Source organism: Calonectris borealis, chromosome 6 (genome assembly GCF_964195595.1).
Source record: "Calonectris borealis chromosome 6, bCalBor7.hap1.2, whole genome shotgun sequence".
Taxonomy (NCBI): Eukaryota; Metazoa; Chordata; class Aves; order Procellariiformes; family Procellariidae; genus Calonectris; species Calonectris borealis.
The window spans coordinates 17,415,492-17,487,580 of NC_134317.1; positions in this window are offsets into that span (position 1 = coordinate 17,415,492).

The following is a 72,089-nucleotide window of genomic DNA, read 5'->3' on the forward strand; positions in this document are numbered from 1 at the left end:
AAGGATCTGATAGATGGCTTGGGGTTTTTTTAACCTTGATCTCAGAAAAAAACCCAAACCCCAACAAATGAAACCAAAAATATCCCATGTTATAGGCAACTGCTCCAGTCACCTGGAGACATATGCAGCAATCCATTGAAACTCATGGAAGGATGATGGAACAAAATGACTCACTTTTGGTCTTTGACTAGTCTAGCAGAGATAATGTCATTATTCAAACATGACCAGCACTTCTGTCTAGCAGACAAAGCCAGTGGCATTGGAGTCAGAAGGACTGGGTTGCTCTCCTAGTTCTGGTGTTGGCTTGTTGCTGGATTCTGGACAAGTCCTTCTTTTCCATTTGGAAAGAAAAAGAAAAAGGAAAATAATAGCATGGGTATGGAGAGCTTGGAAATCATGTAAAGTAAGAGGAGCTAAGTGTAACTGCTACACAGCAGTGTCTATGGAACCACCGATGTATGTTTGCATGGGCCCAAGCCCATGCACGTGGGCATGGACATAGGCTGACTGCCAGGGAAGTTTGTTGCCTTAAATTGGGCCCAAGCTCTTGTCCACATGAGTCTGCACAAATGGGAATTGTAGATGACGCCTTAGGCTACAGTCCATCCCATCAAGAGTTATTTCAAGTTTAGCCTGTCTTAAACCCAAGCCCAGGCATTTTAAGCTTGAACTGCAGCTTAACAGTGTGATGTGTTATAAGCTATAGGGTGCTTAATTCTGTTCTCAAACCACTCTTCACCCTGTGGTGTATACCTAACTTCCTTAGAGTCTGTTGTCTCAGAACATCTGCAGGAGACTCCCCAGCACCAATGGGATGAAGAAGTTGCAAAACACAAGGAGGGGGTATGTGGTGGGGGACCGACAGTGCAACCCTGGCCAGATTGGCGCTTCCTTCAGGTCAGCATAGAGAATGTGGCAGCTATGTGCATTGGAGACCCACGAGCTGGGCTGTCAGTGGTCATTCTCAGAAGGATCTGTGCATGGCATTAGTCGCACTGCTCCACCGTGGGGCTGCTGGCCGCAGAAACAGCCGGCCTTAGGCAGGGTCATCCAACTGTCTGTTCAGCAGAGCCAGCTCTTGGAGCAGAGGTTTCTTCAGAGAACAGCCCTGGCTGGGGAAGTTTATCTGATTTTGCTTGCTCTGGATAAACACTGAACTTGGGTTTCAGGTTGGAGGACTTGTTTCCCATTGAATTTGTTCTGTCTTGTGCTTTCCTACAGGAATGACACTGCAAAAGGTTCTTCTTTCTCCTTTCTCTTAAATGCCTTTCCAGATTTACACCCTCCCAGCCCTACAGGCAGGCTGCCTACTCATATTTAAAGGCACAGTACACAGAAACCAGAATTACAGAAGTGCAGCCCACGCGCTCGTATCTCCAGGACAAACATGTGCATCAGTAGAGTACAGGAGGCAATGAACAATTTTTTTCCTTCCCTTTTTTTTTTTTTTCCTTTCAGGTGCTATATGATGAAATGGAGATATGTAAGAACCACAGGAAGCATTTATTTTAAGTACAGGCTAATGCCATGAATGTTATTTGCATTACATGACAGCCCAATGAACCACAATATGAATAAGGAAAAGAAAAACTAGTGTTTTCCTGACCAGTAAATCTCTCTGTTGCTTTCTCAGGTTCCCTATCAATGGCAATTTGCATTCCCTTGCAGACCATTAGGGATGTCAATAGGTAACAGACAGCATCAGTGAGGGTTCAGAATTGCATGAGGGCTTGTGAGTAGATGCTGACATATTTCTGGGGGGCAGGAGGTGGGTGGATGCAGGAGCTGAGAAAGGAGGCATTGGTCTGGCTGATATATATTTCCCTTGATATATAGCTGGTAATTTAGGCCCATCAAAGTGAAATCAGTTTTGATATCCTGAAAACAATGCTTTCTTTGTTCAGCTGCAAAAGACAAGCGGGCAGGCAAAACAAAATATTCTAGCACAAATATCCTGCTGGTTATCAGGCAGATAGAAAGCATCAGGCAGAGGATAACCTCTGTCTGAAATGGTCAGTGTCCTGGCAAATATCAGCACGAGTAACTGGAGTTCATCAGCCTGTACTTACAATTGGATACAGAAGGCCCTACCCAGACATGGAGTGTTATCTTGGATTAAACTCTCAACCACCTGAGTACCTCAAGTGAAGTGTGATTAAGTGTCCTGCTGATCAGCTGCTCTGTCCAGCTGAGAGTAGGCTGCTTTTCAGTAGTGGGTAAAATCCGCTCTATACAATGTCAAGTTGGCAGCCTGCCAGGAGATAACAATCCCTCCTTTTGCCCAGTGAGTCACAGGCCCTCACAGCATCTATGGCTGGGAGGCTCACTTGGTCTTGCTTCTCATCTGAAAGCTGCTACCTCCCAGCCATGGTCCAGGAACATCACCAGCTGATTTGGTCATGAACTCCTAGTCTCACTCCCTAGGATTTTTGTGAAGGGTTGCCTGCTCACACTTTGCTCCAGCTTCACTCAGCCAATACCTGCAGAGGGTATGCAGGGATCCCAAGTGGCTGGTGTCTCTGTAAGGAGCATGGAGAAAGTGAGCCAAGAGTGGCCACCAGCTCTGCTAGCTAGCCCACAGCAGGAGGCGATTTGGAAGGCCCAAAGGTACCTTCATGGTCGCAGGTCAAAAACTGGAAGATGGGTTGGCTTTGTACAGGATAGGCACACAAGGAAGTAAAAAGTGACCTCTCAAAAAGATGTACCATGAGCAACAATCACTTGTTCTCTCCCTACAAAGAAAAGGCCACCCACAGAGAAACAGAAGTCGTCATTTTCATTAACCAGAGGGCTAGTTTAGTCTCTACTGTTCAAATTGGATGACAATTTCTTCTACATCCTAAATTACAGAGAGGATGCAACTTCTGGAGTAACTGGATTTTGACATCCCCACCCCATTGCTCACCCCTTTCCTCCAGGCAAGGATGACAGCAACAAGCACCACCCAACTCTTGCATTAAGGGTTATCTGATACAAGCAACGTCCCTGGCTGTGTGAACGTGGTTTCTCTGGTATGAGAGAAGAGGCCCATTTAGATTCAAGCCAGAGTCAACATGACTCATTGGCTAATACATCCTTCACTGCAGGGCTCAGGAGGTCACTGTAGGTTCAAGTCTCACACTAGGACTTGGACTCGTGCTTCACGCTGTGGGGAAGGGAGGGGAGATGCTGAGCTCCTGGAGGTGCTTCCTATTGGAGGACAGAGAGATTTTAATCTGAGATCCCTCCTGGCAACTCTTCCAAAGGGGAATTAATTACACCAGGGCAAATTCATCCCTGGTGGGTGCTCCCTTAGCTTCAATGGGACTGTCATGGGGCTGATTCTGTTGTTATTTTGGAGGAGGGCTGTGTGCTATTTCTTTCTTTTTGTTGTTGTTGGTCTTGGGTTCTTTTTTATTTTTTGGTTTTTTTGGGTGACCTGGTCTTCTGGCTCATGTCCCCTCTGGCAGTCAAACTGGTTCCAGCAGCCAAAGGTGTGTGTGTTTGTATGAGCCCTTGCAGAGTTGCTGCTTAAGCTTCTGGCCTGGCTAAATCATTACTTTGTTGCTTTGTAGACCTCTTTCTTTCACCTTTCTGCTAGGACGGGGGAAGTGGGGAAAGAGGTGTACAGTCCTTCTGTCTCTCTTTCCATTTTCCAGCCATGCAAACCCCTAACACAGAAGAAGTGATGGGAGAGCCACATCTGTCCTCCCTTCCCTGCACATGTAGCTCTTTGCTGCTTTTCCATCAGCAGCTCTGATTTTAACACTGTTCTTTCCTTGCAGAGAAACGCATGAGGCTGCAGCAGCTTGGGGAACTGTTCACCAACAGCTACAGTCTCAGCGGGGGACAAAGGCTGAGCAGGTAGACCCTTCCCTCCTGTCATTTGAAAGGTCTTGCTGGAGCTGGGTTAAATGGTCTTTTGCAGAGCAATGACAGCAGAGGAATACACAGAAAAGACAGTTTTGCAGCAGCCAGCTTCTGATGGCTTAAGCTCCTTTTTCTTGATGAAGCAGAAGGGAGTATTCATCCCTCTGGATCAGCTCAGTTGGCAGTGAAATGCAGCCAACTCTGGGTGAAACCCAGCACTGTGTAGGGAGGGAGGAAAGTCCTCATTCCTGAGCAAAAGGGGTGGCAAATTTAACGGAAGGTGGATGTCAGTGTTGTCTGAGCACAGCTGGGGTACCTCTGATCTGGGAAAGGGGTCTCCATGGAGTTCTTTAATTCCAAAAGGTTTGCAGCACTGGTCCTAGAGCATCATCTAAAAATGAGAGAAAAGTGGAAGCTGTCAGAATCTCTCTTTGTAGAAATACGCTGAAGTATGAAAGAGTCTTCCTTACAGACACAACATCTGGGTGTAGAGTAACCAGTAAAAAGTATCCAGCCCTCAGCTCCTGCTGCTTCTTCCTCCCAAGTGGCCCCTTTTATCTATCCCCTCTAAATGATTCCAGTGAGCTGCTTGCATGATCACTTTGAATTTTCTTCCTTACTCTCTTTCAGGCAAACAGGAATTACCATTCACTCTGTCTGTCAGTCACCCACTAACAACCTTGAATCTGTCCACTGATCAAAATTGACAGAGGGTGAAGAGAAGTATTGTGTTCCTACTATTATTGTGAAAATAAGCAACTAGGGCAGAGGGAAGAGAAACCCTCTGAAGGGAAAAGTTACAGCAGGGAAAACACTATTTTTAAACACCAGAAAATCCAGCCAAATAACATTATGCCCCAGAGTCCACGCTCAGTCAGTTCTGCTCTTCACAGGACTGATCGTTTCTGAAGCAGTTGCACAGCAGATTTGACTGGTTGCTGCCTGACTGTCTCATTCCTCATTTTCCTCTTAAAAATCACTGTTGCACGACCATGGGAACAGAAATAGTTCAAGAGAGCAATCCAAGGGACTACCATTTTGAGAGAGACCTTGTGCTAAGCTGGCTGCCAGTTCATTTCAAAGGACAACGAAGTGGGTCAAAGTCATCAGCTCTGAGGTCATTTGAATGGGGAGGAGTAAAGATGGGTCAAGTCATTTATTTGCATTAAGTTTGTCAGCACTCACAGATGATGCTGACCGGACGTTTTTAAAGTCTCCCTTCTAAATCATCAGAACCGAGGCTGGATGTGAAACCATTGGCAGGCTTTGGCCAGACCCTACTGTCCCGTCTGATTCAGCACAAAATGGATGAAGGAGGATCTTCAGCGAGGCTTTCAGCTTGCTCTGAAAGAGTTAATGTGTTTTACAAGGAAAGCTGCCATCCCTCAAGGTCATTTTATCTCTTAGTTACATGAATTCTAGGAAAGCAAAGATTCCTTCCAAGTAAGTTGCTGGTTTATCCAAGTGATGCTGTTACAGAAATTGTTGTATAAGATCCAGGTTTTTCCAGGGTATAGCGAGTGTGTGTGGTGTTTAGATTTAGGCTGTGTGCTGCCAAGCTACTGACTCCTTTTTTTCTTCCCTTTTTCCTCCTCCCACCCTCTCTCCCCTAAATCACAAGCCTAAGAATAATTAATAAGAATAACAAATAAACAGATGAAAGTGGAAACATTCCCAAAACCTGTTATCACACAAGCGGTTTCAGTCCAGACCATGCTAGTTTCACATCGAGCCTTGGAATTGTCAATTCTCATTACTTCCCAGTGTTGAGTGCGGGAGGAGAGAATTGTGATCTCTGTTTTCCAGAATCAAACCCTCTGTTCAATGCGGTGGGGAAAGTTGAGATGAAATATAGGTCTCAAGGGACTTTCCCTGTGTGAAAGCTTATTACAGCTGTAACAAAACCTTCTAATCGGAACGGATTCTGTTACATGCATAATATTCTGATCTTGGGCGGGGGGAGGGAAATGAGAAAAAAGATGACAAAAAGCTTTAAAAGCAGTTAAATGAGAACCGCATTCATTCCCCGCCTCCTCCTCCTCACTGCTTGCATTTGCTGTTTCCACAGAACGTTTTCTCTTCTGCGTTTTGCCAGGGGTCTTGTAAGATCTGTAGGAGTTTTGCTGGGTCAGGTTGTTGAATGACATTGTGCAGCAAAGCAAAATTTACAAACTTGGATTCACTCACAGGAATGGAAAACTGTTTAGTGGTGTTTGAAATATAGAATCCATATTACCATAGCAAGAGAGCCTAATAGCCTATCTAAATGCCATATTCAGTTACAGCTGAAGACAGGGAACCACTTAAAATGTGTCGTGGTGTCCAATGTAATAATAAAGTCGCAGACAGAATAAACCCAAAGGCACAGTCCCCATCCAAATCAAAGTGTCTCTGGGCTGGTGATGTAAATGGCTTCATTAAAGCAACTGAGAAAAAAATTAGTGCCAGCCTATAATGTAGATATGTACAAGTTGTTTTCCTATGGTTTAGCTTCAATGAATTATATTGGCTACAAAAGAGATGCGAGAAAGTGTGAGGGGAGAAAGAGAAGGGTATAAAAAGATGAAGTACCTTGCTCAAGCTCAGGGATTAAGTCACTATTCTGTGCTATGTCCACTGCGTTCCACTACCTCTGTTTCTTGTTGCTTGTGATGGTCTAGCAGGACATGTCCACCTGACTAATTCTTTTGGGTGTCTTACCGTGCTATGGGTGCTCTGCAGGAGAGTGGTCCACAGATCAAAAATAACATCTCTTCGGTTAGGAGAGCATGGAAAGAGACTGCATCATGCAGGGGTTCAAGACTTGGAGAAAAGAGCTGTGAGACAGACCTTTGGGTTCTGTATACCACCCTGCCCGTGATTTCCTGGATGAGGCTGGACATACTTTCACTTGCTAGTGGTGAAGTAACTACCCAGTGGTCACAACCCAAGGTGCTGGGAGTTTTGAACATCATGGGGGCACAGGGTGAATAGGGCTAGATTATGAATGTGCTTTTCAAATTCTGATTTTACTGTGCCAATGGCTCAATGAGCAGTTTCAGCTGGTGACAAAGGCATCTGAGAGAAAGATGTCTTAGTATATGAGCCAGTGTTTTATTTCCACAAACCAGTCAGTTTGTATCCTCAAGAGAGGCTTGTCAGGATGGGACAAAGGCTGGTATAGAGTTTGTCACTGTCAGATGACCTTTTGGAAGGGGCTGGCACAATTCTTGTGCCCAAACCTTAGCAAATAAGAAACAAGCTATCAGGCTTAATACCCCTGGAGTAAGGGTCTTCACTCCTCTGTTACTTGTCTTAATGTGATCTTCGTCTGAACCTCCTGGATGATTCACCAGAGCTTTTCTGGGGCAATTCCACCTCCCTACTCTTTCTTTGTTTAGACATTTACTTGGGAAAAAACATACCACAGTATGAAACACCAGCAGTGTTAAACCCTGCTGGACTGCAGGTAGATGAAGAGCAATGAAAAGATGCTTCCTGCCTCTTAAGATTTGGATTCCCATCTGACCCTACTCTTTTGTCTATTGTAAGCTCTTCTGGGTATGAATCATCTCTTGTTTCACATAAGTCTATCGGTTGGCATGAGTTTGGGGAAAGATCAGGAAGCTCCCTCTCTGAAGGCTACTGTGACCCTACTAAAATAAGAGCAGCAAGTACCCTGGTGTTGAGAAGCAATCCTGTAATGACGGTGATCCAGGGAAGAGATCAAAAATCATCTGATCCTCGCTGCTATTCATGTGAAACACTGTCTGCATGCTGGGGCTTGAAGGAAGCAATCTAATTTTCCTTCAGCTCTCCCATGGATAGCTCCGCCTTTTCTCTCCTCTCCTTCCCCTTAAGAAATACAGGGTAGGGGCGGTAAAATTATAAAGCTGCCTTTTAAAGCTGCTCCATGCTGTGAAATGAAACTCAGATAATGAACGTTTCTAGCCCAGCCAGAGCATTCTCCAAGGTATATTTTTATCTCCACAGTGCCAGAGATTAACTGTACATTTGTCTTAATGGTATCACCCTTTAGTGTTAATGGAAGCTATGTGTGTAAATCCCTGACTATCCAAATGAGAATACACTTTGAATGATCACAATAAATCAAAGTAAATGGAAGACCCCTGCAGGCCAAATTCATCCCCAGAGCAACTCCTGAGGCTTTTAGGAAGCTTATGCCAAGCAGGCACTGTAGTACAGCAAGAACAAACACAGTAGATTATGTCACCTGCTTTATGATTTCAAAGCAGTCATGATAATGATAGTTCCAATTGTAAGAAGGTAATCTGCTCTTTAAAAATTACTTGCAAAGGAAAAACATCACTGGGTTTGGTCATTTCGGGATCTCTATAGTACTTGGAGAAAGGGACTCAGTTGTTTCTTTTTATAAAAAGGTTTATTTATTGACATGTTTATAATTTATAAATGCATGATCTTTCTGGTCTACTTTCCTCTCAAAAATGGAAAAGTGGCAAGACTACAACAATGAAGGTATCAGAAGAGTGATGCCTCCCGGAGAAGGGAAAATACATTTATTTTCAGCTGCTTAGGTCTCTCTGGACTGATGAAATTCTGTGAAAATGTGTCCATTTTAAAAACAAAACCTATTAAATTCTCAGCAACAACTCCAATTCCCTTTTCCAAGAAATACAGGCAAGAGAGACATAAAAGAATAAAGAAACATAGTGTTCCTGAGTCTGTAAAGTAGAAACAAATATCATACAGTATAATATATTATATAAAGCCTTTTGTGCCTCATTTAGGCACTATGGAAGTAAGAGACAGACAAACCATTGTCCTTTTTTAATTTGCAGTTGTTTTTTTTTTACGTGAGGGACAGCGTAACTTAAAAGACACTGATGAAAACAGGGATAAGTATAAGACAAGAAAGGAGTTTCTTCTTCCAAAAGAGTCTGCAACTATCCATATGTAGAAATGACCTAGAATTATATTTCAGACTTCATCAGCAACTCTGCATTTCTTGAAAAATACATGAATTCCTGTTGCCCACAGTTCCCAAGCAGAACTGCTTGAGCAGAAAAATGAGAACTGGGAAGTTAAATCAGTTTGCTGGTTTTCATTGTGAAATAAAGCAAATTGCAGAAGGGAAGACAGAGATCATTGTTAGCTAACAAGTGAAAATATCAGTACTTAGGTTGTTTGATGGGGACATAGAAAATGTCCCCTTTTGAAAAAATAGCTCTGAAGTCCTCCTTCAATCTGGCTGGTGCAGTGATCTCTCTCTCTTCCTATGTCACTTGGCTTTGAGGATTGCTGTCTGTTTTCTAGGTAACAAAATCAATGCTTATCATCAGCTTCCCCCTGCTGTGCAGGATACATCCAGCTTGGTGGCAGCATCCTTAAATAATTCCTCATCACAGCTTTGCAAGGAAGAAAGAGAAAAAAACAGCTCTCAATTTCTCCATCCAAAGTCTCTTGGATCTCGTAGATCAGATATAGTGCAGGCTATAGGGGGTTAGGAAATCACCAGCCAAGTACCTGGTCATCTCTGATCGTTTTAATGAACCCAGTGTTTCTACATGGCTAAGTCTCAGCTGGAATAATGCATTAGGAAATGAGAAGTATGTGGAAGGCAAGAAAGGAAAGTCAGGCTATTTTGAGTCAGCATAACCTGCTATACAGATTCTTTTTTCCTCTCTGGACATGGATTAGAGATTTGCAGGCTGATGAAGGTGAACCCCCGCATCGAAATATTCACTTTTCTTGTAGGCATGCTTTCTTTCGAAGCCATTTCTTTTGGTGGATGGGAAGAGGGCTTGGAAATAAATTTTCTAGTTTCAAATCTAGTTTTCTGTTCAGCTGTCCTCCAACTTAACCCTAAAATTAATTCTTGTGCTACTGACTGCTCTTCATAAAGATTGTGGCTATTTTCCACCCCTGGAGCTTCTCCATTCTTGTTTCTTCAAGAACTTCTATGAACTTTGTGCCATTAACTCCCTCCTGTTTCTGCACAAAACCTTTTATGCATTTCCTTATTTACCGAGGCAACCCTGGGCCACCAAGCAGTCCACAACTACCTGATTCCAGGAGGAATGTAAAGTTGCTATCAAGAGCAAGAGGAAATTCTTCTGCACTTTCAAACAATACTTCCTGGGTTACATCACCGTGGAAGTGGAACAAGCCATTGAGTTAAGATCTACAGCTAAAACACATCCACATTGTAAACTGTTCAAATCTGACCTACTACTTTGAGTTAAGTAGCAGTCCCTCCTTCCAATATCTATTTCTGGAACTCAAAATATTTTGTTAGTTTGTAGTTGTTTCCGTCCTCTTCCTCCACTCCCTGAGTGCAATCAAGACTGAAAGCCCAAGAGCCAACAGCCAAAAAGGCCCAAGTGACAATCAGGAAGCTCTGAATTTGTTGTAAGACTAATTAAATTTCCAACCTGTTTCTGTAGGAGTGAGAGGATCATAGGAGTCAGCTGGGAATTTGACAGTGACCTGCATCTAAACAGAAAGAGGCTGTGCTGGAAATATGGCTAGGCAAGTGCTGTGGTGTCTATCCATTGACTCCGGTGGTATTGAACTTAAAAAAATGGACTCACACAGAACTCTTTTCTGAAAAACTCCAGACTTTGGGGACAAAGCTGGGGGAGTGAACAAATGGGGCTTTTTCGTCTCCAAGGAGGAGGAGGGCATGCAGCTAAAGAGCAGCTCTTCCACCCTGCCCTCCCCCTTCAAGCTGGCAGCCCCACCTGTTACGAGCCAGGAGTAATCAGAGAGACGAACGGCACATGCGGTATTTTTACAGGATGAACCCACCGGGTCAGCTGGAGGCCTGCTGTAACCCAATATCAAGTTGTGACTGCAGACAGGCACGATGCAAAGCTTGGGGGAGGAGGGTGGTGAAGGATGGGTGGAGGGAAAGCAGGGCAGTCCCAAAGGAGGCAGAACTTCTCTTAGGAGACTTCTGTTTCTCTTTGGTGCCCCTGAAAAATGAATAGTGGGGATTGTTGATGAAATGTATGAGCCAGGGCTTGTTTAAGGGGGAGGATAAGCGAAAGCGGTGGGGCAGGGACAGGGGCAATGGGAACACCACTTGCAGGAACAAAGAGCACGTGTACACAGGCACCGTGCGCCCAGCCCGCAGGGGAAGGGGGTCACAGAGAGGTATCTGTGTCGTTCATTCACCTGCTTCTCTCTCCTTTTGTGCATAGTAAACAGAGACCCATATCACTTCAAACTTCCCCCTCCCCACCCCTCCTGGTACTGCCGGCACTGGACCAGCCCGTTTCTTCCAGGGAAGCCTATTATCTGACCATGACAGAGTTCCCCTTATGCTTCTCAGGCAGTCAGAGGCTTGCTGCTGAAGGGGCTGCCTGGCAAAGAAACACCTGCAAGGAGCCACAGCTGTGGTGCGAGCTGCTCTCCTAATGCTCTGTTTAGGATTACAGCGCTCCAGAGCATCACATTATCCCAGTGGCTGCACTGAAACCTGGTATTAATTCACATTAGTAAGGATCAGATTTAGCAGGTTGGGAGAGGGAGGACTGTTATTATTGTTTCTAAAACTGCTGGAGCAAACTCCTAGGACTGGTCTTTCATTAATCCTGGCAATGGCCAGAGGAGCTTCTTTGTTCCTCCACCCCACTGGCCACTTACCCTATCTCCTCTTGCATGAATGCCTCTAAACACAGGCACTCGTTTTCATGATGGGGTTACTTGCTTATTTTTATTTTTGATGTGCCAAAGTTAGTAACTTTCAAAGCAAATTTCTGGATGTTGTGGAAGTGCTTTGGATTGCACTGCAATGGAACAGGGTCTTCCAACAGCGGGAGGACAGCTACAGTGTGGTGGAGGATCACCTCTTGTCCATGCCCATGATGGATTATCCCAAGATCAGAAAAAGGGAAAGAGGGTCTAAGCAGTAAGAACAGTGAAACTCTGGGACAGATTTGTGCAAGGAGGGTATGGAGTCTTCATTGCCGGGTAATTTTAAGAATATCTGTTGGGTATATCTGATTTTGCCTTTGGGTAGGGACATGCCCTTCAGGGTCCCTTTCAGCCTGTTTTTTTGATGCAACCATTACAAGAGTGAGGTGGAGTTACTTTTCTCACCTGAAAATTTCTGGTAGGATACTTTTCTTCCCTTTCCCTACCCATACTACCTCTTCTTTACTGAGAATTTTTGAGCCTGTTTCTGCCTGAGGAGTGTAGGCATTCCTCAGGCTTATGGGTTGCACCTAGAGTGGTGTCCCTGAAGGGCCTCGTGATACCACCCTGGTGTTTTTCCAAGCCAAGGGCCATTCCACACATGTATGATTGACTCCTGATTTCAGGTGATGCTTCTTGAATCCAAGGGAACATAGACATCAGTAGCAACAACCACTGCTCAGTACAGCTAGTGTTAAATATCACCTGAATGCCCTTGTAGAGCCTTGGAATGGATATGAAAAAGGAAGTGAAAAAAAGTATTTGAAATGAAGCCTTCAGAGGCTGCAAATCCCAACCACGTTTGTTAATTTTATTTACAATTTCAGAATTATCTTGAAGTGTCATTAATATCGGCTGTGTTACAAAATTCAGAAATGTACCAATGCTTAGCTAGAGAGGGGTTGACTAGAGCAATAGGGACAGAGATGAGACATGAGGTCTCGTGCTGTATGCAGTGCCAGGGATGAAGAATGAGGACTAGCACATCATCTACTGACTCCTGCATGACATTTCTTTGTGTTGAGGAGAGAATACTTCTGCCATTTGTTAGAATGTCAACCTCGTGCGTAGAAAACTCCTACAGATCATCCAGATTTGTAAAGCCAGAAGAGGACATCTGAACATCAGGTTTCACCTCTTGTACAAACACAGGCCATCAAATTTCAGCTTATTACTTCTCTATGAGCCTGAATATTTTGTTCCGGAAAAGCAACCAGGAGATGGGAAATCAAGTGCTTTGTGCGGTGCTTTATTCCACTTAAGCTGGTGAACCCTGATTCACTTTCGCTACCGCCCTAGTGTGGTCCCATGCCGTTCTGATGGGAACTGTACGCACTGCAGAGGATAGTCAATCTTCAGAGGTCTTATTGGCACCTTAAGATCAAAGTACTGTAAAATTGACCATCCATCTTATCTCATACATGCCACGCTGCCGCTCTCAGATGGCAAACATTGCAGGCAGCTTTGTCATCAGTCAGTTTGGGATCATATTTAGTGAGTTACAGTGATGGACTGTCAGATCCTGGTTCCCTCTGGAATCAGTGGAGAGAAGTAGCTGCTGCCTGCACCTTAGGGCGTCAATTGTGGCCACTCTGGATATAGCTTTCGATCGTTATTCCTCTGGTAGGTCTCCTGAGCCATAAGTAGGTCTGCTGCTGATGCTGTTTTTAGCATTATTGCTTTCTCTTCCTCTCTGTGCTCTGACACCCAAATTTATTGATGTTCATTTTAATTCTCCTGGAAGAAAAAAAAAGGAAAAAGAAAATCCTGCCTTCAACATACACTGTGTTTTTCTGAGGGCTCCCAGGATTACATTGTGGGATGTGTGCAAGCTGAAGGCAAGGGTCTGCCAAACTGATATATCTCTTTAGCGTGTTGTCTCTCTCTGGACAATAGGACTTCATATGGGACAGAATTAGTGGGCTCCTGATAGAGTCACATGCAACTTCTCAACGGCCACTCTGTCTGGGAAACTCCAGATATTTCTGAGAAACCCTGGAAGTAATTAGGTGACTCCAGGAAAATCCAAGGAGTTAGAGAACTCTGTTGGGGCTGTCCAGGTGTGTTCTTCTAACCTAGGTTTGGTTATATCCAAAAATTCATACCTACCTGTCTTCTCTGCAGATCACTGAGTACAATGGGTGTTTGGAGGGCAAGGAAGGACCAACAGAAGAGGTTTAGTCATTAGTGGGGAGTACTTTTCTCTCAGACAACATCAGACACAACAGAGTGTTAAGCTGTGCTGCCTATGGATCTTGATGTGTTTGTGAGAACAGAAAGTATTCCCATGACAGGAGGGGAGTTTCAGCAGAGAGCACTGAGGGAACTTTTCTGACGAGACATAACCACAGCTCCAGTTGCTCCTAATCATTTAAGATCACTTGGCATTTTCTTCAAGAAGAGTAGATGACCAATGTCTGGGTAGGATTCTTGTTAGATCAGTTACTCTGCTTCTGCTTTAATTTTCTGCTTTCACCATCAGCTGCAGGCACATGCTTTTTCTCCTTCCTTTCCTGAGCTTTTGTAAACATTGTGCTGTGAAACAGCTACTTCCACTCCTCCCTACATTTCATCAGGGAGGAAATATCTCCCCGATATGCCTCTTGGCTGGATTTGCTCAGAATGAAAGGTGTTGATGCATTGTCTCATACAAAGCAATATTAACAAACCAAACAAAACAGAACTTCTGCAAAAAACAGTACAGAAAATAAACTGCTGTAGAAATACTGAGCATCATCTAAAAATGAAAAACAATCAAAACAAAGTCAATTAGTTCTTTTCATTGGGACATACACAATCAAGTAAGTTGCCTGACTCCGTCATTACAGCATAGAAAATCCAACATCTGTATAAGTGATGAAATTTCATAACCTCCCCTGTATAACCTTGCTTGATTTTGACACTTGTGACTTATGATAGGTTTAGAGGTCAACCCTGAAGCGTGAGTATTGTTTCAATCATGCTGCTCCCTCTCATGAATTACGTTAGCAAGGGCTTGGTCACAGTTATCTGTGCAACAAAGAAATATTGTAGTAGAAGTTGTAGCATGGTATGATAGTTACTGTGGTGATGTAGTTCAAATGCCTGGGAGAGAGATTTTCATTGTTGAAAAGTCTACGTAACAAAGTTTAATGTAGTCCATGGGACACATTTTTTTCTTAGGATTTATGAGTGGAGCTTGGTGAGTGATACATATTTTGGTTTGGTCACCAAAATGGAAAATGAGAAGGGGAAAAAAAGGCTCAACCAAAATGAAAATCTTCTGAGTTTTTGGATGAAAAGAAAAGACAGATTTTGGATCTGAATGAAGTGTTTCACTGGACTGAAACTGAAAGGCTTTTTACACTTATTAGTTACTTAGACCTTTGAAAAATTTGGGGGTTTTCTGTTGTTGCTTTTAAAGGCAATGCCTATTTTTAATTGTAAAGTGCCATTTCAAAACCTCTCTAAAAGTTTTGTTTTGAAAATGTCTGAGAGGTTTTGAAAGATGTCAACACTGATATGTTCCTTGGCTAAAAATATTCACCACACACTGCCCAGTTTGGTGATCTCTTTTAGTCCTACCCTAACACCAGCTTTTGGCACATTCACCATTATTATTATTAATAATAATAACAATAATATCATCACCCAGCTGTGCTTAGAAGGCCTGGGCACCAGTCCCAGATCTGCTATGACAAATCTTTTCAACTCTCTGGGCTTCTGTTTCACCTCCCACTCTTTGGCTCTCTTATCTAGTTAGATTTAAAGTCATAGGGTCAGGAACTCTCATATACTGAGACTCTTATGTACACACCGATACTTGGATTACTGCTTCTGCTGCAGTAGCATGAGTGGTGGATTTTCTGCTCCATCCTCTCCCATCTACCAGCCCACTACAGAGAATTTGAAAGTGTCTCACCCTCCTAGGAGAGCTAATTCCAGGACAGAAGGGAAACCGAGGGAGCAAAATTGAATAGGAAAGGTTTTTGTTTGCATTCTATACACAGAGATTGAGTTGTTAGTTTGGGGAGTGGGTGAAACCAAACTGTGACTATAAGCACTGCAGCCAAACTTTGCTCAGGTGTGATTAACTTCTGTGTGAAACACATGGTATACACCCAAAATACTGTTTGCATGCAAGACCAGCAAGGATCTGAGGAGGCTGCATGCAAAGATGAAATAAAACTGAGAAAAGGGGAATGGAAATGGGGCATTTTTTTTTTTTTTAACGAGGATGCCTGTTTTAAGAGACCTTATTACATGACAACCTATTACTGGGTGGAGGAAGGTACCACCTGCACTTTTTTTTCCCTGTGTCTATCTCTATGGTTCTGGCTAGGGAGTAGATTGGAGTGTCAGATATATAGGAGAGGGAAGCAGCAGTAAACAAGGTACAGAACATTAGAGCCAGTTTGAAAGCCAGCACTTGCAGCCTGTAGAGGTGCTGGTGGAGAACCAGCACACTTCGGAGGCAAAATGCTGTGGAGAAAGTCTCAGAAAAGACTCCAAGAACCTATCTCATATTGTTTAATTTCCTTCTGGATCTGGGCCACCAGGATTTTATGTATGTCCTTAGTAAAGCCATTAGGATAGCATCAAAGATACCTGTCTGCCTCATTTCCTCCTTCCTTACTATTTGACTGCTTGGCAACACGTTTGCAGAAGGGGTTTGGACCTGCTGCATAACATGCTCTGGAGCAGGATGCCTTAGGCAAGAACTTGCAAGAAGGTCAAGCAGAGCAGGAGAGTCTGGGTTTGATAGCAGGCAGCAGGGCTGACCTGCCCTGTGTTTCAGGTCTTTTTTTCCTGACTCTGCTTCCCAGAAAACAGGATTAAAAAGATGGGGGTTTATGCTAAACCCTGGAGGGTCCGTTTTGATGGGTTCTGTGACTTATCCCAGCTGCCTGGAGCGACAGCTTCTGAATTCTGCTTCCCATATTGCCTTGGAAGTGCTGGACCCTTAAAATGAACAGAGCTCGTTTACCCATCTTCAGCGGGGGCTTGGTGGGGGAAGAGGGAGGGGGGCTGCCTCTCCAGAAAGGTTGCTGTCCAAGAGGCTGGGAACGGAAGCAGGTTCACCGTGGTGTGAACAAAGGCCTCCAGGCACACCAGAGAGCATCTGCTCTCCAGCTGATGGTGGTGCACCTGCTGAACAAGTGCAGCCGCTCTGCTCCCCTTCCTACCCTGCTTTCTGCAGGCCTAAGACCTGGTTATCCATGCTTCCCTGTGTGACATTGCTGAATGCCAGTCCCAGCACATGGAAGAAACACTTTGCAGGAGGAAAAGCAGCTGCTGGGGGTCTGTTGGCAGTGATGTAGCAACTGAGTCAGAAGCTGGTTCTAGCATAGGGCCACATTGTCAGCTTTCGGATGTTGGCCCTGGTGAAGAGGTTTTAACTGAGCCTTGGTTAAAGCTTCTGCATCCGTACTGAAGCCCAGACCTAAATCCTACCGTGTCAGAGGGTGGCTGTTTCTTAATTGTTGCCATATTTCTTCTGGGACTGGTCACCGGGCCTGGCATCAAAAAGGTGATTTTGAGTTGTAGAAAACTCTTTTGCGGGTTTTGTGCTAGGAGTGACTGAAACTTGCTACCGGTTCATTTCAACTACATCCACCGAACCGTAACTCACTACTGCATACAAGTTCAGCAGGAGCATTCCCAAAACCCCCGTAGAAGAAATTTACGGTTGCTCAACGCTCTGTTACTGGCGGCCACAACTGTGTGCGCTCCACATGTCTTTGTAATCACTTAATGACTCATTTCCTTAATCTCTCATTTCCTATAGCCTTATTACAAGCAATTCATAAACCCAGATCCATAGCTGTTCTCTGGCTGTAGCCAGGAAGCACTGAACTGACTCTGCATCTGGTTGGTTGGCTGAAGTGCCCCTCTCTGTTCCCCTCTGAAACTTTCCACTGGACCCTGTCTTTTGCTGCAGTGACACCTACTGATGAGGTAAGAGCGTATTAACTACACATTCCCTTGTTGCCAAACCCAGCCAGCAACCACTTCCTGGCTCTAACCAGATGTTTCTGCTCTTCTGGAGCAAATTTCACACTACACCGGGAGAAGTTTTGCACGGTCTTGCCTGTAATGTGTCGGTGGCCAGCGGACCAGAACAGAGATCACTGCCGCGGGAGGAAATGGCTCTTCATGTCCAGGCTTCTCATTCAGCCATCAACCAACTGATGGCCTTGGGAAGCAAACCTTGCAAGGCAGTGTTCCCTGGAGCACTGTGTGGCATTGTCTTGGGAAGCAGCAGAACAACCAGCATGCCTTTGCTTTCCTCTGCAGGTTCTTTTTTTCTGAAGAAATAACTACTGCCAGGACGTCATACCCTTGATACCTCCTCATAACACCCTGTGGCAACTGGGAGATGGGGAGTGACAACCTGAGCCCCATTGCTAGGTGCAGCCAGGCCAAGGATTTCTCTTTTAGTGAAAAGCATTTTCCTTTCAAACCCCAGGCTTTTCCCTAAACAATTATTTGGAAAATTTCAGCTTCAGTTAAAACACTACAAAAAATGACCTGCAGCACCTCAAGAAGAGATGAGATGGGGTCAGTACTCCAGCAGGGCAAGATGAGAGTCAAGGAGAGGAGGAAGGAAATAAGGATACTTTCTCTCTGCAGACCTTGGCTTTAACCCACTTCACCATGAAGGTTATCTGTTCATCAATATATCTAAACATTGATTCACAAGGCAGAGAGCATGACAAAGGAATGAGGATAGGATAGGATAAGACAGGATAGGATAGGATAAGAATTGTCAATACATTCCTCAATTTCCCCCCTGCTTTGAGATCCTATCTGACTTTCACTGCAGGTTAACATCTTAAAACTGAGGCCAGTGAGCCAGGGCCAACGGATAAGCGTTGTGAAACAGTGCTGTAAATCCATGATCTCTGAGCCTGTCTGTGAAGGAAAGTGCTACAATAATTGTATGGAGGCTTTGGGACATAACAGGTCTGCACAAGAAAAGGGGTAGTGGAGAGGCTCTATCTCACACTAGAAAACCTGGCTCTGTTTTTAGCCATTGCTTTGTAGGATCTGAGTGCCTGAATGTTAATTCCCCTTGTCACTTTAATGCAGAAGCAATGCATCTTCACCATCCATCTTCCACTTCACCATCACTACAGCATAAATGGGGCAAATACACTAAGAAGCTAAATGATTTGTCCAATGTATCAAGGAGGAGCTTGCTGACATGCAGCAAAGTAAAGCAGAATCTGCTTACAGCCCACAGTAAGGCTTTCGCCAACAGGTCCTCTTATTAGAAAGGACCTCAGTTACTTATTATTAGCTACTGGCTGCAGTATGTCAGGTACTGTATGTAGCACCACCTCCTTCTGGATGGATTCTGCACACCTCTGCTGCCCACTTTTCATGTAAATTCAGAGTCTTCTGGGCACAAATTTGAATTCTCATTGTTTTGTTACCGTGACTTCTCCTGTAGGACCCTCCAGAAAAAAGGCCCTATCTTGAAGACTTGAGCTCTTCTGAGGATGGGAGGTGTTACTAAAAGAGGGAAATTGTGGATGCAAATCTTTTCATGTTGGATGAAGCTCCACATTGAGAGGCTCAGTGTCAGTAGTTTTAAAAGGTCTTCAGTTTTTTAAGAAATTCTATCATGGCTGATGGAGACATGAGCAAGGGCACTGAACCACAGGGTTTCCACAGAGCCCACAGAAACAAACAGCAAGATCCTTCACAGATACCAGGTTTGTCCCAAGTAAATCAGAACTGCCAGAGTTCAGGGGAAGAGAGGGGTGTCCTCAGGGTGGTGCATAGACAGACAGACAGCAGAGCAGCTTTCTAGTGTCTAATTTGTTAGAATAATGCAACAAGACAGATCACATAACATGAAAACCTTATCTAACTCCCCCCATACGCAACCTGACCTGGCGCTACAAAGAGCTCCAGTGTTGCCAGCTGAGAAACCACAGTGTTTGCACTGAGATCTCGCAGTCCCCCAGTGCAAGAAGCCATGGCATTGCAACAGATTATCTGTGATTCCCAGTTTTTGCAGGCACAAGAGGTCAATGCCACAGCGCCTGCAGGGAATGTGACTTTTCAGCTGTCTCGCTCTCTCCAGTACACTTTGACCTTTGTGCAATCTAATATCAAAGAACCAATTATTCTCAACACTCATATATTTTCCTCCATAGACTCAATGCCACATGGTTGTTGGGGGCAAGACATCATGCTAATCAAGGCAATAATTCAAGGGAAGGCAGCGGGGGGCTGTCATGATTGGGAGCCCTGGCTTCTACTTCTGCCTCTCAGCCATGAATATGGACTCAGTGGTGCCCGCTCCTTCCTATACTGTCCCCCCAGTCTTTGCCCTGGTCCTCTCCTGATGTAAGTTATACACAGAAATCAAAGGAGATACACCAGTGTACACCAGTATCTCTTGCCATACTCAAGTTTCCCTACCACCTACGGGTCTCGTCTTAATAGAGGCACCGTCATCCAGTGCTTATTTCCCTTTCCATTCCTCAGCACCCAGAATTAGCTCCCCTCTATCCTTGTGGCTACAGCAACTGGAGCCATTGGAAAAGTGACACTAAGAAAGGATCACTGTCTTGGTGGGATGGGGGAGAAAAAAGGAGGCTGCAGTCCCGCAAGACAGACCCATCCAAGTATCCCACTGCTCACTCAGTGTCCACAGCCTCGTTTGACCTCACCTGCCACCACTACATACTGTGAGCTCTCAGCATCAGGATTAATGAAAGATCAAAAGCCCATCCAGGAAAGGATCTTGCCTCCAACAGCAGACATAAGGGGCTGCCTATAATTTTCCCACCCATAAAAGGCAGTTAATGTGCAGGAAAATGCATTAAATGTCATAAAGTACTGACAATTTGGTTAACTGGGACCACCAAAATCTTGAAGCTAAGGAGCGAACACATTTCCCAGTTGTGCTGGGTATTGGCACCACTCCAGGGTGTCAAAATATATATATATTCCACAGTATACCTGGGCCCAAATGGATTAGAAATTCAGTTTCAAGTGCGGAGACACCCACTTTCCCAGGCTAATATGGTACCACAGCATGGCCTCAAATAGAGTAAGATGAGGAGAACCCACCTTGTCGGCTCCTAGGACGAAGATCTTTTACAGATTATTTAATATGTTTTAATAGCATTGTTGACTGTTCTGTCACTAAGTCTCAAGGGCTTTTTCAGTGGAAAGTGTGGAGTGCTGAGTGAGCATGCTGGAAATTCATTCATCCCCTACAGACAGGTGGGGTTAATTCTGACTAGCACAAACGTAATGGGGGATGGGGAAAGAGGATAAACACATGGAAGAAATAGAAGTTTAAAGACTTACTGCATAGTTAAACCAGACATATAGGATTGTGCTTCAGCATCGTTTGTTTTCCTATATTGTTCCAGATTTCTTTGTTGCAAACTAAAAACACCTACAAAGGACCTGCAAGCTTCAAATCCCACTTGTACTGCATGGAGGCGGTGGCTGCACTTTAAAAGAGCTCAGGATTATTCCGTGGCACATCCTGGGGTGCAAATCAACTGAAATTAATCACTACGGGTAATCAGTGAAAAGGGCTCAGTTCAGGCTACAAGAGTAAACACAGATGAGGTTGAAAATACTCAAAGCTTCTTAAGGAGGAAAAGTATGAGGCAGGGATGGTTCTGGCTAAGACAAAACCATCCTATTTCAGAAAAAGGACCAAATGTTCAGATTGTAGAGCATTCAGACATGCATATGTGAGCAGTCTTCCTCTTTCATAGCGGGATGCAAATGCTTCCCATCTTTCTGCAAACAGAAGAGACAATTTCAACCTGAACAAGTTTGATTTTAAATGAACAAAAAGTCAATACTCCCCCCGCCCCAAAAGGAACTGGCAAAACATGAGAGCAGAAAAACAAAACACTACAACTGAAATGCCTGCTTGTCTCCTTCAACATTAGGGTCCTTAGAGAGTTAGAGCTGCTCTACACCGAAAGTAAAAGCATTACATACCAGTGCTCTAAAAAAAAAAAAAAGGTAGAGAAAGTTAGAGGCTGAGGTGCCTTTTTGCAACTGGAGCCCTGAAAAGATAGAAAACATATGCTCTGTCTTCTTGATATGTATGTGTTTTTTTAAAGGAAAGAAGCTACTGGAGAAACTGAAAAAGATGACTCCTGGTACCTAAGTGGAAGATGGAAGCTAAAGTCTGTCTAATCAAGACTCTATGAAATGGATGTGTGGGGGAAGAGAAGAGGAGGGGGAATCTTTTCTTACCAGGACATACACATCCGAGGAGCTCCTGCGTGGGAGCTAATGTTCCCATGGTGCGGCTGGTGGAGGTCCTATTCGGTAATCAGATCCTCCGGCCAATAAAGGAAATGAGCTGCTGGTCCTGGCCCACAACACCTTAGCTCTCTAGGTACCGGCCTTGCTCCTCCAAGGACTGATGGATCCCTGTGGAGCTCTGGTCATGTCTCACCACTCTCACCACCACTGATGTTCCCCAGTCTCCAGCTTTCTGATCTAAGCATGCCTTGGGGCTCCTGCGTGTATGAGTGGTTTTAGTACGTGGCTTGGAAGGTCAGGAAAGTTGGCTCCACGTGATTTATATAGAAGGCCTTCAATGGGCCACCCTTTTCTACACCTGGCCCATACTTCTTTGTCTTTCATTAATTATACTTTATTAATTGCTTTGCTTTTCTTTGGAGGCCTAGGGGAGAAAGAAGCAAGTGAACCGCTTCTCATAGAAGCAACAAGTGTCTCAAAATTGCCCCATGAGATGGATCATTTATCTTATTCCCAGTTTTAGGAAGAGACAGTGAGCACATCCTGGCAGGTGCTGAGGGTGCTGCAGGGGCCGAGTTCCTCCCAGTTAGCTCGCCTCCCAAGAACTTGTCTCTTGGCTTGATCAGACCTTCAGACCACGCAAGCGGGAAACTGTTGAAAGGAGGAGGTGGGTGAGGGGGATGTGTTTCTTTCTTTGTTTCAGAGGCAACTCCATAAATCTCCACACATTAAGGTCTTCCATATGCTGTTTTTCAATACCAGCTTGTCACTTCAAGCTGTCTGACATGAACTGTTGGATGGGTCTGCTCTTTTCTCCAGGACCAGGATGCCAGAAAAGGTTGAAAAGAACAGTGGAAAATGCAAAAGATGACAGTCCAGAGCATAGATGTTTTCCAGAGTTGCAACCTATTGACCCATTTTCATCAGGCTCAGTGGCATAGCCGGTATGCCAGGATCAGTGAACATCGCCAGAAGAAAGAAAAGGATAGTCTAAAACCAAATCAAAATCAAACCATTCTCTTGGTGTATTTAAAGCAGCCAAATACTACCTTTCTCAGCTCCCCCAGATCTTCCTGGAGATCTAGCATCCACCTAAGACTTGAAGATTTCTGACTCATTTCACAAAAAGATACTTTGGAGTTCAGCAGGGGGCTGAACCTTTATTATCAGAGGTTTTAATTTTTTTTAGGGGGAAAATATGAATGTATATGAGTCTATAAACCATTCTGCTCTTACTATTATATCACTTGTTACCTTTACATGTTCAAGTGCAAGAGTTACAGAAGCAGGCAGGAACAGAGCCAGCAATGGGAGAAAAGCAGCGTTGCAAACCTAAAGTGGGCTGTGAGTTCCACTTAAATCCCAGTGGCATAGGTCTCAGAAAGTTTGCAAGTTCACATCTGAAGCTCAGCTTTGCAGCTGCTTCTGCTCTTTACGGGATGCAAAGAGTTGCTAAATCCTGGATCCTAAAACTGAGCATTAGCTCTCCTTCTGGATCCCAGTCCACAGTTTGGGTTCATCTAAGCTCTTGGGGGTTGGGGGATGAGGTAGACCACTGGAGATGCAAACACCTGATTGTTTATAAGCACTGAGCACCACCAAAGCAACTTTTTAAAAAATGTTTTTTCCAATCTTCTGGGTTTCTGGAAACAGATGTTTAAAATCAATGTTGTGGGACTCTGCCACAGGTTACTCTGGAAATCAAAGGCAGAAGTGGATTAAAAACCAGATAAGTTTTGGGAGAACAAGTCCATTGGTAATTAATACAACAGTCTAAATGGAGCCTCCAGCTCGAAAGGTTCCTAAACAAGTGATCGCTGAGAGGATATCATGGGAAAATACTACCTTATACGTGACCTGATTTTATGCTTTCCCTTTACACATATACTATGGGTCATATTGTTGAAAGAATGTCCTGGGAGAGATGGCCTATCTGATCTGAAACTTGGAGAAAAGTGGGGAGGAAAAGTGATATATGTCTTCTTTTTTAATCTTTTAAATGTCCTTGCTGAAGAAGCTTGATTCAAATTGGGAGCTAGTCAAATTCAAAGTGGAAAGTTAGGGAAAACTCTAGCTTCCTCCAAATAGCTGTGTGTAGGATTAGGGGAAAAAAACAAACAAACATGGCCTTCCACAGGGTTTTGTTGTCTTGGTACTCTCGTGGGAGCATTGCTGTGATATTTGAGAACCTATAGCCCCTGTAACTAAGATCCAGCTGTGAAAGTGATGATATGCAGGAGTGACTAGGAATAGCAGGGAACCAGGCTTCAGTGACCCAACTGCCTCTTCTAGTCCTCACTTCTTTGTTTGCCTACTACATTAATAGTCAGATATTTCCACTCAATACCGATGGGGTGTATCGGGGGTGGCATGGGGCTTGGGGATAGATGTATATTTAAAATCAATTTTTCTGGGGTGATACAGGTTCCTTTGCACTCTTCTCAGCCCTTGGCTTCTGCCAACTACTATCAGTTGGAAAGAAAAAAAACAACCAAAAAGGCATTTTACTTTGCTCCAGTTGGCCTTAGCCCACCAACCCGTTCTACACAGAGTCAAATCCAGCTGTCAAGCAGTAATGGATTTTATTTTTTTCCTTTCCCTGATCATTCCTGGGCTGAAGCTGAACTGATAACCTCAGGGACCAACTTTTCAGGCTGGCTGCAGACCAAGAATGTCATTTCACAAAGAAGTGCTGAGGTTTCAGAAACAAGGTTTCTCTGCAATGTGGAATGAAGCTGGGACATTTTAAACACTGTGAAGAGACAGCGAGTGTCCTCACTGCCTCCTGCCCCTCACCGAATTCCCCACCTTCCTCCTGGAGAGAGAGCACTGATCTGCTTTGTGGAAAACATGGGTTCAGATGGCTCCTGAGCGGGTTCCTACTCACTTTTAAAGTTTGCATGCCTGGAAATTCATTGGACTGTGGGACATAGTAAGTAAAATATCTTATTTCTTGCATGCCAGAACAGATTAGTAGAGTGACCACCCTGCACCCAATCTCCCTTTGGCAACAGGGGTGAGACTCCCTGGGGCGGAGGCACCAGTGCTTTGTCTCCAAGGAAGTAACCAGCTGCTTTAGCTCTCTCTAGCCCCTAAACCTCATCTTATCTCTGTGCCACAGACTTCTGCCTCTTCAGCTGAGTCTGCTCTTTATGCGACCTTGTTTAGCTGAGGGAGCAGAGCCACCCAGCAGGAGCTGCCAGTGAACAGGGACCACTTCTAAAAGCAGCAAGGTGAAATGACCCTGGTTTGCACCCAGAAAACCAGCAAAACACAGCCAGAATCTGAGGCTGAACCTCCCCACTTCAAATGAGCACCTACTCCCTCCTTTTTTGCCCACATCTGCCGTTGCAGGTAAGAGACACTTTTCTCTGAAATCAATACATTTCCACAAAAACTTTCTGTTTTAATAACAACAATAAACAAGAAATTGTTGTTATTGTTACAAGATCCCAAGCAAAATCCACTGTCAAGCATGGCAAGATGGATCTATCACTTCCATGGAATTTGCTTTAATGGTGCCAGAAAATACCCACCCTGGTGATTAGTTAGCAACAAAGCTAGTTGGGCCCCATTGCTAAGAACTAGACTGAGTGACAACTCAGCCTAACAAGACAAGAGCCATTTATAATGCTAATATCCTTCCCAGGAACATGCAGAAAATCCCCAGTTGAATTGCTCCAAGGCTTGGATGTCCCTATCAGCCCCACAGCACCTCCTGTTTCCTCTTGCAATCCTTGAGATGGTCCTCAAAAACTCGCACCTTTTTTTGGCAGGGGACAAAGTTGCAGCAGAGCATAGTCCATGCCTCCCCATCTTCCCTCCCTCCTGTCAAAAGGCACAAGGGAAAAGCCGAACACTGCAGATTACCAGCTTCATCAGAGACATGCTCCTGCCTCTGCTGAGGGCTTCTCTACCCTCCCAAGTATGATGCAGCTGAAGAGGATACTGGGGCTGCTAGAAAGCCAGGTGCTAAAGAGCTTCCATATTTATCTGGATGCATAGCTGAGTGGCTTGCATATGTTTCCTGCTGTTGATCTGCACTCTATTAGTCTGCTCAGTGGATCTGTACAACAACAGCCAGCCTTGCGTGGTATTGCCACATTTCCAGACAAGTAAAAATGCAACTAAAACTTTGAAGGTTTGTTTATAGCTTAGATTTTCCCTCAGTGCATTTGTTCCTTTGCTTGTGTGCATGAGAATGCATGTCAAGGGGGAAGGGAATGGTTCCTAAAAGAAATTAAAAAGTTTGTGGAATGGTGTCTGCTGTCTTATCTGACAGTAGTTCACCAGTCCCAATGGAGAAACCCAGGTCTAGACATCCTGATGTATGTGGGGGGGGTGTGAAGGGAGGAAGAAAAGAGAAAAAAAGGCAATATTGTTCTTTAAGTGGCTTATTTCCTTCCTCTCAGATACCAAACAAAATTTTAATGATGAAACCTGCTAACAGCTGGGGCTAATTTGGAGGTTATTTTTATGGCAAGAGCAACAAGACAATAAAAGGCCAGCCCCAAATGTAGCTCAATTCAAGTGATTGTCCCAGCAGACCCTCTAAAATAGTTGTGATTTGACCTCCCCCATCCCCATTGCATCACCCCCGTCTTGTAGCCGTGTGTCACGGGGATGTGATTGCACACTACATCTCTCCTCCAAAGGATGCGGAGGCCTCTGTAGCTCCTTGCTTAGCAAATTGCAAGGCAGGGCCAGGGCCTGCAGGGTTCATTTGGGGACTCCCTGGAAATGATGTCAGTGCTTACATTTATATGTCACCGGATTTTGAAAACTTTTCCACTTTGCTGCTGGTTGGCCTGTCTTTATCCAGGGTCTTCCCCATCTGCTGTGGAGGAATACTTGTTGTCCCAAGGTTGCTAAGGGCTCACGGCAGTCTCAGAGCCATTTGTTACTGTAGGATGCATGGCTCTCGCTGCATAATGACATGAAATGCAACTTGCTCCCAGGACTTTGAGGAGGGCTGGGCTGCACTCAGCAGCCCATTTAGTAGGATTACCTCCACAAGGACCTGAGCTTGGGGGATTGATAGGGTTATTTGGGAAAGCCAGTTTTCTAGCCCTGACCCTAGCTATACTGAGGTCCCCCTGGAGTGCTCACGGTGGGGCATGGAGTGGAGCAGGAGTCCCACCAGCCATCGAGGGAGTCCCTCGCCCCGGGACTCACCTTTGGCAGGGGGGAAGGAACATGACGGACACAAGCTTGGCCTTCTGGCACTCCTTGGAGCTTAAATAACCACCATAGGTTGTTAAACTAAAGCCATCAGCTCCGGGGATAGAGTAGGGCACCAGCTGAAGGGCAAAGAAAGCCTCCTTTCACGAGCGAGAACCAGCGCCTCTTGCGACGCTGCCATATAAAATCACACAGCACCTGTTAGATCTTTTCTTGCTCCGCTCTCAAGACACAGGAACAGCTTGGCTCTATAAAAGCCCCAATGTGTTTGTTTTCATTCTGAAGAGCTAATCCAAACCCCTCTCTTCCCAAAGGACAGAGAAGGAGGGGCTGGAGGGGGTATTTTTATTTTTTTCCTTCTGCTGGGGAAACAGGTTGGAGCTGTTAAAATAATTGGCAGCAGTAGATTCCTGCAGACTTCTTTGGCTGCATTTTAAAATGGAGAGGTTTTCTTCTCCCTTTCTCCCCTTGTTTTTTTGTCTTCTGATTTAGCCATAAAATTGCCACTTATGACATTAGCAGTTGCAGAAACCAGGAGTTTTCCTCATTAGAGCGGCTCTGCTCACAGGCTCTGGTAATATCATTTGGTGGGAAGGACCTTGCCAAAAGGCTATAAAACCAGCTGAGGACTCACACGGCAGTGTCAGGAGGTTGCTTTTTTGGTTACTTTGGTAACACGCAAGCAAAGCTTCCCTCTCTTTTCAGGACAGGCAGAGGAGTTTTGTTTCCGATCTACCTCCACCTCCTCTGTCTTGTGAAGGAGTTTGCAAGCAAGCAGCAGCTGGGGACACAGAAGGATAGAAAAAGGCCCACAGCATGTGTCAAGCCCATCTCTGAAGGCTGTGGCTTTCCGGGTAGCTCAGCAGTCTGCATCCCCTCCTGCCTCCTCCTGAAGTCCATCAGGGGCCAGCGGGATGCAAGCCTGCACCTTCCCCAGTCCTCAGAGCACACATGTCACATGCTGCAGACCCAGATGCTGCCCATTGAAGGCAGCTAGCAAGTGTCACCTCCTGGCTGGGACCAGACCCCTTCAGTGGTGGGCAGTCGGCAGGGTGTATTGCCTTCACAGCCCTTGAGCAGCATTGCTGGCGGCAGCAGTGAGCACTCCCTGCCTCGTTGCAGGCATAATCAGCCAGGCAGCTCAAAAAAAGAAAACTGCCTTCAGCTCACCAAATTGTACCTGCAGCCCTTTTACCCAGACTAGAGTCTCAGCAGAGACCTGATCTTCACGGGGTTTCCCCAGCAGTTTTATTGCTCTTTTTTTTTAATACGAAAGATTTGAAAGAGTGCTTCAGTCCTCAACAAATTGGAAGCTGTGTTACCAGAGCAGATGAGATCTTGTTCTGAGTTAATTGAGTCCTACCTACAACACCCCCACCTAACCCTACAAAATAATTCAGGAAGAAAGAGAGGGGCAAGAGAGAGTCCTGCCTAAGCACACTGCCAGCTGCTAAAACTCTTCTTGGTGAGATAAACATGTCTTGCAAAGCTCAGGAAAAAAACATATCTGGAAGCTGTTGTAACATTGCAATTCATGCAAAGATGTGTCCTTGTCAAAGCTGTCTGGTCAGGTGCAGATTTAGACTCTCAGGGCCACAGGGCATCACTGGCAAAGCCAGAATTACTGGCATTTCTGTCTTGCTTTTTACCTCCAACCTGGAGTCCAACCTGGCTAGCCAAATGTATGCTGTATTGCAATTGAATAATTGCAATTGTCCAATCCTGTGAAATGGACCTAAATTTCACGCTGGGAGCTGAACGTGGCCTGCTTTGAGGCCAGACTTGGGTGAAACGCCATGTTCCTTAGCGGGGCCCCCTCCTCATTGAGGCAACATGGGGTGAAGCCCAGGAGCTGCAGGTGGCCAGAACTGCAAAGCCCAGAAATGCCTCTGCTTCATTCCTTGCTGTGAAATTCTAGGAAATCCCTCACTGGGAAGGAACAGGCCTGAGAGTCCTGATTTAAAGGGCAGCTAGATACTTGCTTGTCATTAAAGATGGCACAGCATGTTCAGTGGTTGTGCTTGGAGCTGGAGCACAACAAGCGGATGAAGGACAGACATTTGGTTGTACACCCACAACAGTCAACCCTCTCTCTCCCAAACCAGGCAAACTCATATCAGATGGTGCAAAACTGACTGAAGCTTTCATTCTGATGCTGCATCCAGCGTGGCCATTGAAAACCTCCACTTGTTACAGCCCCATCAGGAGCAGTCCTCACACCACCTCCATAAGATCACCCATCCAGTCAATCTTCTAAAAATCAGGCTCTCAGCACAAAGTCTCAGCAAAGGGGTCAGGAAGACTGGAGAGTCCTCTGTCCTTTCTTCCGTCAGCTTCTCCTACCCTCCCCTGAACTTTCCTCCTCTTTGGCAAGAAATTTCAAAAGTCAGTTCCATGATTTTATGGACAGATCTATATAAAACAGTGACTCAGTCTGCACTCACTTACTGGCAGAGATGTATCAGCTGCAAGCCACTTAAAAATGGTGAAATAGAAAAATAACAATTAAACAGAAAAAGAAAACATTCTGGGCCAAAACTTTTGGGTGTAAAGTCTTCCATATGTGTCAGCAGTTTCTGCCATTTAATTTTAGAGGTGGACCCAAAGAGTTTCTTTATGAGTCTCTTCTCCCTCAAAGCCCAAAGATTGACTCCAGGGAGGATTTCTGTCCAAAACCCATTTCTACTTACTTTCACAGTACGGCTCATGTTAAAATAAAAAGAGGGTGGTGGTGTGGTGAAGGTATAATCTACTTGTTAGATACTTCTTAGCACCAAATTCACAGCTGCAAGCAGGGTTCTTAATTCAGGATGGTCCAGAAAGATTCCTGTTCTGAATGCCTAGAGGACATTGTTCTGCTCACTGTCAAAAAATGCAATAATTTTTGGTCACTTTAAGTTACAAGTCTCAGGAAAAAAAGAAAACTGGTAGTGATTTCAGATGCTTTTTTCTCCTCCCAGAAATTAAAACCAGTGCCTGGACTGGTGCCTTTGAATTTATTTATCTTTTTAAAATTAAAACAACCACTTAAAAAAAAAAAAAAAAACAGCAGCTACTGGCTTTTACTTTAGCTAAAAGTTTTTGGCAAGTGTAATGCCAGGATTTTTTTTTTTTTTTTTTTTGTATGGGAACTTAGGGGCAAGTTGGTGTGAGAAACTTTCCCAAAGAATCTGTGTAAACCACACCAAAACCCAACAAACTCAACCAGTCTGGAAAGGTCCGGGAGTGAGAGGAAGGCACATCTGCAGACAGGCTGGGGACATCAGCAGTTTTCAGCTGGCTGCCGGCAGCAGCAACGGCTTCTGTATCCCCTCAGGCGACAGGGGATTGGATTTGGGGGTGCTGGAGCCAGCAGGACACCTGGTCCGGGCAGCCTTTGGCTTCTTCCTGGAGGACTTGAAGGGAGCCTGAGGAATTGAGGCACTCCTCCTTTGCGGACAGTCTGGGCACCTGACTCTTGCGGGCTGCTGGGGAAATCCCAGCCAGCGCCTCTTCGTACTGCAGGCAAGTGTCCAAATCTTTGGGCCAGAGGGCAAGTGAATCCTTGAAACTTTACTGCGGACACTGGAGAAATCCCCATGGAAGACAGGACTAGAATTTCTCTGCAGCCACCTGTGAACAGGTCTCCAGAGGGAAGAGGACAAACTGGGGCAGATCGGTACAAGCATCTTCAGTTATGTGAATTAGGAAGGAGCAGGCGCAGGGTTGGAGAGCACAATCTCTCCATTAAAATGTGGTTTTTTGGCAGGGGGATTCAGAAAAATGGCCTTTGGTCAATGCACTGCCCTCTGCTCTGAGCTCCTGTATCCTCATCACAGGAACAGGGGCATTTCATGCCAGCACTTGGTGAGTTATGGAAGAGCCTTCCTTCAGGCTTGGGCAGGGTGCCGAATGCCTCCACCTGCCCCTGCAGAGAGTTTAAAGCTTAAATACCTCCACCATTGGCCTCGTAGGCACCGTCACATGTCTTTTCTCCCCTGCTCCAGGCTGGAGAGGGAAGCGTGGTCCTACCTATTCACACCAACGCAAGCCCTGGTTCACCATCTTTCTCTTGGAGGTTGTGGTACCTCAACCCAAAGCCAAACCTCTTTCCTGGCTGCCATTTCTTTCTCCTCCCCGCTTCCCGGTTCAACTCGTTTCCTGTTCTCAGACATTTGTAGCAAATGTGTGTCTCTTTCTTTGTCCTGTAAACTCCATGTGACCATGGGAACGGTTCCTGACCCAGCTGGCAGCCCATGTGCTCTTCTCATTAAACTTTGGCTCTCACCTCAACTGGACCTTTAGGCAACATCCAGGTGAGCACAGCTGGGAAAGCACTTTCCTCCATCTCAAGGATGCATACGGCATCGCTTCCCAGCCTGCCTTTCACTGGGGGAAGCTGCGCCCCATGCCTCTGCTAAAACACCACCCCTCTCCCCACTCTGCCGCCTCTCCTCAGATGAATCCCATTTACACAACTGCCTCCCCAAATCCTTTTTTCAGGGCACACACCCAGAGCAAAAGCAGAGGAGGTCTGCAAAGTGGCTGGTGCAGGGAAAGTCTGTACCAAATTAGAGAAGGCCAGAATTTACAGGCAATGGTATTTGTGGAGCTTGAGTTTCTTATTGAACCTGTCAGAGCATCTGAAATATTTTTGCCAGTCAAAACCAGTGGTGCACAGGGTCCTGGTTCCTGAATTTGTGCAGAAAACTTCAAAGCACTGTTACGTGGCTCTAAGGGCCACATGGATCCCACCTGTTTCTTAGCCCAGCCAGGTGATTTAGTGCTCCTCAGACATCTCCCTCGCACCAGCTGGAAGCTCACAACTTCAGCAGGCAAATGGCACTGACTGCGGTCAGCACCCACCTCTTGTGCTCGCACCTTCCTGGGGCACTGAAGAAGGGCTATGGTCACTGGCACGGTGCAATCCCCACTTGTGTCCCCCCAGTCTGCTCCAATGGCACAGCCTCTGTGCTGTCCCACCAGGAGAGGGATGGGAGGGAGGCAGGAGGGCTTGCAAGCCAGCCCCATGCCATGGTTGTACCCAGTGTTTGACAGAGGTGCAGGGCAGCTTTCAGCCCTTCCTGAAAGTGGGAAGCAAGCCAGGGAGCCCACCTGAGGGGACTGGCACCAGGTCACCTTGCGACGCAGCTCTGCACTCCCAAGGAACCATGGTCATCTGTGAATTTTCCCAAGTCCTTCTGTCATCCAGACCCCTGGAGTACTTGGCAGAGGTGGCCCATCATGTCAAGAGGGCAGACCACTTGGGAACCATTGCTTTCTGGCAAAAGCTTTCAAATCTTCCCTTAAACATCTGGGAGAGGAGCTGGGTTATCTGCCTGGCCCTCCCAGCCTACTTAGTGTGTCCAACCCAGAGCTGCAGTGAGTAAACAGGGTGGAAGATGACACAGAGGGAACAGTTTTGACCAAGGAAATGTGTATCTTTTGCTGTTTTCGAAGGGTGCTGGCATTAGCCCAGAAGGAGGATCTGAAGCCTCAGAGGGGTGTGAGAGCCATTTTTTAACCACCGTATGAGAGTTACTGTAAAATAAACTCTCACGGTTGTCCCCGGGGAGGACTGAGCAGCAAGCTGCTGTGTGCGTGTGCACGCGCGGGCATGAACAGAGCACACTGCAAAGTGTCGACTGCGTTTTGAAGAACGTGGTTTAAGGCCATTCTGGGGATTTCCCAGCTCTGACAAAGAATTTAATTTCCCTCCGCAGGGTGGGAAAATTCAGCAGGGGGTTGCTCAGGACACTGAACAGAGCAGCTACGAAGTGGAGGCACGGTCTCCTGCCGTCAGCAGCTGCACTGGGTCCAGCAGCAGCAAAGTATTTAGGCACATGGAGAGCACTTAGGCTCCTGACTTCTGTGGATTTCACCTCTGTGGATCTGGTCCTGACAGAGCTGGAGCCGGGCCTGTCTGCTTTATGTGTAGTAACAGCCCCCAAATCTCATGCTAACGTAAGGAGAGGGTGGCAGAAGGTCATCTCCATGGGTTAAGTTGGAAGCACAAGAGCTTTCACTGACAGGGCAGATGGCAAGGGCAAGCTTGCCAGACCTCTACCCGTTCCTAACAGAAGAGAAAATATGCTTTTCAAATCAGAAATCTTCCAGATTTACAGTGAAAAAAAGCAGAAACAGAAAATATGCGGGGAAGGGGGGAGAGAGGGAAAGCGTGTCCTAACTCTGTGAAAGATAATTTCCCAGAAAAAAAAAAAAAGAAAAAAAAAAGAAAGAATATCTCAAAACACGAAAAATCCTTGGCACCAGTTCTTACAGTCCAGTTCATTGGGTGAGTTCTGAAAAGAATTTCACTTGGTTTGCAGAGTGAGGAGATAATTGGAGAGGCTTTGAAGAGAAGGGTGAGCCCCGGTTCGTGCACTTCCCTGCAGTACCCTAGGACTGGGAGATCTCCATGCAGCTCTCTGTCACCAGTGCTCTGTGTGACCCTAGGTAAGGAATTTAAATCACCTACGCCACAAGCTTTGTTGATACAATAGGTGATAACGGGAAGAAAAAATGTTTTGGTTTATAAGCCAAGCTTAAAAATCTACATTAAAAATATGTAGACTGGGATTCATCTGAAATGTTTCCAGTAAAGCATCAACAACAAAAAGAAGTTTGTTTTATTGGGAGGTCAAATATAAATACTCCATCCAGTCCAAAATAAGCCTTTTTGTTTAATTTTCACAGTTTGGAAAAAGGTGGGGAGAAGAGAAAAGTATTATCTCTATTTAAGAAAAGTTAAATATAGATACATCTGTGTAACGTTTCAAAACAAAAACAGGAATAATTTGTGAGATGTCAGACCAATTTATTTTTTTTACCTAAGAAATTCAACATGAGTGATGTTAGTTGAAATTAATAAGCATTTTTGGAGGGAATTAATAAAAAAGTATATATATTGGGAAGAATTCATCAGCGCAAAAAACCAGCAGCACCTCCCAACCTTGCAGGAGTTTGGGGAAGGTAAAGTCAGACATATGAAATGCTCAGAAACTATGTGACGAGATGCCAGATAAGTGTCTCAGAAAGACAGGATTTGATTGTCAGGGGCCTGTTCTCACGGAAAATAAAAGGCTCCAGTTTCTGTACAATTATGTACAGACAAGACATGTGTTTTCACTGCATGGCACCAAGCCTGGAGTGTATTTTTTGCTCCTGATTTACAAGGAAAACTTGGCATGAGGATGACCCGCACACAAGAAGAGGGCAGATTTAATACATATGAATGGAATAGCCTCTCAAATTCAAAAACCTTTTGTGTCAGGCATAGTTGGTTTTGCTCCGACCTATATACAGGCCTCTCCATAGGGGCCTTCTGTTCTTGGGCTGGGGTTTTTAGGTGTTACCACCGTGGATTTATAAAGGAAAAACAATCTGTCTTCGTGTCCTTCCACCTATGCCTGGGATTTTGCAATAGCAGGGCTTTTGGACTGCTATAGTCTGCAACAGAAGGTGAGGTTGGGCTGGGAAAGGAGAGGGTTCTCTGCCTCTGCCTGTGATTAGAGCAGCTGCCCCGGTTTCTGCTTTGGGTGCTTTTTCGCATGCATTGTCTCCACTTCCTTCCTTCCAAGGCTGCAGGAGCAGGAGAGTGGAGATGTTTTTTCATTCCGGTCCTGTTCAGGACAGTGGGAATTTAGAGAGGTGAGGAGTAATTCTGCTTCTCAGCAGCACCCGCATGTCTGTGCAGCCCCTACAGCCATTCAGAGTGGTCAGCAGGCTTGGAGATTGTCAGAAATTGAGGTTTTGAACTTCTCTCTGCTGGTCCTCCCTCTCCTGCCTTTGACGCTGAGTCCCTCAGGACCAGCTAAGTTTTCCAGCTAAGTTAGCCAGATCATAGTCAGTCCATGACCAGCAGCACCTCAAGGCTCTTATCTCTCGCAGACTGGCTTCTTCAAACCATGCTGCAGAGTGTTCGCACCACCAGCCTTCATGTTCATGGACCTCCATTGGCAAGCTGCCCATTCACCATCTTTCATGAATGATAACATAACCAACACAGAGAATTAATGTTGCTCATTTAAAGAGGAGGTTGGCAGTTAGTACCAGGAACAGCTGTGCCCCTTTCAAGATTTAATCAAGGTCTACAAACAAGCCAGAGGAAGAGACAACAGGCTTCGAGTAACAAGCTGACTAGTCTGACTCTGACATTTGCCTTCTGTATTCCCGAGGAAGACCCTCCCCTAAGGGAAAGCAGACAGTTATGCAGTGCTAGAGGTATCATTTGAAACCATAAAATGGAAAAGTCTCCCTTTTCAAGCAGGTCTCCAGGTGGTCTTTCCTTGTGAATGTCACACAAAGCAACTCCACAGAGAGATGTGTTCTTTGAGAGCTAAAAACATCAAGTCTGTGTCACTGAGGATGAAAGTTCTAATTTAATTTGTGTTCCAAAACATTGCTAATAGTAGCATGGCTCTGTCCTGGCATATGAAGTTTTCAAGGACAGCATGAAAAATTTGCTTGTGGGCATTCAGGGTGACCATGGGTGTGAAGTATCACACACATAAGCACATATCTATGTATGTATATATATACACACACACACACATACATACATACATACATATATGTACTACAACTGTGATGGGCTGAAAAATCAGGCCCTCAATATTTATAACTTTGGCTCATAGCCCAAGCAAAGCAGCCCTATTGCAGAAGCTCTATTTGTGGCAATGGGATCTACACACTCCATTTTAGTTCTAATCCTAGGCAAGCTGGCAGACATAAGGTTTTATGGGAAGCAGAACAACTAATCCGTGCTGAAGCGCAATGCAGAAAGTTTCCTAAGTATAGCATCCCCTCAGAAATATGAGGGCTCAAATTAACCCCCTAAATCCTCTTTATCAAAGTCAGCCAAGCTTGGGGATGGTAAATTGATTACGTGGCCAAGCCCAGCAGCCCAGGCTCTTAGAGCAGACGAAGTACTTATGGGAGAGGGCTCCAAGGGAAGTGTAGAAAAAGGACCGAATTAACAAAACTACTGACATGGAAATCTCCCAGAGCTCAAAGCCTGAGCACATTTCTGCTGAATCCACAACATGCACACCAGAATTTGGGAAGACTTGGGTCTTTCTTGGAGACCCGGATTCAATTGTGAAGAAAAGAAAGGCGAGACCCTGGCTGAAGCAGACCCTTGGGTTTTCCCTGAATGTGAATAATTGTTCGCTACCCCTTGGCATTATTGCCCAGTGTGGGGTGTACTCTTTGGACCCTGATATTGCCATCCAAAACCATGGCTGTGTCCAGCTCTGCTCTAGTTCCTGGGCTGCATTAAACAATCTAAGAGGGGTTTCATTCTGCTTTGTGAGTACTGGCTCGGGGCCAACCGTAGAGTGGAGGTCTGGTTGCAAACTTTCTTACAACACAAAAGTGTGGCCAGGTCCAGGCTTTATGTTTGGACATATCTCTCCCAGTCAAGGAGAAACTTCCAGTTGTTTGGATGCTGAGTCAGCAGAAATGTTGGGAATTAGCAAAGGTTTTTTTGTTTTCCTTCCCCTTTGAACCTTGAAACCGGCTCAAATTTTTTTGCAGCTTTGGCCAGTGGTTCACATGGCCTCCCAGCTGAGATCTCTAACAGGAGATTGCCAACTGTACTGGGAGTTTTCTGTGACCCTGACAATTGGCCCAGAAAGGAGGGAGCTGAGACCTATCGTGCTCATTTCATGTGAGATCCTGGAGGGACTTACAACCAAAGGTCCTTCTTACCAAAGTGCAACTCACAGAGTCAAAGCAGCAAAGCGGGGAGAGGAACGCAATGAAAACATCTAATGTAGAGGAGCAGTTGGATAATATTTCTCTGCTGAACGATCAGTATTTGTGGGATTTTTTTTTTTCTTTAACGAGTAATTCTGGGAGAATGAATATTATCTAGAGGAAAATTTTCTGATAATGAAAACCACAGATTTTGGCACACAAATTCAGCTTCATGAACCCTAAAGTAGGAACAGGTTCACCAGCTTCTCCCTTCCTAATGCCCCTGGAGTAAAGAAGAAAGATTATAGAGCTGGCACTTGAAAATTCAGTCTTTTTCACTACTGATGGCTGCCACAGGAAGCTCTGCTTTTATAGCACTGATCCAAAACTGAAGGCCTGACCCAGGGAATAGGTATGTACTGACAAATATTCCCACTTATGCTGTGACTCTTCTGACTTAAAGTCTCAGTGAAGACTCAGAGTAGTCCCGAACTCACCTAAGTAAGACTGGTGTCATTTGAAAGCTAGGGAAAAAGATACTTCAGACAAATTAAGGGTCTGACTTGGGGGCTACAAATAAAAAAAAACCCCCAAATTAACAAAGAATAGTATGTAGAAAAGTCATTTTGCACAATTTATCAATGATCCCAGACAAAACCCCTCATCTCCCTGATACTGTGAGCTGAGCACCTAAATGTCTAGGAAGACTGGTTGTAATTTCCCTCTAAACTCAGATAACCAGATGAAAAAAGTGATAAAAACATGGGTCCCTTTTACATTCTTTTTACTTTGTTTTTTCTTCCCTTTCTTTTTTCACGTGTGGGACTTTTCGAGAGAAAGTTGTGTCTCAAGCATCCTGGGAACAGAGAATTAGTTGGGGCAAAAAACATGGTGAAGAATTTCCTGGGTCTCTGGTGGGGTGGAAGTTCTGTGAACTGCAGCCCAAACAGTTTTCATGCACCCTCAGAAACCTATAAATGTTTTCAAAGAATATTTACTAGCAACCTTTTCACTAACATTTGCCAAACTCATTTGAAAAGGGGAGTGAATTTTCTGTCAGAGGAGCAATTCCTAGCAAGGGAGCCACAAGCCCCTTTGAGCTGCCTTGACAAAAAAAAAAAAAAAAAAAAAAAAGAAAAAAGAAAAAGGAAAAGGAGGAGGAGGGGGAAGAGCATCTGTAAACCATAGTCTGCAATTTTGGCTTTGGAGCTCAAGATAATAAGACCACTGACTGACAAATTCCAAGAGTATTTTCCTATTTATATTAGCTTATATTTATTTGTTCAATATGTGAGGATGTGATTCCTTGCATTAATCATTAGCTTGGTAAAGCTTTTCCTGCTTCCTTGCCAAGAGTAAAAAAGAAAAAAAAAAGGACACACACACAAAAAAAAAGAGTTTCCATGTAGATATAAGCAGTATTACATGGAATAAGCCCCCCCTGTAGGAAAGGGCAGGACAAGTTGTCAGGACAGCCCTGTAGTCTAAGGTTTTATTTATATCATTGTTGCTGGGAGATTTGCAAAAAGGCGTGCAGATGCTCTCCTCATGGAAACAAACAGGCCAAGTTTGAGCTGGATTTTCAGAGAAGGTCTGGATAAACCTTTCTGAGCCATGTCACCCCTGAACTCAGTCCTCCATGTCAAATAACCCAAATTACCACTTTGCTTTCTCTTCAAGGGTAGGGTGTTTGAGACACCAGCCTTCCAACCTGCACTACAACGATGGCCATCATCATGACATATGTCCGGGCTCACCTGTCTTCCATATCTATAGCAGCTTCTCTGGAGATGCCCATTAGCTTTATAAGGTGCTTAGCTCTGCAGTATATTGGGACCTGTTCCTGTGTTCATGGACACCAATCCCATTCAGACCCCAAAGTGTCATTCTGGTAAGGAAGTATAACTGAGATGTGTAATAGGAATCTGTTCCCATTTCCTGAAGAATTTGCCCTCTCTGTGTTCAGTGCTGGAATTAATAAGTATGTCCACCCAGTGCAAACACGAGCAATTGTTTCCATCAGTTGCCAGCACCAGCAGGAGGAAGTGACCAGTTGGAGAGATGCCTTCCAAGAAGCTGTTAATGAAAAGGGAGGGGGAAAGTGAAGGTCCTATACTGGGATCAGTTGTCATACTGGCTGAACTATAGCGGAGCCTTCAAAGAAAAGGAGACTCCGCCTTGCACCTAGAAAAAGTCATAGGCCAGGAGTAGAATCAGGCTTGGATTAAATAGTCAAGAGCAGCTATGTGAGCTAGTAACTTAAGGGTCAATGGAAAGATAGGGTTCACCTGGGTTGGGTAAGCAGAGAAGATTCCTCTCCTGAACAACACATAAGGAACTGCAGGGAGAGAGAAAGGGAGAACTATGGGTGTGACTTGGTCTGCTGAATGGAAGAGCTTTTGAAAATGGTTCTTTGGGTTCTTACAATGCTGTATAGGACTGTTAAAAGTTGCACCCTCAGTCTTCCCAGGCACTGAACCATCTTCCTCTCCTCCATTCCTATGTATTTTATGACTTCAAACAAACAGTCTTTTCTGCACTATAAACATTCATCAGCTGCCAGAGTCGGAAGGAGGGAAGGTAATGTTTTCTGTATTTCTTTTGTGCTGGTGGGTAGACGCAGCTTAACAACTGATGATTTCTGGTATGCTTGAAGAGCAGGTGAAACTTTAGCACTATCTAAGCAATGAAGTCTTCCCCTCTTAACAGAGACACACGTGTCCTGGCAAGCATCGCTCAGGCAGTTAACCCACCAACTTAAAATTCATCCTGCACTTTGAAGTGAGTCATCCAAGTGGGGAATTGAAATCTCCAAGGTACACAGGCTTCTCCCTGCCCATGTGGGATAGCTCACCGCAACAGTTCTTCAGAAACAGAGCCAGTCCAGGGCTGTGTGACTCAAACAATCAGGTTTCCATCTCCTGCCTTGGGAGACTAGTCCACTTGTAGGAAAGTTTTCCTCAAGCTAATTTTTCCTTTGCTCAGCCTCAACCCACTGCTCTTAATTCTCTGCATCTTGCGTTAGCCCCCCTCCACCCTGGACCTCCCTGAATGACTGATCTTTCTTCTTGGATGATCTTCAGATATTTGCACATCATTATTTTTCTCTCCTGCTAAGTGGTCTTGTAGCCCATAGTAATGCTTTTGTGTCATAATGTTTTGGGTCTTGTGTTTATCTGGAGTCATTTTCTTGTCTTCTTTTTAAGAAAAAAAATGTCAAAAAAAGTAAATGGAAAGCAAAATCAACCAGATTCACTCATGAGTCAGGATGCCATCTGCCAAAGTGTCTTCCGGAGTGCTTTTATTTATGGCTGACTTTCAAAACTTTGCAAATGAAGCAGCATAATGGAAATGTTGGCACCACCTTATCTTTTTTTCTACACTAACATAGAGACATATGAACACACTAGGGATTCATGGGTGTGATACTTTGACCCTGTGGAAGCCCATTTGGGAATAAACAAACATCCCTTTGTCTTAACTTTCTTTCTTAGAACCTCCTTGGATTCATTTGTGATCATCCTCACCATTATCTTATATATCTAGAATGTCATGCATCCCAAAGGATACTTATGTCCTGGACACAGTATTCATTTGTTTTTATACTAGGGGCAGCAAATGCTATAGCAGAGGAGTCCCACATCCCTTTTAACAAATATCAGCTCCTTGAACAGGAAGATGCATTAATGAGAAAGTGTAAAAAATCATGACAGGGCCAATGAATGAATCTCCAGGGAAATATCTTGGAATGGTTAAATGCGTATGTTTAGACAGGGAATCACCTTCTGATAGTGACTTCTCTCCACTCCTTGCAAACAAGCTTGGATAACTAGCTTAGCCTGCAGTATCTCCCTTGTAGACATCTAAAATTAGGGTAGGAAGAAACACTGATGTGTGAGAGTTATACTTTAACTATCCTCTGTAAAATGGGAAATTAACAGCAATGCGTACTCCAAGGAGAAATATATTACAAACATTCTGCAATGCTCAGATATTTCAGACACTGAGGCCACAGAAGTAGCTGCATTAGATGCGTTGGGTTGTAGTTCACTTCCTCTTTCTCTCTATGAGGTTTTTGACTTAAGTCGTTCATACCCAAAAGGTAGGAGGCCACTATGGAAGCACTCCATTCCTTCCTCTGGAGTGGATCTTGATGGCTATTTCCCAACCAACACTGAGGCTACACAGAAGCACAGTGCTGCAAGTACAGGTCCACGATTTCCAGCCCTGGTTCTGTGGATTATTCCTAAGAGGGGCATGAACGATGACTGCAATAAAATAGTTCATCTCTGCCATAAGACAACCTTCTCATGTGATGTTTCTAATAGTCAGTGCCTTCGTTGGAACACCCATAAAATAATCCACAAACTGAAAGAGACATCACTACTGTAGGAGGGGTGGTGAGGTGGCAGTGACATGGAAATTGGCCAGGATCTGAGAGTTAATGAAGCTGACAACTTAGAATTTCAATTTTCGGGAAGAAAGTTTATCTCCATTTCTCCCCATTGGCTGCAGTGGCATACCCGTAGCATAAGGCTCCAGGCCCCAACTGCTTAGACATTATCACTTGCTGACTTTTTTTCCTGCAACATATTGCATTCTTTCTAAACATCTGTTTGCACAGAGAAATGTGTTGAAAAGACTGTGGTTATTCATTTACTCACATTTTGACATGGCATCGCTGAGTGATTATATTAGCAAGGCTGATGAGTTTTCTTTACAAAGGGAAGCCCCATGGAACAACATGAAACAGGCATTGTTGCAATTTTGCTGGAAAGAAAGCGGGGAAAAAATCAAACCCAAAAAAAGCCCTAGCTCACGGCATGTCTCCACCCAGCAACAGGAAGGCAAGCCAGAGATCTCTGAACAAGTCCTAATTAAGGCAATAAGTTCACAGAGCAACAGGCAGTACCAGGGGGACAGGCTGCCTGGTCTAAGAGTAGCATGGCTGAATTCACGTGCCTGATGGTGTAAAACCCCATTACTCCTTCAGAACAGAAGTCGCTTGGGCACAGCACTGCATGATGGCAGCTGGATTTCTTCTGCACTCACATCAGATGGAGTGAGAGGCTGTGAGTCATGCAGTGACCTGGACTTCAGGAAACCTGTGTTCTGCTCCAGGTCTGGTAACTGATTTGCTATATGCAAAAAACCACCAGCTGTGTATAGTTCCAGTATGTGTTCAGTACTTCAGTCTCCTCGCCCGTATAGAGGCAAGGAGGGTGATTTGAGGATAACCCCTGAAGATCCTGTTCTGGGAGGATCTTCCAGCCACAAGCAATGTGAATGACTGCCATGAACAGCTTGTTTGATTGTATAATTGGCTGTTGTTTGGGGTCTGCAGCCTTTCTGTGGCCTTCAAGCTCTGCATCTCTAGGAAGCATGCTTTCAGAGCATTTTCCTACCATTACAGTGAAGGTCCAGCAGAAACCCTTCTTAAGCTAAGCCTCCTCTTTCTTTTTCTTTTTTTTTAGGTTGAAAAGTAAAGCAGATTTAGAAGAGCTTTGTTTCTGCTGCTTTCACTATGAATTTATTGCTCATGAAAGGGACTAGGCTGATAGCTCCAACAGCTTTGTTTCATTTTCAGAAGAGCAACTGCAGAGGCGGGCATTGGCCGATCCCCTGGGGCTGGGCTCCAGCACTCGTGCAGAGAGTCAGCAGGTGTCCATCCTCACCACAAACTCAGCTCTCCTTCTGAGCTGGCAAGCTGGGCTGGGACAGTCACGTCAATGCTACGTGCCATGGCACAAACAGGATCATCTCCCCTGCAGTCATCACCAGGAGGGTTGGAGGCGGGGAGGCTGCTTTATGTGTGCTGAAATCTACTTTAAATCCTGTTCCTGGAGGGCAGATGACCCTCCAGGGCCAAAATCTGAGACTCCGTGAAGCCAAGACTGTCTTGAAAGCTTGTCCCCAGTTCAACCATAAGTCCCCAACTTCTTTTCTGTTCTCTCCTTCAGAAGGAGAGGTAAATATGCTCTCTGAGAGCTTTTCAAGCTAAAAACTATGACTTATATAGTGCCGGAAGCCACACTAGATAATCTGCTGTCTTTCAGAGGAGTGAACTGCTTCCTCCCCACAGCACCCCACTGACAATCTCAGTAGAGATTAATGGTGCAGACAGATGTGCCCTCTGCCAACAGCTGTGCTGATGGGAGAAATCACTTCCCCTTGTACTTGTCACACCTCTCCTGCCAACAACTTCTCCCATTGCACGCTGCCTTACCCGTTTCAGCCACAATGAGCTGGATTAGTTAACTACTTAAATAACGAGGTCTTTGCAAACGTAGGCCAACCAAATTGGAAGCAAGTTGGGGAACTTTTACACAAACAGCTCTACTGTTGGGTGGCTCAAAATAGAGAGCATGTGTCCACAACCTGGACACCTTTTCTCCTCCAAGGGGCTCATGCTCAAAAAGTACAATGGACACAGGTCCCTGGGAAGTGCATCAGGGGAAAGTTGCACTGCTGCTAATTGCTTTGTTTTTTCCTGCAGCTAAAATCAGAAGACTTCACTGGTTTGCACATCCCAGCCCTCCTCCCATTTGGAGACTGACTGAATAGAAAGGTTCTCCATGGAAAAACTTGTAACACTAATTTGATGACCTTTAGGAGGTGGCTTCATAGCAATCCTGGAATTCTTTTTTTTTTTAAATTTCCAGCAACAGAAGAGCCTCAGGAGCAAGGATCATTGGAGATCACAGATTTGCACAGAATCTGTGTGCTGAGTTGCTTTCTTTCTTGTGGAGTACCCCATTTATGGAAGTCACATTGAGCAGGAGGGATTCTGTGCACACAAAAGGGTGCCCCATGCAGCCACGTACTTCATGCAGCTGTGACAGCAGGAAAACATGTGTAAGCCAGTGGACAGTGCTCATGGCAAAGAAACCACCAGTCTGCACTTGACGCAATGGTCTATTCTGTTCCTTTAGTCTGTGGGTCAGGGAGACCTGTGACTAGGACACTGGTTACACAGAATCCCAGACTGGGAGAAAAGCCATGTAACTGAGGGTCTGCTAGCCAGTGAGACCCTGGCTCATGGGATTTATTAAACGCAATTTCCTTCCCTCCTTTTTTAGCACCCCAATTCTTCTTCTGTCACATGCCTTAACAAAATGCTGTTTCATGTGTCAAAGTGGAGCAATTATTCTACACATATATTCATCTTCAAGGACAGCTTGAGTCACTTGAGGTTTCCTCAAGGCACTAGGGTAGCAGCTAATATCTCACAGAAGAGCTCCAGCTTGCAAACATAGTGCTGGGCAAGTCAATATACTCACGCCTCTTGGATGCATGTCAGGAGCTCACTGCTTTGAGAGGCTTGGCTAAGGCTCCCAAGCTCTCTCCCAGGGAATTCATCAGTACAGATAGGATCTCTCTCCTTTGTGTGTGCAAGTTTATATTTTGCTTTGGCCCCAGCATCCATACTGATATCATATTTGATTTTTCACAAATCAACCCCCCATAGGTGAATGGATGAATCAGAAGGAAGCTAATTGCATCATTTACCTCCCTTTCCTCCACAGCTGTCAATCACCTCCCTGCTTTTGTGACCCAGAGTTCAGTTGTCTCAAGGTTTATTTTCATTTTAATTTTTGTGCTAATTAAATTTGGATTCCAGGCTTAACAAAAGCAAAAATGGTATTGCTGAGGCTGGGAATCAGGAGTTATATTACTGTTATCTGAGACCAGCCAGGGGGCAAGTGATACCAACTTTGCTAGAGGCTCAACAGGCCAAAAAACAAAAAGGGAGAGAAAACACAAGATCCTTCCCAACTTGCAGTTTGCTTAACTTGTCTGTTCCATTTTTTGGGGGGGGTTCTCTGTGTGCTCTGGCACTTTGCAAGGTTTATTTATATCAGCGTATGTTTCCCCACATCTGTGTGTATCTTACCATATACGTGCCAGCAGGAGAAAAGCCATATGTTCACATCATTGGTCTACTGTTTCTTTACATGCCTGTGAATGTAATACTGGATGTGTGAGGCACAGAAAAGAAATGGGGGAATATGACCAAACGACTCTTTTCTGGTACACCACGGAAGCAGTTAAAGTGCTGAATAAGGTCCGGACCAGCTGCGATATGTGTTCTACACACTCAGCATAAAGGTTAACTCCAAATGACTTCCCTGAAATTGTGTCTGCTCACCTTTTTTTAAGTTTGTCATTCTAGATTTATAGGTGGTCTGCCATTGTGTTAGGTGCTGCACAAGTCATAGTAGAAGGGCAATTCCTGCACAAGAATTGCCATCCAGACTAAAGAGGAGAAGGGAAAAGGAAAGGTTATAGGAGCCCTGAAAGCATCAGAAAGTTGATCACTGAACAAAAGCTCCTGGCTATATGTTCTATCTTCTTACCACACAACCTTCTTTCTGAGCAAGCAAAACACGCACCTGACTTTCCATGTGCACATGTAGGTCAGAGCAAGGCAAGACGCCCTCCTCCAGACCTCGCTGTGCTACCTGGAAGGTGTCTGGCCCCTTGTCACTACCATCCGAAAAGATCATGTGAGCACTCCCTAATCTGCTCCAGCGCAGAGTCAGCCAGCACGACTCAAGCAGCTGATCCAGGTGGTATGAGCTAATCCAGCTGATTTTTGCTTGAAGCAGAGCTGACTGCCAGCAGAGCTGTGGGAGAGGTAATCTTTGGCTGAAGGGCTGAGCCAAGCATCTGCGAGCTGTAATGGCTTCAACCGACACAGCCACTTGCCGGCTGAACATCTGCTTGCAGCTATTTATAAAGGATAATTGGTACATCGGCATGGTCATATGTCTGGCTGTGCGTGACATAGGACTTCACTTGCAACACTGCTCCCTGAAACCGTGGTTGCCTTTCCTCTCCTTTCCTTTCTTGTCCCCAGCCTTCACAGTCAACTTTGCTGGGCTCAAGGTGGAGTGGGATGGAGTGGACAGGGGAGCAAAGGGAGACAATTGCACTGGGGCATTTCTCACCCTGTTCTCTCTTTCTCTCTGTGGTTCACATGTACGCACATGGTCTCGTGTGCTACCCGCTGGGGTGAAGCCACGTGCAGGGAGCGCCTCTGATGGAGCTGATCATTGAAGTACAGTTCTGCGGGAAGCTTCGTGTTCAGGTGCAGGCTGCTCCTCTTAGGTAATTGCTCAAGCCCCAGCCAAGTCCCTATCTGCAGGGAGCTGCACTTCCAGTCTATAACACCTTGGCATTATTCTGCTCTCATGAGTCAAACTGTTGAGCAAGTCAAAAGTGCAGAAACATGGAACGAATTATCTTTATAGATCAGCTTGTTCAATACCTTCAGATTCCCTGACTTTTCCTTGCGGGATGTTTCCCTTTCAAAATGATGAAGATTATTAGGCCTGTGGGCAAGCCATGATAGCTCTCTTTAGAGAGGGCTGGGAGTGATGGATTACTTTTCTATGTCTTCCCCTTCCTCCAAATTAATAATGGTATCCCATCATTTCCCTTCCCCAGATCTTTTTTCCAGTCTTTACTTGATCTCAAAGAGACGTCTTTGCACTAGGAAAAAAAAGCAAGCTCTTTCTGAGAAGAAGGCATCTAAAGAATAACAAAAATAAAACAAAATCTGTTACTGACTAGTCCACCTAGGCCCAATAATGACCACTGTTGGGGTCCAAACCCTTCAGGAAGGGGTTAATCAGCACGATGTCTTGGGTCCTTGGAATATTGTGGAAGAAAATGACTGTTCATGCAAGGAGACCGGATGGGAGCTGTTTGCTGGATGGTAACAGCACATGGCTCACATAGCGTTAAGCTTGCATCACTCTTTCCGTTATAAATCCTGAGTCCATTTGGGCTCCAATCTATCGGCTCAAGGATGAGCAATATTTATTTTCAAATACTGTGCAAAATACTTTGAGTCTTTTTGGAAACCCAGGGTGATGGGGGGAGGGAGGCAAAGCATGCTGGATCCTTTCCTCTTTTGCAAAGCGTCCAAACTGTTTTGTTGCTGAAGTTCCAGACCAAAATGGGCTTAATTTTAAGCAAATATTTATTCTTTCTTCAGTCAGGAGGGCTGAAGCAGAAATAAAAGCATCAGTGTTTGACCTCTAGCAAGCAAGTTCAGGCTGTGCAAAAAATGCATGTGGCAGATGAACCAGGCTCCAGAGAGAAGCAGAGGGAGAAAGATAGGGGGGTACTCTGTGGTGGCCTGGAGCTTAAACTAACAACAGTATTATTTTGTAGGAGCTCTTAAAGGGCACCCTCAGTTTGTGCTTGGTCTTTATATGGGCACAGGAAATGACAGCTCCTCTTCCAAACCCAGCATCTAATTCTGATGTTGTCTAACTGGACATAGTTCAGACGAACCTCAGTTTCTCCAGCAGGACAAGGAGCCAGTGGAATCGGGAAGCTGACAGGCTGAGGAAGAGCTTGCTCCTTCTGTTCTTTTTCACAACAGCAACCATTAAGAGCAAATAATTACCCAACAGCACCCAGGTAAGGTGGGTCCTTGCAAAGCATTTCATAAAATGATTAACCACTTGTAATAAAAACATTAAAGCTGTTATTACTTCTAAAGATTCAGGCTTCCTTAGACTATCCAGCAAGGACAACCACCTTCTGAGGAAGTGGTTGATGATGCTAACTCAGACCTGGAGCTGTGTTACTCATGTTACTATCCTGCCTCTTAAAATTCCCCACTGCTTTCTGATTTGAACATGCCATTTTATGCCACTGTTTCCTGTGGAAGACCAGGAGAAAAGCTGGTCCTACACACCATGGAGAATACAATTTCTCTTGAAGCTGTTATGATTTCCAGAAGATTTGCCATAGTTGATAGTGTTTGCTTGCATAAGGATCAAACCTCGAGCTTATTTGAAATCTGTGGCGTGATCCCCATGTTCCTCTGAGTATCTGTTGCTTCTGATGACCATTTTGAGTGGGAGCACCAGGGAATATTTATCCTTTCTCTTATGCAATCCCTCTACTACCTAGTACCGTATAGCTGTCTTACTACTACAGCTAGGTCCCCAACCTCTAGAGCCCATCATGGACCCAAGCACCCTAAACCTTCTTACTAACACTAGGCATGCTGCAGTGAGTAGCAACCTGATTTTTACCTAGACAACAGCCGAACACCTACAGTCTACAAAACTGTAACAGAAAGTTGGTCAGTGCCCCTATTTCTCCAACCAGAGGAATCACGACTAGAGAAATGCACAATTTCTTTCCAGTTCAGAAGGCTTCTCTTTGGAGTCAAGGTGGGATGGTGGCCATTTTCCAGAGAGCCACAAAGAACTGAAGACATTGCCCAACTGTGTATCCATTTCCCAGGTGAAATGGGAAAATCCGAAGGCACTGGGGTCTGGTTCAAGGTCACAAGGCTTACTCTGGGAGTCTGCACTAGTTCTGCTTACAAGCAGAGGCAACATTAAGGTTTTTCACTTGAGCAAAATTCTTCACTCTCATTATGCCCTGGACCTACACGAACAAGTCTGCTGCCTAACTCCATTCACCTTTGGGAACTTTCTACAGACTTGAAGAGATTTGGATCACACCTACAAAGCCTTCCACTGGAACTTGATTCAAGTCCACCAGTTCAGATTTCAGTCTCAGATGAGATATCATACCTCAAGCAGTGACCCACACATGGACAGCAGCAGATCTCACAGTCAGCAGCTGGCCTGGGCTAATCATCAGTATCTACTGACACAGACCTCAGTATAACTCCCTTTGCTGCTCTGATCTGTTTATAATGCAGTGGTGGTAAAAACAAATGTATTGTCTTTTGGGGAACTACTAGATAGTTCCTGCTCTTGATTGTGTGATTCATATGATCACAGAAAGAAATGTAAATTAAGTTTACCAAAAGATAAATGTTATAAATAACAATATATTTTAGAGACTGTATTTATAGAGAAAGCCCCCATTACATCAAGAGAGGAAAAAGCCCTCATTCACTGCTGCCCTCTTTTCCACAAAAGTAAACTGCTTAACTTTGTTGTCCTGGCTTGCTTTCATTTACAACAAGGATTGCCGACTTCCCAAGCCCCTTACCTATCTCCTCCTCTTTTTCCTTACAAACACTACTCCTCTTTTCTGCATCTTTTCTGCACCATTGTGCAACACTAAGGGCACAGAGTAGAACTAGCAAAATTTTTTCCAAGCTTTCTGTGGCACCGCATGTCCTTATTGCTGTTTGCACTAAAGGAGCACTGAACAGTAGATCCACATATATTTTTTGTGGGGAAGTGTGAGCTGGAGACAGTTACATGAGGCAGCTGACACAGGACAGATCTGCAGAAAGGATGGAGCCATTGGAGTACTACTCCACGCTGCAGCTTGGGTTTAACCTCTGATCTCCCTATAGGCTTTTGTTCAGTTGCTACCTACAGATGGCATGCTTTGGGTTTTCAACTTAGATTAAGCAGTCCAAGCTTAATAAAACAGCTTTTTCCTCCTTGATTAGAGAAGCAACACTTCAATGTTTCACCCTTTAGGAGATACTGTAGGACCAGAGAGTTTAAAAAAGTCTCTGAATCTGGGATATTTATCCTGGCAAAGGGAAGATTAATTTCTCTGTTTTACAGCTTAGGAACTGCTGCCTGTCTTTATGAGGCAGAAAGCTGGTGGCACACAAGTGTGTCCCGATACCACCTTCTCCTCACACAGGGTGTTAGAAGGTATTTTTTGGAGGGGGGCTGGTTTGGTTTTTAAGGGAAATAATATTTTGGAAGAATGTAGACTTGATTCTTTCCCTTTGAGATACCAGTAGCAGAATTCCTGTTCCTTTCTGAACAGTTTCTCGTAATCCCACAGGGAAAGAACAATGTCCTTAGTCGGAAGTTTTCCCCTTACAATTCCTTCTCCTTCCCTGGACCATCTTCTCCTCCAAGCTGAGATGCCAGCAGCAAAATTTCTGGGGACATAGAGTTCAACACTCGTGATTCTGGCTTCTTGTTTCTCTCCCCTGCAGGAGCTGGGAGAACAGGCTGCCACATCCAGCAATTAAAGAAAAATAAATGTGGGATCGGTCTTAAGATGATCACATACTCTGTGTTACACATGCTACTGCCAGGATCTGCAAATATTTGTGTGATCAGGCTCCACAGGGTTTAGAGCAATAAGGATGGAGTTGCTCTCTCACAACCCCCCTTTCCCCTCCCTCTCTGTTACTCCTCCAGCCCTGCTGTTTCCCAGTCCTCCCAGGTTTCAGGATAAGACACACAACATTTTATTATTCAGTCAAAACACTTGGGTGACCTTGGAGGTAGAAGTGTCTGGCCAAACAACATCCTAGCATTTGCTCAAGCACACCCTTTCCTATTCCACAGCTCCTGTAGATCCTGTGGGTTGCATTTATGTTTTCAATATTATTATTTTCTTTTCTCTTCCCCCTCCACCCTAGAGCAATTAAGTTAATTTTTTTCCCTTTCAAGGTTTGTGTCAATGAACAGTCAGAGTGAGATGTGAACCTGCATAGAGGAACCTCTGGCAAAACCTTTGAACGCTCTGCATCTGTGTGAGAAGAGAAATGTCAGGAGTAGTTAGCAAAAAAATGAATAGCCCTGATCCAACCCTGTGATTCTTCTCCTGCCACATTCTCCAGCACTCGCTGGATGATCCAGCAGACTTTGGCAAGGCTTTCTGTTAAAGCTTTCTTCCTCCTGTTTACCTGCTGTCCAGCTTAATTGGGAAACTTTGAGTTCAATAGGAAATGGTCATTAAGGCTTCAGGTCACGCTAGCAAGAACAAGATAGAGTCAAAAGAAATCTAGGCCCACCACCGCAACAAGGTGGTGTGGCCCCGATCCAGGAGGGACTGCGGGGGCAGGGGAGGCAGGGAGGAAATCACTGCTCTGAGCTTCCTCTGAGCTGCTCTTGTCCCTGTCTGTTGGATGTGAAGCTGTGCCTCTGTACAGCGAGGAGAGGACCTGGCACTCGGGAATGGTGAAAACAGGTTCCTTTCCAGCTGTGCAATGACCGCTTTCTTGTCTCCCTGCCTGGAGTTGACTATCATGTCCATGGACAGTTTCACTACTGTTCAGTCCCATTGCGGGAAACCACGCACCTTTGCCAATGCATATTTTGCCTCATCTGTAATATAGAATCATAGAATCATAGAATAGTTTGGGCTGGAAGGGACCTTTAAAGGTCATCTGGTCCAACCCCCTGCCATGGGCAGGGACATCTTCAACTAGATTAGGTTGCTCAGAGCCCCTAGGGGGGGTCAGGTCCAACATGACCTTGAATGTTTCTAGTGATGGGGCATCTACCACCTCTCTGGGCAATCTGTTCCAGTGTTTCACCACCCTCATTGTAAACAATTTCTTCCTTATAGCTAGTCTAAATCTACCCTCTTTTAGTTTAAAACCAATCTCCCTTGTCCTGTCGCAACAGGCCCTGCTAAAACATTTGCCACCATCTTTCTTATAAGCCCCCTTTAAGTACTGAAAGGCTGTAATAAGGTCTCCTTGAAGCCTTCTCTTCTCCAGACTGAACAACCCCAACTCTCTCAGCCTGTCTTCATAGGAGAGGCGTTCCATCCCCTTGGTCATTTTTGTGGCCCTCCTCTGGACCTGCTCCAACAGGTCCATGTCTTTCTTGTGCTGAGGGCTCCAGAGCTGGATGCAGTACTCCAGGTGGGGTCTCATCAGAGCAGATTAGAGGGCAGAATCACCTCCCTCGACCTGCTGGCCACACTGTTTTTGATGCAGCCCAGGGTACGGTTGACCTTCTGGGCTGTGAGAGCACATTGTTGGCTCCTGTCCGGCTTTTCATTCACCAGTACCCCCAAGTCCTTCTCGGCAGGGCTGCTTTCAATCCTTTCATCCCCCAGGCTGTATTGATACTGGGGGTTGCCCCGACCCAGGTGCAGGACCCTGCACTTGGCCTTGTTGAATCTCATGATGTTCACATGGGCCCACTTCTCCAGCTTGTCCAGGTCCCTCTGGATGGCATCCCATCCCTCCGGTGTGTTGACTGCACCACTCAGCTTGGAGTCATCTGCAAACTTGCTGAGCGTGCACTTGATATCCCTTCGTCTTTTGCTCATCTTCTCTTGTGACTTGAGTTAGGCCAGTCTTTCCCAGCTAACTGGACCCAATGCCACCTATGTACAGCTCTGCCTGCATATAGCTGCCATTTCCTTCCACATTTTTCTTCCACATCTGACAGCCAAGATGCTGATTTGCTGATGTCACCTAAAAGATGTGTTGTTTGGGAAGAAAGGAGGTATATGTACGTACACATTTTAGGTGAACCGACTTGTCCCAAGTCTTTCTCAGATGCTTGACAGTACATGCCCTTTTTTTCCCCCCAAAGAAGCTCATGCTGACCTACCAAGAAGGCTTTCTTTAACACTTTCCAAAAAGGCACATATTGCTGATATTTAGCTGGGAAGGAGCAATGGCAGCCAAGTCAAAGTCTAACAAGGATTTCACAGGTGGAAAGAAAAGGTGCTGCTCAGTCTATGATAAGCCTTGTGGTGCAGGAGAAGCAGACAAAGGTCACAAAATTTCCTCCTGCCCTCCACCCCCATTTGAATACTCCCCCTTCTTCCCTTCACCACCTCTAGCCAGAGTTGCAGAGGAAGGCAGCAATAGCCAGCAAGCAGTATTTTACCAACTCCTTATTCGAAGTGCTGCTCCTACATTACAAAGCGTTTAGGCACTCCAGGCTTACCTTGAGACCTGACTCAGTCTTCCAAGTTACCTCAGCTCCAGGGAATAAATTCAGCTGGTGGGAACTATCCCAGCTTCTAAATTAGGTAGACAGATTGAGTCTTTAATGTGCAGCGGAGATACAGGGCTGAGCTTAACTCCTCACTCACTGGAGATGAGGCAAAGTGCTCATGAGGTTTGGGCTCAGATTTTGATTCTGAGATGTCCTCTCCCTCATCCTAAGCCCTCCTGAGCAAGGCAGAGCAAAGCTAAAAGAAGTCAAGACCCGCAGTAAAGTGAAAGACTTGTTATCCATCACTCTTTTTTATCCATTTCCTTTGCTCATTTTCTCTCCCCTCTCCCTCCAGGTTGCAAAAACATTATGCAAGGCACAGCCCTGCTTGTATCTTTGGAACATGCCTAATGAGCTCCAGATCCTACAGCAACCTTAAAACATACAGTGGGAGAATATGTTTAGTGGGGGAGAGTTTTCTGAGCTAGTCAGCAAAGGGGGGAGATCCAGTGGTTGCAAGGTGAAGTCAGAAGGTAAACTAGAAAATGAGCTGCAAGTCTCTGACTTTCAGCATGAGGATAATTAACTGCTGCAAGAGGTTCACTAAACACTTGGTGAAATCAAGGCAGGGAGTTGTCTTTAAATTTGCATGCTGGTTCAACCACAAAATTACAAGCATAAAAGTGGGAATTACTGAGTGAGGCTTTCTAGCCCATGAGAGGGAACAGAACAATTAGAAGATCACTTCTTTTTTTTTTTTTCCTGGCTGTAGAATGCATAAATATTCTTAGGAAATAGGAATAAAATACTTTAAAAATGTAATTTTAAAAAAATCTTTTAAAAGCAGCAATTCTAGTATATCTCTGGCTTTCTGAAAGAGTAGGGGAGAGCTTATTGAAGAGCATCTTAGAAAACTCCCAGGTCAAAAAATATGAAGATGGGGGCTGAGGTGGGGAGAGTGGATGGGAAATTTTTCTTTCTTCTTCAACATGTGTAAAAATTGTTCACCCAGACTCATCTTTAACACCCATTTTAAAAAATAGGGCGGGCTTCTTTTCTACTCCTTTTCTCATCTCCCAGTTCAATGGTATGGAAAAGAAAAGAAAAGAAAAGAAAAGAAAAGAAAAGAAAAGAAAAGAAAAGAAAAGAAAAGAAAAGAAAAGAAAAGAAAAGAAAAGAAAAGAAAAGAAAAGAAAAGAAAAGAAAAGAAAAGAAAAGAAAAGAAAAGAAAAGAAAAGAAAAGAAAAGAAAAGAAAAGAAAAGAAAAGAAAAGAAAAGAAAAGAAAAGAAAAGAGAAAAGAAAATTAAAAAAAAAGGAAAGAAAAGAAAAAGTATAATCGACAAATAGTTTTGCAAGCTCCTTTCACCGTTAAACTTTTCTTTTGTTTCACACAGATACACAGCAAAGGATTTCCAAAGAGTGGAAATTAAATAATCATTCTGGTCTCTTCAGCACTCAGATTATGTTCCTTATGCCATTCCCCAGGAGCCATACTTTCTGGAGTTTGCTTTGGAGTTCTTTCTGAGGAGACCAAACTTAAGATCCATTCGGCTATTCCAGCTCCTGCATGCCTGCCCTAATTTTGTGGTTTTGTACATGTGGATGCTAATGCAGCTTTCCAGGGCTTACAGCCTGTCAGGGTGCATGAGAGTCAGCACGGTCTGACCTAGGGAGAGGAATGACTTTGCATTGATCAGATCTAGGGTAAGGATTAGATCAGCTGCACGGTGAGAATTCAATTCCCCTTAGGTTCTGGGGTAGCAATGACTGGTTGTCTTCAGGACTGACTGTTATTACAGTCTAGTTTCTTGCCAGATAACTTGGCTGTACCTCCAGATTTCTGTAGGGGATAAGTTGAGGGTGTTCACACTGCTATACTGGGAGTATCAGCTAGATTGCACCACGATTAGCTCCAAGGCCTTCCCGCAGACAAGTAATGTGGACAGACTGCATATTTGACCTCAGGATCTCTCCTACACCATAGTATAAACACAATCACTGTGCCCTTGAAGATGTCCTTCAAGAGGGCTCTTACACAGGCTCCTCAGATCTGAGGGATCTGGTTCACCTCAAGTTATTCGTTGAGCTGCATTCACACCATTGCAAGCACACCATCCTCTAGGGACATGGGGTTTTGTAGCAAAACCCCGCACAAGTGCTTTAACTTATGAGCTGAAGGCTTGAACCAGTCACATCCACACTCCAGAAGTTTCAGGCCTCCTTGTAGAGCCTCCACTGAACCCAGAGAGGGGTGTGACACAGGAACACACCACTCCCTCCTTGGACCTGCCAAGAGGCCACTGGGGAATTATTTCAGGGCAGAGATAGGAGGATGCAAACAGCCCATAGGGAACCAGGGGAGCTGCCTGCCCGCAGCTGTGCCACCCTTGTGTTTTGGGACTGCCATGCAACAAAACAATCTGTGGAGAGACTCAGTCCATTTAACTCCATGTCAGCACGTCCTGCAGGTTTAAAACAGATTTATAGTTATTACAGGCAATAATTTGTAGAGATATTCAAGCTTTGTTTCAAGATCAGGGCAGTTGTAGGGAATATTGAGCTGCTCAGAAGCACAGAACATTTTTTTTTATATGTTACAAAATCAAGGTGTGAGACTGAAAATCAGTGTGAGATTGAAATTAATTCTCTTCAGGTGAGCAGTGGAAGCTATCCGTTTCCCCAGCAAATAGTCATGCAAACAAACTAAAAAAAGAAAAAAGACAGAAAGAAAATGGAGATGGTATGAAAGGAAAAAATATCCAGGGGACTGGATTTATAAAAGGAGGGGTATGTGTGTCTGAAGGTGTGTCTGACGCACAGGATCAGCTGAAAATGTGCTTCCCAGAGCAAAAGAAGAGCTAGGAAAAGTGGACATCTTTACTATCAGTACGGAGTGGTCCTGAGCAGAACCACAGCAAAGGTGAGGTGTGATAGATACCAAAAGGAGGCAAATATGCACAAGCCCTGGAGGATGCTGTGACTGTACAAGAACAGGAGCTGCAGACCCCGTTTGGCAGTGACTGAAAGGAGGAACATGACTGTGTGCATGCTGTAGGTGCTGAAGTTTCTCTTTACGGCTCTGTTACAGAGCTACTCAATTGCGGAGGAAATGGTTACATCTGAATCCACCAAGACAGAAGAGCTAGTGGGAAATAGGGAGTGAATGAAGCCGTTCTAGTCTACGAAGGAGTTCATGTGTCACCACCCTCCTAGGAGTGCTTGGCTTCCTACTTTTTACTGGAAGTTATCCTCACAATGCCCTGATGAAGTAGGGAAGCGTTTGCTGTGTTTTTCCAGACAAACAAAGCACTGAGTAGATTCAGTAATTACCCTGGGGAATTTCCTTTGTCGCTACCCACACGTGTTTTCAACGTGATGTTGGTTTCTGGCTGGCCCTGGTTTTACTTTGATCCACCAGACCACCTCCTTCAGCTTGCACTAACCAAAAGCTGGGATCTTTCTTCAGTGGGTAAGTCTGCAAGTTACTGGTGCAGCAAAAGTTTTATTACTGGATGTTAGCAGATCTTTCTGTGAAATTCTGAGTAAGGGGAAGGAAATTCCAAACCAATTATGTAGCAGAGAAAAGGAGCAAAATTCATCAAAGAAACAAAGCTTTGTAAATTAATCACTCAACTGATGGTCTTTTTTATTTTTTCTCCACTCACGTGGACAGGACCCTACGTGGCTAGAAGAAAAAAATCCCAATAAAAAGCTTTGGTTTTGCCTACACAGCATAGACTGATTAAAGGCCTTTTGCTGGGTTGTTATCCTTTTATTAGCATGAATCTAATAATAATAATATCATCACAAGTATATTTACTTTGCTGATGCCAGAGGCCCTCCAGGCAACTTAATAAAATGCAGCTCAAAGAGTGCTTGATCATTAATAGGACAATGTGCTGAAATAAAACTGAGAGCAAGGGTGAACTAAAAGCCAAGGATCCATCTCCAGTGCATGTAGGCTGATAATAAGCCAGCTAAAATGTCTGTCCTCTTTTAGCAGCAGCTTCAGAGCACTGTGTATGTTGAACACAATGGATGTGTTAGCTATTGGCATCTGCAAAATAAACAGATCCATATATCCCGGTCTTAGGCTTCTGAAAACAAGATGCTAATCTGTCTCTGCTCAGAGCTCTCTGGCTCTGGGATTTATCATGAGGCAAAACCCACAAAAGGGCAGAAAGAAGACCAAATCCAAAGCTGTGGAAGGCAACAGAAAGGCTTCCAAGTTTTCAGGTGGGTTTTTGTCAAACCAAGTTTTCTCTTGCCTTTCTCTCTTACTCCAGCACAAAGACAAATCTTTGGCATAGGATGCTTTTGAAGGCAATCTGAGTTCCTTAATGACATTGAGAGGTTTCATCTGACAGCCCTGGAGATTGAATGTGACCTTCTGTTGTTACCACATGACACAGAGAGTACATTTCCAGGCTCCATGTCCCCCCTTTTTCAGCCCTCACTCACTGCTGTTGGCACTTCATAACCCTTGAAATATTCCTGCTCAGAAAGGAGGAGGAGCTGCATGGACTGAATTCTCTAGCTGCGTCTAATTGGCATCTGCCACTGGGCAAATGAAAGAAATGTCTCTATTCTAATGGCTTAAGCAGGATGTGTCATCTTTCACCTATGCACCTTTTCTACTGTGTCCATTGGGATGTGCTCCCAGTGATCCATGTTTGTAACACAATTTGTTGTAGAAGTCTGCATCCAGAAAGAGCTCATTCTGAGGTAAAGGAGGTGGAGGAGGCAGTCTACATTTTCAGAAATAATAGAGAAGTGGATGGGAGAGACATGTTGAAGAGGCACACTTGGAGCTGAGTGGAGAGGAGGGAAAAGGACATTGCTCCTGTGGAGATTCGGTTCTGTCTTAACCTCCACCTGCTGTGGACTTTCCCAGCTTGTCCTCCATTTCCCCTTGCCTTTTGGATCCCATCCCTATCCTCTGTGGGAAAGCACTGGCAGCAGACAGCTGCTAGGGATCAGATCCAAGAAGTGGCTCCATGCTCAAAGCCAGATGTGTGGCAATAGAACATGGATGAGGAGGCGGAGAGGAAAGGAGCTGGGAAGGATAACCTTGAGCAGCTGGGAGAGAGGAATGGAGCTATTTGTCCCATGCCCATGACACAAGCAGCGGAAGGACAAGAACTCTCTGAAGCTGAGCTGTGATATCAGGAAGAGCCTCCATGTGCTGCTGGGTTAGACGTGATGGCTGTCCACGAGTTGAATGGACACTTCACTGAAACCTCTTGCATTATATGTTTGAAAGGATGGGGAAGTGGGAGGTGGCATTTCTTGCCTGGCGTTTTTCCAAAGCAGAATAACAATACAAATCCATAAACATTCTCATGTGTTGCCACAAAGGGAGTTGCTAATTGCATCATGTCCCCGATCCTTTAACACTGCAGTATGTGGAGCAGGGCAGAGGGACCACATTGCACAGTACAGTCTTGACCATACCGCAGAAGTGCTATTCAGTGAACCCACAGGCTTGTTCTGGACAGGCTGTTGGGGAATATTGCTCAAACCCAAACACATTTACCTCCACGTTGATTTTCAGAAGCCATTTTTGCAACGTGTCAAGACAAAAATCACTGCCAAAACATCCTCTCTGTCCATCCAGTCAGATGTTTAGAATGATGGAGGTTTAACGGTCTTCACTTGGCACCAGGCTAATTATTTGAGGTTGCTGCCACACACAGAGAGATCCCACCACCAAGTTCAAAAAACAATAGAAGAGGGATTTTTTTCAATAAGTGAATTGATTCCTAATTAAATCAGGTATAATTACAAAATGGCTGGTGAGTTTTCTGTGATAAAATTCTCCTTGGCTGCAAGAGTCTAAAGCTGCTAGCTCAAAACCCACGAACTGTGTATGGAAACACAGTACATGTAATTAGATTACAGATTAAAAGAGATTTTATCAAAATGTTTGTGAGAAACAAATAAAAAGTTGAAATTTGGAAAAAGTAAAAATAAATACAAAAAAAAAAAATCTAAATAGTAGTTGTAAAATGTTGACCATTTGGACAGTGCATAAATGCACAGTGGGGAATTGCTATATGAACTCTAGATGTAACAAGTCTGGGGCACACCATACTGAGTTATACGTGCTCTGATATATGACAAAGATGAAGCCAGGTTCTATGGATGATGTATTTTAAGGTACAGACACGTGATGAAAAAGGGCAGAGTTAAGGCTGAACTTTTCCACCATCCTTCTAAATTACCTTAAGATTAGTGCTACGTAGACAATGGTTTTTTTGCACAGGATATTTTATTTTAGCATTCATCTCAACTCTCTCCCTCCCCTTCACCTCTCTGGATCTCTGGGAATGAAAGTGGTTCTCACAGGAGTGCTTTCCTGTGACCCAATTATCTAAACAAATAAAAAAGCATAAAAGGGTCCCCACCTAAGTCATGTCATGCTAACTCAAACTATTTTTTATCTTCCCTGAAGGGAGAAGCTAAAAATACACATTGTTTGTTTGTGACCGATGATAAATGGACCATGCCTCCTGCTCTCAGGGTGTAAGAAGCCATCAGGGTGTAAGAAGCCACATCACAAATGAACTAAATATGACTGCATATATCCCTATTTTCAGCACTCTCAGCAGAAAATCTGGGTTTTTTTAATTAATAAGAGGTGTGCTTCTCTCCCTTCAAACTCTACATACACTTACCTGTATAGAGGTAAGGCCTCTGTGTCGCAAACAAAAGGTGTCTGAGAGGAGGCCAGTTGTAGGGAAAAGTAGGTGCTTATGGGGGATCCAGGTCATGGCAAGGGACATTGGTATCAGTGCGTTGAACTTCATATCATTCAGCAGATGTACGGAAGGAAGGAAAGGTGGTGGTTTTTTTTCTGCCCAGTGAGTTATCTCCCTGCCTTTGATACATATGAAGAGTAGCTGAACTCCATTTACCCCTATTTACTCTCTACCACACCCCTTAGCTCTGGCTTCAATTTTCAGTCGGTATCTCAAAACTTTAGAGAACAGAAGTGAAGCCACAAAGTCCTCAGGGCAGGGACTTCAGCAGCTCCTGTGCCTGTGACACCCAAAAGGTGCAGTAAAATGGAGTATTACTGGACCACTGCTGAAAACCTTGAGCTATGATTTGATTCTGTGTGAGATTTTATGTATTGCTATTTGCCTCAGGGCCAGTCTGCTATTTATGAGACGAATTTCACAGTCAATTCACAAGAAAGAGCATGAGTGTCAGGTATTCAGGACTTTCCTCATGTCATCTAATCCATTGTTTATTTGGAAAGTGTGATATATTGTATTTGTTATTCCATATCAGCTGTTCTCTAGTTTTGAAAACTGTGGCCAGCCAGTCAGGAAGGGGTTGCAACATCCTATAACTCTGGGTCTGCATTGGCAACCTAGTCAATCCACTGCCAGACACTGTCAGACATCACCAGGTGATTATTCATCAAAATCATGGCTTGAAAGGAACACGAACAGACAGACAAGAGCAATCCAGTTCCTTGCCCCCACCCCGAGTCCCCTTTTTCCTCCCAAATCCTAACACTGTCTTTGGGCAGAAGATCTTCCAAGGCTAGAGAAGGGGATTTATGGAACTGCTCTGCAGTGATCTAGAAATAAAATAAATTTGCTCACAACATCATTCATTTCCTCAATTTTAAAAAAATTCCTCCCCCTCACTGCAGAACAATTAGTACTGTAGTTTCCCCTGGAAGCAAGCAACATCCAAACCAAGCCCTTTGTGTAACCACCGACCACTCTGAACTCCATCAGCTCCCTCACCCCACCTGCCTTTTTCATCTTCCCTGTGGGAAGACTTTCCCATTAGCCAAAAGGAAGTTTTTTTTCTTTCTTTTCATATGTCAGCATAAGGAATTAAGTGCAGCAGGGAGACTCTGCCATGTTAAAGGTCAGTTGCATAAGTTCTCTTAAATGGCAATTAAACGATTCTATGACAAACAGGATGCACTTGGAGTGCAGACATCAGCTCCGACCTTGGGACCTGGGAGAGTCTGGGAAAGAAAAAAACGTTTTGGGAAAATAAACATAACACCCAAAACTGTAAAAGCAGATGAATCAGCAGAGAAACTCTATCATTTTCCCTAAGTCACTAGGGAAATGCAAAATGTAGTAACACTTTAATTTCTTGCTCAAAGAAACAGGCTGTCTTAAGATCAGCTGTTCATCCTACGCTGTTAAAAACAACCTGTCGACTTACCCAGTGCCAGCCCTGTGAGCGATCAGGCATTTCAGCAATTTGAGGGTAGAAGAGTCATATTAAGGCCACATCTGGTAAAACATTACAGCTCTGTGGTATGGGTCTGGGAAAGGGGTGATGCATGATTACAGAGCACTACGTGAATGAGAGAAGAAAGAGCAACGCTTCTGGGAGGGAAAGGACAGGAGAAGCTGTCCCAGACCTGCTGCTCCTGGCCAGTAGCTGGACCACAGCCTCAGAGATGAGTGTTCAGGCACATATGACAGTCCCATGAAGAGAATCAGTCCGAGCCACAGCCTCTTGCAGGATACATCCATTACCCACGTGCCTCATTCAATTGTCCTGTATGTATCTCAGCAGGAGACTAACTAGTCTGGAGGGTTCATCTAACGCTTAACCTTTTTCCTATATAGGTTTTTGCTGAAGCCTGAGACCCTTCAGGTCTGCTGGACACCTTTGGAGAAGGTTAAGGACTGCATGTAAAAAGGGCTACAGTGGGCTGCAGGGTGGATGCATAAGGACCAGATGTCCTGGATGTCTCATATTTTCTGCCTGGGTAAAACAATGCACAAGGCAAAGCGAACGGGAGTTGGAGGACCCCAAAGAAGGCTTCAGTCAGACTAGGCATAACCTGATTAACAGCACAAATCTGGAACGTGTCAGTAAGCCAAGTGTTTTTCTGACAAACAATGAGATGTTGACCTGCCTTAAAAAGCTCACTGGGCACAATATGATGAGGAAAGGAAGGAAGCAATAAAAGGCACTGTGAATGAGGATGGAAAAAAAACATACTTGTCAGCTAGTTCCAGATCTACAAGATCTGGAGTGGATTTCAGAGAGGAAAGATGTGAGTCAAAAGATATTCTCTTGAGAGCCATTTTCCTGAGAAAGTTTGTGAGATACATAGGCTTTCTTAGACAAAGTGACTGGCAACAGAAAGCAGGGAAATGCAATACAGTTTGGTCTAGGATGTGTCTCCTTGGAAGACACTTCTGAGTTTGGGATGAGAACAGGACAGAAAGCGGGAAAAGGCAAGGTAGGTTCAGTTGAGAAAAAAAGGTGAAAAAGAAAAATAAAACAAAGAGGAAGAGTTCCGTGGTCTTTCAGTGCCAAAAAAAAAAAAAAAATTAATTCCTTATGGAGGGCAAGGAAAATCCTAAGGACGTGAGGACAACTCAACACACTGGGCTGGGAAATGCCAACAGCTTGGGATGTAGTACATCATAGTGCATCGACAAAATAATCTCAGGGATGGGAGGGGGAGTCTGAAATTACAGAAGGAAAGAGGCAATCCAGGCCTGGACTCTCCCTCTCCAAGTCTTTCCTTGTCAGTGAGAGGTGACTTTGGAAAATATGAAGAATGGGATGGGGAAGAAAAATTCACTTGGCAACATCCAATTTCAGGGGCTAGAAAGGAGAACTGAAGAGGATCCAGGAGGCTGAGTTCCTGACCTCAAGGAGAATCCTGAGGGATATTTCAGCCACATTAATTCCAACAGGCAGCGGGACATCCTGGCAGGAGATGCTGTGGGGAGGGAAAGACTGAAGTGATGGGAAATGATCTTGTCTAAACTAGAGCTGATTAATGCCTTAGGAACTAAGGGTCTGCTCTCTGGTTTCGCAGTACATGGTTATTCACCAGTCTGTCCATGGCAACAGGTGAAAAATAGGCAGTAGACAACAGCCTGTAGGTTCCTTCAAGGAAAACTCAGACTGGTATGAATCACCAATTCCAAAGTTTCAGGGAATAACTGGTGTAAAAACTCTTCTGTATTCCCTTCCCTCCGGTCTTATTTTTTTAGTCCCAGCTTGAGAACAGAAACAGAAATGCTAGAGAAGAACTTGTTCGTGTTGCGTTTTTCACAAAGACATGACACTCCTAGTTTGCTAGCAGAGCTGGGAGGCTCTGCATGCAAACCTCGGGACTGAGCAGAACCAAGCCAGAAGATGATAATGATAATGTACCGCATCAGACGACACTTTGATCTTGACACCTGGCTCTACGCTTGAGCCCTTTGGCCAACTGGAGCATCCTGGCAGCAGCAAGTGTACAACTGAGGCCCCATACCCTGGGGATCTAAGTCCACAGTCAAGATCCTGTAGCACAGGAGTTCAGATTTCACCTGGGATGAAAGATGTGAGGCCCCAGCAAGAACAAACACCACATTCACCTTTCTGTGGCACCGTTCACCAAAACCACCCTAGAATAAATGTAAGACTCACTTTATTTTGGATAGGGAGAAACAATGTTTATCTGCACTAGAGAGAAGCTTAACAGCTGAAGAAGAGCACAGCATCCTATTGAAACAGAAGAGAGAGTTTGAGTGAGAAGAGTGTAAATCAGCAGAGCTGGAATACAGCCAGGACACTGGCATTTGCACCAGAGCTGCAATCAAATGTACTAGAGAATTTCTAAAGACCAGAGCTGGTCAGGAGCTCAGATTTATATCTATCAACCCACAGCAGCCTTGAATACCAGGCAAGGGTGTTGGCTGACAATTGATTCAAGGAATAAAAATGCCACCTTTGGTTACACTGCCTATAGCAACCCAGCAATGCTCTGTAGGTCTCCCACCCAAGCAGTCGTCCAGTTTTCTTTATGGGCTCTGACAGGATTAGAAGACCTGAGGACAAGGGTAAAGGTCTCCTCTGAATCATGTTGGTGAAATGGCAGAGTTCTTGTTCCTAAACTGTGGGGAGAGGTAGTGCTTTCTAACCGGAACGACCAAGCTATTTGGAAAAGAAAATTAAAGAAGTTTCAGGGGTAAGGCTTTCTTCAGATCTGAGAGAGATTCCGCAGCCTCCAGACTACTTACAGGTCCAGAATAGGAAATAAAAATCCCTGTTTTAGGTATTTTCTCTTTAGTAGTTTTAATTAGGGCGTGTTTTAGAATGGCAAGTGTTATCTTCCAAGCTTTAAAAATTGTTATCATAGCCTAAGTTTCATGGTTATGGCATAGGGAGGATTTAGGGGGAGAAACTATTTGTTCTGAGACAGCTACAAGATTATCACTAACAATTTTGTGCGTACCTAAATGATCTCCTTGGGTGCATTAGCTAATCATCTCTCCTTCATTAATGGATTTTTAACTGCCCAGCACCAGTGTCAGACAGAAAAACTCACTATACAGACGGGAAACAGAGGTAAGCGGCAAATTAAAGTAGTATTTTCCAGGGCTGCCTGCAAAAAAGAAAATACTTGTATTCGTTTTGGAGAACAGCTCCTCTTCATCTTAGTAGAGTTAATGCTCTATCTCACCCTGTGAGCTGTTGCATTTTCTCCTGAGTCTATAAAACGGTGACAACGGCAGAACAAGAATTATCTCTCTGTAACAGGGAGGGAGGGTACTGTATTTACTGCATTTGCTGATACACATCAAGAGAAGAGAAGTGCAGGGTGGGAAGAAAGAGAAAGAGGCAGCTTTGTTCTTGCAGCAGTTTGCTCAACAAAGCTCAGACTGTTTCAGTGATAGTGGATGCTGCATGTTTATTCCGAAAATTTATGGTTTAATTAATTTTGGGGTGAGATAGCGAACATGGTTCAGTGCCAGATCAGGTGAAATATGATCCTAGCATTTCAAGAATTCAAACAGCTGAGGGGGTTGACTGAATGGCACCTGAAATCCAATAAAAGCCAGCACAATGGGAAGCCCTGGTATCTTAAAGGAAGATCTTTGGAGATTTTAAATATGTCGAGCAGGGTGGCAGGGGGGAGGGCTAGATTCATCCAGAAGTTCAGACTACCACAGTGCCTGATGAAAATGTGCTGGTTTTCCGTGCCTGCAGTTCTGCAACTGAGCTCATGCTTTGGAGAAAAACTTTGGAAAAGCACAAACCCCATAAAGCTCAAAAGCCACTGAAACACTGAATTGCAGGGCGAGGGGTTTAAGGAAAAAAAAAAAAATTGAAGCTCCTTTTTTATTTGCTTTCCAGTTTGAGGAGCAGTCATATCAGTCGTCGTTTGTAACTTTCTCTCTTCTGCCAGGAAGGTTGGAAACATGCCTCTGGCTTTCTTTTTTTTTTAAATATTTATATATATTTTTAAAGGCCAGATCTTCAGTCAGGGTATACCAAAATCCTGAGATTTAAGAAACAATTCAAGTATTAAAAGACTGATTCTCACGTCCCTTGTGCAAGTAACAGTATATGAATATATTTTATGTATGTACATGGCAATATTTCAGAGCTGCAGTACTCCATGGTTTCCACAGCTGTATTGGAGCATCTCATAGTATTTGCTCTACATCTTCTTCAGAACAGGGAAGCGATATTTTCACTATTTATGAATGAGGAACCATGTCACAGGACACAGAGGATTTGAACAGCAAATATAAAGACTGAAGCCCACATTTACTGCTTTAAACGTTGCACAGCTCTTCCCTTGGGCAGAGCAGGAGGAACCTGCAGTGGCGGTGCTGAAACGGGACTGACATCCCTGAGTCGGACCCCAGCTTTTGCAGTGTCAATGTAGATGAGGCAAGAGCAGGAATTTAAGTCACTCTCCAGAAGTGCCTGGCTCTCCAGAGGAAAGTGGGAGGAAATGAAGAGTGTGGGATTACCTATAGCATCTCCCTTTATGCTGGAAGGGAATATTTGGATCATTCAGGCCAGCGCTGGTATCTCATCTCCCTTGCACCCTGCTGTCTTCATTTTTATGATAAGTAACCACCCCAGCTTGTCTCTCACAGAAGCAGACACTGCAGCCAGGCATCCGAGGCCTGTCCTATAGGGAATGCTGATCTCTGTAGATGCTGTGGCCCGCTGAGATGCCTCAGCTTTAACTGGCAGCCTTAGAGCGGGGATGTAAGAACTCGGTCTCTGGAGAGCCTGTTCTGTTATCCACAGAGCTTGTCCCGGCTAGTGACCCGCAGTATTTGGCGGGGGGGGCGGGGAAAGTAAATAAAAAAATATTTCCTTTCCCATCTCCTTGTGGATTTTCCCATAAGCTGGTTAAGTTACAGCTTCTGCTGCATCACACATGTACCTTTTCATTTTAGTGTCTGGTCCTGACCTTTGCTCATGGCATTCAGTCTCCCATGCACACCCTGCTTACTGTCCTTTTGTAATTTATGGCACACACTGTACACCCATTTCCTTCTGCCCTTAACTCTCCTGCGTGTGTTCTTGTTATCTCAGCTGCTCGATAGATTTGCCATATTCTAGCTAGCTTCCAAGCCTGTTCTCATAACGGCCTCCCTCGGACAATATTCCGCTATTTATGAGGGATTCAGCCCAATCTATGAATTCACACAGCTTGCTATGACTTCTCAGCCTGGCCTACAGCCTTCCCTCTTGAGCAAAAGGGGGAGTGAGATCCGTGCAGTGCTCGGGTCTTGCTTGGCTTTTGGGGTGTATAAGATTCATCCACTTTTTGAGGCTGTCAGTCAGATTTCAGTGTTGACCCTTTCCAAATTGAAAAATCAGCACTGAACATGACTCTTCCTCAAAAGTCCGCTCCTCCACTGGAGGCAGGTGACAGTTGGCTTTCTTTGGTTAATGTTTCTCCTATTATTTTGGGCTATAAATGGGAACATTGCAGAAAATGCAGGCTCTAGTCAGCCTGTGAATCTTTAGTGAGAATTTATTCCTCCTCCATGCTGGCTTTGTAGAAAATCATCACAATGCTCCAATTATTTCTACTGAACTTCAGTTTCTCACTCTTCCAGCAGACTCTTCCTTTGCCTCCCTGAGCCAACAAACTTGGCTGCTTCCTTCCTCGTGGGAGAGACAGGACATGAAGGAGAGATCTGGAAATCCCTCCGTTCCTGCTGAAGGGCTGGGAAGCAGGGTAAGAGGCAGCCAGGAGAGATGTGGGGACTGAGGGCGGCTGCGTGAGGACAGGAGATGCAGGGTGGTCAGCCAATGACTCCGGCAGGTTAAAAGCAGCTCTTAGCTGAACAGCAGCAGGATTCAGCTGAAGGAAAAGGTGCTAGTGATACCTAGCCTTGGCTTGTTTAGCAGTGGAGAAGCTGGAGAAAGTGGCAGTCCACAGGTGGACTTCTGAGAATCCCACTTCCCCTTTTCTTTTGGTCTCCTGGTCACAAAACTGTGTTGGTCCGAGACCTCCACTGACCAGCTTCCAGTCACGAGTCTTGTGCGTGATGCAAAGGGGTCTGATGAAGGAAGCACAGCACTCACTCTCTTTGCTGCTAGTCTGTGCTCCCAGTCTGTGCCTTCTTCCTCCACGGTCTCCTATTCTCCTCTCTCTGGTCACAGATGAAGCCCTGTGTTACACATCTGCCTTTCTACAACTGGCCAGGAAGGGATGAGGATCCCTTCGCAATGGTTGTGTAACTCTGCCCTTGTTTATCCAGATGGCTTTTCTGTGGCAGAAGTTATCTGAATGATGAATGCATTTTCCTCTTAGGACAGGATCCATTTCCTGGGATGCATCACCTGGCTCTTTCTTCTCAGGTCATTTCTCTGAGCATCTGTCTCACATTTCTGGTGTTTTTTGGTATTTAACTGTGGTTGACTGCAGGCTTTGAGGTGCGGGGGAGGAGTGAGAGAGGAAGAGGAGGGAACTCCCAGAAGCAAATCAAGACATAAATATGTCTCCACTTCAACCATAGATGTAACTGGAACCTACAGAATGGTACCCAAGGTAGCTTTGATCTTTCTGCCTTATGTCCCTACATGAACAAAGCTGGAGTGATGCTGGTATCAGATGATAGAGGACTGAGCATCCAAGGTGGGTTGAGGCAGAGAATGGTGAAGACTAAGCTGTTGTAGCCTCACTGCAATGCATAAATCCCCCCAGCTTCCTTCAAGCTTCTGGCCACTTTCCTCTCATGCAGCTCAACAGGCAGTTTGCCTTATGTGCAGTGAGAGTGCACTGCTGGCACGTCTTCAACCTGGCATCCATCATAACCCCCAAGTCCTTCTGGGGAAGGCTGCTGCTCAGCCAATTACTTCCCAGATAGTACCAATGCATGGGGTTATTCTGCTTTATGGGTACTTCTCCTTCCTGAATGTTGTAAAGTTTCTGTTGGTCCAGCCCTCAAATTTCTCCATCTTACCCCAAAGTTCTGTGATTTGAAACATCAAACATTCCCCCTAATTCAGTATCACCTGCAAATGTGATGGGGATTCATTCTGTGTCATCATCCAAGTCATTGATGAAAATATTGAGCACAGTACAGATCCCAGGGGTGCTCCTTTAGATACCAGCCACCATTGGTGGACACCAAGCCATCTAAGTTACTCTTTGAACTCAGCACTCCACACAATTCTTTTGCCTAACAGCTTGATCATCTAGCCTGTATTTCTTCAGCTTCATAATAAGAATGCTGTTGCAGAATGTCTCCAAAGCCTTAATAAATCAAGGTATATTATATCCACTGCTCTCCCCGTGTCCACACAGTCAGTCATTTCATCACAAAGGGCAATCAGATTGGTTGAGCCCAATTTGTGTGTGGTAAATCCATGCTGATTGTTCCAATTTCTTAAAACATAATTTATTAGATCTTTCCATTAATTAGGCTTTCCATTAATATAGTTCTTAGAGGCCGCAAATTTAATCATTGACACATCTCAAGGGGAACTTCTGGAAACCTCACCTCTCCTCTCCAAAAACAGTTGGAGCATCCAGGTTTTACTTGTGTTTCTCCCTATCCCATGTGGTTATCAATGGAACAAATTGAGATTTTTTACCTTTTCGAGGCCTGTTCTGTTGTCTAGGCAGCACTCACTAAGCACCACTGAATGACACTTTTCAAACTCCTTAAGAGGTTATAGGCGAAGGTGCTTACTTCAATATTGTTAAAATAAGCCACTGTAACCCATTCAGGAACATAATTCCCTCACTTCCTAAAAACATTTAAAAGGTTATAGCGTGTAGGAGAATGGGGATTTAATGAATCTCACTGACAGCAGCCTTTTCCGGTCCATTTCCTGGAGCCATGTGATTGTCATGATTTCATTTCAGAGCCTGACAGCATCATATGGTGACTCACACGAAAGACGCAAACTTCCTCCTTCCCCACCTCTACGGCAGCAGTGATTCAGGCCCCCATGCACTGACTGCTGGAGCTCGAGTTCTCCATCCAGTGAAACCAAACCGACGTCCTGACAATTGTTTCAGTGACCTTAAGCACTGTGCAATTGCTGGAGAAGATTTACATTTCTTGTGAAGGTTTGACACAAATAGAAAGATATTTGAAATTCACCAATACAGGAAGGGTTAACTCACGCCTATTCTTTGGAGGCAATTCAAAGTAGAGACCATATGGCAATACTCAAAAAAACATCACTTCCCTTCCAGTTAGAATAAGCTAGAAAGGTATCTGTCAACTGGGACTATTATTGTGAGTTTTGCCTTTATTTTAATCATTATTCTTCTAAGAAATAAACGAAATTACATAGAAGCTGATAAACATCCCACCACTGTTAGGATTACTGCTTGCCTTCTGCTACTGAGGGCTTAGGGCGCTGCTTTCTGTGGACTTTCAAGCTATGAAGTAATTTGGAAAAATCTGTTTTGCTTAGCATACTAATCATGGAATGGAATTTACTGGTGCCTTTGTATCTGCTGACTTGGAGAAAATTTCTTACCTTACGCAAATGTATATTTGCCTGTATTTTCATTTGTTAAGGTTAGTTTTAGTCGGGGCAGGAAAACCCAAGATGAGTGAGAGCATTTCCAAGTTGAAAAGCTTAGAGGAAACCACATTGCAAACAAAGTTGTGTAATCAAAAAATAGCTCTCTGCAGAAGCATAGGCTGGAGCACCAAACCTTCTACTGCAAGGGTGGCCACTGCTCCCACTAAAGCCATATGGTGATAAAAAGGTCATCCCAAAAATAAGATGTTAGTTCCTCACCATAAACTCATCTTTTCTTTGGTTGGGTCTTGCACAGAGAGGGGAAGAAATGGATCCAGTATCTTCTGCTCCTATTGCTAGGCAACACACAGTACTATTGGGGAGCCAGGTGGCTGCATCCAGGGGCTTGCTTCCAGATTAAAACCAGATATATATCAAAAATAACAGAGCCTGTACCTATGCGGCCTCTGGGAGATGTGCTCATGTTCTGGATCTGGTTTGCAGAGCCAAGCCCCTGGAACCAGTTTCATCCACACTGTCTGTAGACGCAGAGCACAGATGGGAACCAGCGATTCCTGCCCTGTACCCAAGTTTTCTTGCCTGAACAGACAGCTGACTTGCTCCAGACCGAGCCAAAGGAGCAGCCATCATGTGGGCAGTGCAGACAGTCAGCGAGTTAAGCTCTCATTTGAATTTCTAGTCTCATCCGCTCAAGAGATTACAGGCAAAGCCAAAATCCGCTGTGATATTCTTGCCAAGGGTGAAGGAAATCAATAGGCTGCAGTATAGGCTTACGCATGGAGACATACCAAGTGTGCTTGGATGCATGGTTCCCAAATTAAACAGGGGAAACAAACAGGTCTCTGTTGCAAGCCTGAGAGCTGTTTGCAACATGCTTCTCGCTGTGCTTGTCAAATTGCCCTGGCTGACTGGAACAGCAGTCCCTCAGCCTCATCCTTACCATCTTCTTCCTCTTCTCGGGGAAGACGGAACCGATAAATGTGTCCTACTTCAGGCTGCTTGTCCCAATGCTGCAGCAAGGACACTTCTTGCAACCTGTCCCTAACTCCCTCAGCTGGCTAGGAATGAAGCTGGTCCTCTGGGTTCAAGCAAAACTGCCAAGGTCTTCATGGTGGTGGTGAAGGGAAGCTAGAGCATCCTTCTTTCTATGGAGCCATAGCAAATGCAGATGTTTTCTACCACAGAAGAAACCCAGCCCACGGCATGCGGGTTAGGAGTGCAAAACCAATTAATTTTGCTATTTACAGCAGTCCCAGAACAGAGGCAGTCAGTAAACTCCTCCCAAAACATTAAGAATTTGGGTGTGAGGAGGAAAACTGCAACAAGAATCGATTCCTGTTGGACAGTTATGGCAAAACAAAAAACCAAAACAAACAAACAAAAACCCCAAAATTAACTCCCCCAAACAAATAGGGAGGAAGAAGAGGAAAAAGCTGCTACTTTTTGCAGCTTCCCACTCAGAAGAGGAGCTGGCATCTTAAAACTGGCAACATGTTAGTGTCCCCTTAAAAGGCTACATTCTCCTTCCAGCCTAGGAAAAATGTAAAAGGCTACGTGTAATAGCACCCTCTGGTGAATCCTGTCATAAGAGTATCCCTGGCCCTATAGACGGAAAGAGGGATACAGCTGCAAACCATCCCAGAAGAGGACTATAAGTGTAGGTGACGCTTTGGAGATGAGGGGAACGGAGGAAAGAAGAGACACCCCTGTCTAGAAGGAAAGAGCACAGATCCATTTGATCCTGCCAGGAATCCCCAGCTGTGATGGCCTCCTGTGATACAGCTGTTCAGGCATCTCCGATTCAAACCGCTGAGTCTCCTGCCTTGGAGAGAGAGGATATGCTAATGTTTCCAAAGAACTGGCTTGCTCCCCCTTTCCTTCTTGGCCCTTTGCTCCCCAGCCCATGAACTGAGAAACAACCCAGGTAGAGGGGGAGCATGCAACACGACGCATTCAGCTGGAGAATCCGTTCCACAGACCAAGGCATCGCTGGAATTACACAGAGCTAATTTAGGCTCTGGTGAATGCAAAGTGTGTGCCAGCAGGGGAAGAGCACATGGAGTTTGCCACCCAAGGTGGATTAAACCAGCTTGGAAAGTTTCACAAGAGAAAACATTTCTTTGAGACAGGCTGAGCGGCTGGCTGGTAATTCAACCATGAGAAGATCTGGCCTGTATGCAAGTCTGCAAATAATACATACGCTTACTCGTGCATTTCCATCTCAGAGGGGAGAAGAAAGCGGAGAATGAGGGCAGCTCAGTGCAGGAACAACAACATTTCCAGCAGTAGAAAAATGCTCTGACTGCATACCCATATCCTGCACTTTCTAAAGGTATTTTAAGGCCGCCAAAAATGTATAGGATAGGGAAGGGAAAACAGCCTAATCCCTAATTTACAGATCCTCTCCCAATTGCTTCTGCTGAGGCACTGTCTCCAGAAGCAGCAGCAGATTCAGCCCCCAAACGCAGGTCTGTTCTGCCATCTCTGTATTGCTCGGTTATCATCAGGGTGCGTGACCCTGACTCCTCCATGCCCCTTGCAGGCTGTACCAGGGGCTCTGCCCATCTCCTGCTGCTCAGAGCTGTAGGACGCTCAGCTTTGCTTGGACTACTCACGATGGGAGCACATGGGCCCACATTAGGACAGCAAGCCTGAGTTTGAGCTTTCTCCTCAAGACCACTTTATATCTTGGCCTGTGCCTTCTTGTGTGCAAACAGTGTGCATGGTCAGCAAGTCCACAGGCTCAGACGCGCCCTTAATCCCTGTTGCAGACACAGCTTTAGAGCCCAGGATTTGGCACCACAACTCTTGAAACACTTTCTTGTTTTTTCTGCCCACTGCTGCTTCTGGAATTTCTCCTCAGCACAAATTCTCTCTGCATGAAGACAACCCCTTAGGGTAGCAGGACAGAAAGAGATAGCACTTACCCTAGTAGATGATAATCTGGTGCCTCACAGAGGTCCACAGAAACCTGGATGGCTTAGTGGCTGACAGATCAAGCTTTGGATCTGACAAGCTGGCCCTGCTGATAGGTGCAAGGTGTGCAGGGGGAGGGAGATGGGTCCACAGGTGGTGGTACCAGGAGGCTCAAGGAGTGGATGTTCCCAGTG